This window comes from Meriones unguiculatus, chromosome 4 (assembly GCF_030254825.1).
Source record: "Meriones unguiculatus strain TT.TT164.6M chromosome 4, Bangor_MerUng_6.1, whole genome shotgun sequence".
NCBI lineage: Eukaryota > Metazoa > Chordata > Mammalia > Rodentia > Muridae > Meriones > Meriones unguiculatus.
The window spans coordinates 43,481,700-43,553,788 of NC_083352.1; positions in this window are offsets into that span (position 1 = coordinate 43,481,700).

Sequence of the window (72,089 nt, forward strand, 5' to 3'; positions counted from 1 at the left end):
TTTTTTCCATTGTATGGTTTTGACATCTTTGTCAAAGATCAGGTGTCCATAAGTGTGTGGGTTTATTTCTGGGTCTTCTGTTCGGTTCCATTGATCCACCATTCTGTTTCTATGCCAGTACCATGCAGTTTTTATTACTGTTGCTCTATAGTACAGCTTGAGATCAGGGATGGAGATACCTCCAGAAGATCTTTTATTGTACAGGTTTGTTTTAGCAGTTCTGGGTTTCTTATTATTCCATATAAAGTTTAGAATTTTTCTTTCCAGGTCTGTAAAGAATTGTGTTGGTAATTTGATGGGAATTATATAGAATCTATAGATTGCTTTTGGTAAGATGTCCATTTTTACTATGTTAATCCCGCCAAGCCTTGAGCATGAGAGATCTTTCCATCTTCTGATATCTTCTTCTAATTCTTTCTTCAGAGACTTGAAATTTTTTTCATACAAGTCTTTGACTTGCTTGGTTAGGGCTACTCCAAGGTACCTTATGTCATTTGTGGCTATTGTGAAGGATGTTGTTTTCTCAATTTCTTTCTCAGGCCTTTTGTCTTTTGTATACAGGAGGGATACTGGTTTGGTTTCTTTTGTTGTTTTGTTTTGTTTTTTGGGGTTTTTTTTGAGTTAATTTTGTAACCTGTCACTTTGCTGAAGGTGTTTATCAGCTGTAGGGGTTCTCTGGTAGAATTATTGGGGTCACTCATGTATATGATCATATCATCTGCAAATAGTGATATTTTGACTTCTTCCTTTTCAATTTGTATCCCCTTTATATCCTTCCATTGTCTTATTGCTCTGGCAAAGACTTCCAGAACTATGTTGAAGAGATATGGAGAGAGTGGGCAGCCTTGCCTTGTCCCTGACTTCAGTGGGATTGCTTTTAAGTTTCTCTCCGTTCAGTTTGATGTTGGCTATAGGCTTGCTGTATATCACCTTTACAATGTTTAGATATGTACCTTGTATCCCTGATCTCTCTAAGACTTTAAACATGAATGGGTGTTGGATTTTGTCAAATGCTTTTTCAGCATCTAGGGAGATTATCATGTGGTTTTTTTCTTTCAGTTTGTTAATATGGTGGATCACATTGATGGATTTCCATTTACTGAACCACCCCTGCATACTTTTGATGAAGCCTAGTTGGTCATAATGGATGATATCTTTGATGTGTTCTTGTATTTGGTTTGCAAGTATTTTGTTGAGTATTTTTGCATCACTGTTCATAAGGGCAATTGGCCTGAAATTCTCTATCTTTGTTGGGTCTTTGTGAGGTTTAGGTACTAAGGTGACTGTGGCTTCATAGAATGCATTTGGTAGTATTTCTTCTGTTTCTATTTTGTGGAATAGTTTGAAGAGAAAGCTCTTCTTTGAAGGTCTGGTAGAATGAGGAAGTTCTAATATATTGTTAGTTTTAAAAGTATACTCTAAAAGTATAATCTAAAGAAAATATTAGAACAATGGAATATATAATTCTAGACCCTATTCAAAATGGATGCAAACATTTACAAAGTAAAACAAAAAGTAAAAAATAAAATAAGTGACCAATAAGAATTTTAATCCATTAATACACGTTTGTAATTAAAATATCTGAGTTTTGTTCTAAAAACAAATCCAATTGAGTAAAATATCTCACCTATGTGTCTATTTATTTATCTGCCTAATTACCAAAGATTTAACAAAGACTGAGAATTTATATATCTGTGAAAAGATTTTTGGTAAAAATATTCACCAACATTAAATTTAATATAATTAACATTAGATTATTCTAGTGCCTTCAATTATTCTTTTAGCTGCCATTTCTCTTTTAAGCTTCAGGCTATTTTATATCCAGCAAATCAATGGCCCATTTCATTTCTTAATTTAAAACAATTACAATTTATGTCAATTTACCTTTACCCTCTAACCATAAAATTGCAACTTTTAATAGCCCTTTTGGTTTGTGTTTTTAATATTTTATCTGTATTTGTTTCAGGAAGTATGTTTTATAGTCCTCTCACTAGGTAGTCCTTTTATTAGGCCCCTTTAACCAAGATGAACAACTTTTTCCTTAGGTTTAAAATGTTTATTTTGTTATTTCATTGAAAAATAGAGACTTACCTTACTCTGGTATTCTTTTTTATAATAAAATATAATAAGATAAAATAAAAATTAACAGTTCAGAAAAGGACAAAACATACACACACACAAATTATTAAAGGGAAAGCACAAGAAACAGAGACCCAATTGTTCACATAACCTGGGACTCCCATTAAAACATAAAAGTGGAAGTATAGTGTCTGTTCAATGAACCTATGAGGTAAAAAGTTATATATGTACATATATATGTAAATGTATATATAAGTGTGTGTGTATGTATATAAAATATACATATATGTATATATGACAATAAACATAAAATTATAAAGTAAAAAAATAACAAAAATTAAAAAAAGGAAGTGCTGACATGACAACTGAGACTGTTTTTAGATAGCCATCTATGGCTGGGCATGGAGCCTAACCTTAAGAATAGTTTGTTAACCTGTTGAAACTTCTGAAGGAAACTAATTTTTTAATTGTGAGTGGAGGTAAATTCTTGGTAAGGGATGGGACTATATGTCCACTTTTCCTTTTTCATCAGAACCCCATCCTGTACAGAATCTCCCGGCTTATCCATGCTACCTCAGTGAGTCCATATGTCTGTTGATCATGTTGACTTAGAGGGTCTTGTTTCTTGGTGTCTTGTCCTCCATCCCCTCTGGCTTCCATACTCTTTATGCCTCCTCTTTTTCGAGGTTCCCTGAGAGCTGAGTGGAGGGATTTACATGCTGGAGACAACCCATCTAAGGCTAAGCACTCCAAAGGCTCTAACTTTCTGGGTTTTATCTACCTGTGGGTCTCAGTATTTATTTTCTAAGTAGTATGTGTTCCAAGAGGACTGAATAAACTACTCATTTATGAGTATACCAGAATTTCATTAGGAGTAATCTTCTTGTTTCATTTGTTGACAATTAGTATTTAATTTTACCTTAGGTCCCTGACTATATAGTCTCTAGTTCTTGGTCACACAAATAATGTCAGGCATGGGTCCCTTCTCCTGGAGTGGGCATAAGAGAAATCAGACATTAGTTAATTACTTCCACAAGGTTTGTGCCATATTGGCCTATCATGTTTTTCAGCCATGACAGATTGAAGATCAAAGGGTTTTTGGCTTCATTGGCATTTACATTTCTCTTTTGGTAGCCTACAGACTACCTACTCCTACCAAAGACACCAGAACATAGGGATGAAGGTCCCATGTACACAGCAGCTCACTCGCTCAACATTTAATGAGATGTGTAGGTCTTGTCTCTAGCAATAGGACCGTGCAGTCAGCTTTTGGACAGCAATGTTGTCTTGGCATCAGCTTGAGATCATTGTTTGGAGATTCCCATGGGACCCCTGTTGGCCAAAAACTCAGTTAGATAGAACACACACCTAGAACAAAAAGCTTCATTTGGTGCCAATAGGTGACCAGTTGGGGCTCGATTTCTCCCCATATTTGGTGATTTCTTGTATAACCTTCATAGATATTTATCTTTTAGGATACTTCTATTGCATTAAGTACATAAGGCCTCAAATGGCTATTAATTTTACACAATTCTCTTTCTATTTGATCACTTATCACCCTTGTCCTTCTCTCCACTTGATCATCTCATTCCAATCCTCCACTCTTCATCAGTTCATGACTTTACTACTTCTATTTCTTATGGAGATGTATCTTCCTCCCATTCCCATTGCCTTACTCTATACATCATCTCTATGATTTTAGGGATTATATCTTGGCTATCATTGAGTTAGCAGGTAACATACACATATATGACAATGCATATCTTATTTTTTCTTCTGTCTGGATTGTCTCATTCAGAATTATTTTCTCTACTTTTTTCCATTATCTTCAAATTTCATTTCATTTTTAAATAACTATGTAATACTCCATTGAGTAAGTATACCACATTATATTCATCCATTTGTCTGTTGAGGGATATTTAGGGGCCATTTTTTCAATTTCTGTCTCTCATGAGTAGAACAGCAATGAACATGTTGAGTAAGTGCCTATGAGATATAATGAAGCATACTTTAGGTATACATTCAAGAATGTATATAGAATGAAATAGCTAGCTCTTGTGGTAGGCTGATTTCTGTCTTTGAGACACCGCCACTTTTTCTGAAGAAAGAATATCAAAAATAACAATATTAGATTTGAAAAGGGAATGTAACTGGAGACACAGAGAAAATCAAAAGAATCATAGAACTTATTTTAAAATTTATACTCCACCAAATTAGAAAATCTAAAATAAATGTGTAAGTTCCTTGAAACATAATGCTTACCAAAGTTAAAATAAGATCACACAAAAAATTTAAAGAGACCTGGAAACCTTAGTAAAATAGAAACAGTTATTAAAAGTCTCCCAACTAACAAGAACCCTGAGCTAGATGGTTTCAGTGAAAAATTTTGTCAGACTTTTAAAGAAGAGTTAATGCCTACACTCTTCAACTTATTCCACAAAATAGAAACAGAAGAAAACATTGCCCAATTCATTTTGTGTCCACCATTACCATAATAACCAATAAAGATAGAGAATTATCTGTTAAATTCTCTTATTAACATAAATATAAATGTTCACAAAAAAAAATACCACATTCACACCTACATCTAAAAGACCATACAACCATATCAAGAAGACTTCTGATAAGCTAGAGTCAGATGGAAGGGGAGGTAGGCCTCTCAATCTGTGGCCTTAGAAAGGGGCATGGGAGGAGTTGAGGGAGGGAGGATGGGATTTGGAGGAAATGAGGGAAAGGGCTACAGTGGGGATACAAAGCAAATAAAATGTAATTAATAGAAAAATATAATTTATACAGGAAGAAGACTTCATCCCAGAGGTTCATGGATAGTTCAGCATACATAAATTGAAAATTTTAATGTATTATATAAAGAAAGTGGAGAAAAACACACAATCATATCATTAGATGCAGAAAATCCCTTGAAAATCCAACATCACATTGTGATAAATATCCTGAAGAGATTAAAGATACAGTGGAGAAAACTAAATGTAATAACATCATCAATATGCAGCAAGTCATAACTAACATCAATTTAAAGAAGGAACTCAAAGAAATTCTACTAAATTCAGAAAAAGATAAGGTTGTCCATGCACTTCTTACCGTTTTAGTATAGTTCTTGAAGTCTTAGCTACAACAACAAAACAACTGAAAAAGAATGCAAATGAGAAGGGGAGAAGTTAAAGTTTCTCTATTAGCTGATTATATGAGTGACCCTAAGATTCCATTGGAAAATTTCTACAGCTGATATACATTTTCAGTAAACTAGCTGATACAAGAGTAAATGACGTAAAAATTAAACTTGGTCCCCATAGTGAAATATTTTCTGAATTTTGACCAGTTTCAGTTTTATGCGATGGACTGTATCTGATATGAAATGAATTTTCTTTGACAATGAGTAGGAGCAGCATATATATGGTGGTAGCATATATAAGCATTTAGAAGAGAGTTAGAAATTACATTAATTTAGAAAAATGGTAATAGTAGATATTCCTCTAGTATGTTTGGGCTCTCCATCCTCATGTAGGAAGACAGGTTTAAGCATCAGGAATAAGTTTATTTAAATCCAATTAGACAGCAGTTGGTTAACCTCAATGTACATGTGCCACTTTGTACCATTAGGGTTACATTTCCAGAACATTCATTGATGTGGTTCATAGGCTTTTTAGTTTAGGTGGGTAAGAAAATTGACTGGTTTTCTACCTTGTGAGTTGTGTAGTACCTTCTGATGTTATAATAGCTAGTCCTCAGCAAGACACTTAGAAGTTAGGTCCAACTTGGTTTGTTCAAGTCTAGTGTCTGAAGTGGATGGTTTGTTCATCAATAAAGCCTTACCATCAAGTTCTGGAATGCAACCAAGGACAATAGTTATACCCTATATAGTTTTGAGAGTCTCTCTGAACACCTGATCAAAACCATGAAGGGAGGCCACTCTGCATTTTGTTACACTACGCATCTTAGGAAGTCATATTGCCCTTATGGTCTAACTCCATTCAACATTCTTTTCTTCTACATACACACGCAAATACAGACTATATATTTTAAGTGAGTCTATACAATATTATTTTCTCTTATTATTTTTAAACACTCTAAATGTTATTTATGTCTTACTTTTTTGGTGCATTATGTATTAACCTTCCCTGATTAAAGCTTCCTCCTCATTTATCCACTTTCTCCCTTAATTGCATATGTATGTGGCCTATTTGGGGTGAGTGTGTGTGTTTCTATGCTTGTGTGCATGGGCATTCTATAAAATAAGTTCTTATGTAGTAACTCCGTGTACAGTCTTGTGATATTAAAAGCACATGAATCATACCTGCTTTTTTTCCTTATGTTTGTTGACTATGAAAGAACTACATTCTCAATCACTGAGTGCCTGAATAATGAATTCAGTAACTATTTATAATGGTTTAATTGATAATTTCCATGAATTAAATCAATATATAGGAATCATTGTTTGAACTGTATGATTTAGATCTCAGAATTTAAATGTATACATGTACCAAGAAAAAATGATTCATAATTAAAAAAAAAAAAAAACCTGACATTTTCTGGTTCTAGTACAGTCAAGACAATGACTATGTTTTAGTCATACATGAAACGGCTGAAAATTAATCTTGAAATGATGTTTTAGCATTATTCATCATTTATGCTATTATATCATAAGTAGTTCCCTAATTCTTTCCACATGTAAGACATTCTTTTAGTATTTGGGACATGACAGTTTCTTATTCTCACTTCAAAATTGTTACTTTTTTCAGTCTTTTAAATAAAATTTTTATTTTTTAAGTTAATTGCAGTTTATTTACTTTGTATCCCAGCTGTAGCCCCCTCCCTTACTCCCTCCCAATCCCATACTCCCTCATCTCCTCCCTGCCCCTCTCTAAATCCACTGATGGAGGACCCTAGCTTATCAGGTCTCATCAGGACTGGTTACAATGTCCTCCTCTGTAGCCTGGCAAGCCTGCTACCCCTTCAGGGGAGGAGGGATGGAGGTCAAAGATCTACCACTGAGTTCATGTCAGAGACAGTCCCTGTTCCCCTTATTAGTGAATGCTGAGGTGCCATGGGCTACATCCGAGCAGGGGTTCTAGGTTATATCCATGCATGGTCCTTGGTTGGAGAATCAGTCTCAGAAAAAAAAATCCTGTGCCCAGATAAATTTTGTCCTTGTGGAGCTCCTGTCCTCTCCAGGTCTTACTAACTCCCCCTTCTTTTGTATGATTCCCTGTACTTTCCTCAAGTTTTACTCAATATACTTCAGCTCATAAAGGAATCAATTAGAAGCCAGATGTCTAAAGCCAGCATTGGAGAGGTTGAGACTAAAGGATGTCATGAGTTTGAAACCTGCCTGTGTTACAAAGCACTACCGTTATTTTTAAAAAAATACATTGGAAACACTTATTTTTATCATTTCAAAAATATCTGGTGAGTATTTGGAATTTTAATAATTATGGAATGGAAAGTCATTTGAATAGTAAACTTTGATTAAGGTAATATAAATTTTAAATTATATAATTGCAGATCACAGTATTTTTGAATGTATTTATCTAGAATAAAATGTGTTCCAAATAAAAAACTGGCAATTTGATTTTTTAATGTCTCATTCTCATTTAATGATTAATGATTAATGGTTAATGGAAAAACTAATAACCCTCCTTTTATTGGGCTGTTGAAAATATCTAATGAATTATTCAGTGTAAAGCATTAAGTGTTTTATATTTTGTAAATTCAGAAAATATTGGCTTTCACAAAATATATTTTCATTGACAATAGTAACTATTTTAAAAACATTTTTCCAAACATTAGTTAACACAAGAATTGAGATTAGAATAAAAATGATCAAGACACAGTAGAAGAAAACATTTTTATTGAGTATAAAGCACCATGTTAGTTGGTGCAGGGTATAACAAGAATATTTAAAATACTAAAAATTTACTCAATCTAGAAGGAAAACACATGAATCTTCTATATTCGATACAGAGGAGAAAGGAATATGTGCAACACAGAAGGAAAAAAAAAGAATAAAACAATTTGTGAGGAGCAGAGAAGTAAGGTTTTAATCCTCAGTTTCACTTATTTCAGGTTGTCTCCTGAAAAGTGATTACTTTTTTTTTTTTATTTTTACTCCTTTAAAGTATATGGCTTTATGATAGGTAAGACTTCCCCCATATCTACTGCATTCCTAGAAATGGCCAAGAAACATTACATCAAAGATGTGAACTCCGATTTTTCCCACCATACAGAAAAACATTTACTATCACCACCCTGTATTCCAGTGAACTCTGGTGAGCTCTAATGCTAAGCAGTGTACTTTTCAAACTTAAAAAAAAATCATGTATTTAAAATTTGTATTTGTCCCTTTATCTTTTAGGTAGATTCTCATGCTGTATCTCAGACTGCACTGCAATTCACACTATATCTCTGACTGATTTCAAAACCATAACAATCCTCCTGCCTCAGCTATGCAAGGCATGAACCACCACCATACCAGGCTCAAATGAAATCTCTAAAGTGCATCTCAGAAATCTGGTTTCTTCACTCCATTTTATCAAAGTCTCTCTCCATTGACAGAATTACTTGTTATAGAATCAAAACCCAGAAATTTTGATCGACCATTTTCTCTACTTTCCATTTTCCATGACTATGCATCTGATACTTTTAGTCATTCTGCCAAGGTCCTCAGATAGGATTTGATTCTAAAATGCATGGATGTAACATGTTCTTTCTCTCTCTAATTCTCTCTCTCTCTCTCTCTCTCTCTCTCTCTCTAACTTTTAACTTTACTTTGATTTTTGCTATACAACTCAATTGTAGTCCCCATCCTCCTCTTGACAGTGAGGATTAGGGTCCTACCTAAGCCTCCTCTCACCTTCCCTCCTCACTCCATCTTCCCCCCTTCCTTACTTCTCAGGAGAGAGGGACCCCACTAACCCACCCCAGCACTTCAAGTGGCATCAGGACTAAGCATACACTCTTCCAGGGTGGCCTGGCAAAGCAGCCCCACCAGGGGGGAAGTAATCAAAAAGCACTCAATATAGTCCATATCAGAAACAGCCCCTGTTCCTCTTATTACAGGACCCACAAGAAGAAGGTTTATAGGTGTAGGCTGGCTACATCCACTCCATACATAGTCCCTGGTTGACGCTTCACTCTCTGCAGGCCACTTGGGCTCTGGTTTGTTGGGTCTGTTGATCTTCTTGTGAAGCCTCTGTTCTTCTGGATCCTTCTATCCTTCAATTCTTCTGCAAGGTTCCCTATAGCCCTCTCAGTCATTGACTGTGAGTCTCAGCATCTGTTCAGATCCTTTGTTGGGTGGAACCTCTCAGAAAACAGCTGTGCTCAGCCCCCATCTGGCAACACGCTACTTTCAATTGCAGTGTTTTTATAAGCTAGAATGAGTCAATCTATTCCCCTTAATGTCATGCTTTTCTCTTAGTATTTTATTTAACTTAAAATATTTACCTCTATCCCTTTCCTCCTTATAACCATTACCCTTCCTATGCTCCCCTTCCATTCCCTCTAATGTCTGCTTTCTCAATCTCTTTTAATACTCCCATTACTCACTCTGAAATGGACAGCATCTTTTTTCTTTATTATTTCTATAAATATTTATAAATGTATACATACATTTGGCTCAGAGTAGTGTTGTTTGTACATATATGATTTCAGAGTAAACCATTAGCTGCTATATAATTCACTGGTAGGTTCACCTTTGGGGAAGATTAATCCTCCCATTCTCAGAAGCCTCTATTTCTTCAGTTAGTGTAGGGCCCCTTGTAATTAATATGTGTATTAGTATTATCATTATAGCTTCCCTGTCATTTCTAGTATACATGATCTCACATTAGACTTCCTGGTTATCTGGCTCTGACAATCTTTCCACCCCATCAGAAACCTATGAACCACCATAGTGATTAGAATGTCTAGCGAAATCTAAGGGTAAAATAGTGGCTCTCATATTTTTTTAGATTAATGTACAGCTGTCTGACTGGACATAAATTCATTTAACAGGATGGAAATCATTCCTTTTTTTAGAAACTTGGCAGCTACATGAGTCAAATGAGGTCATGGACTTTGTAAAAGAACCTACTACCTCCTATTTACTAGAACAAGAACTGCACTTTAAATGTTTACATTACAGATAGTGGTCTCAAAGAACATTTTTAATAACAGATGGAGAGAATCAAAGAAAATAACAACTAGTCTAAATACACAGAACAGTTAATCATGGAGTGCCTTGCCCAATGGATACAATGTTACTCTTACTTGAGTGATACATTATATTAATAACTATGACATTATTCTGAGATCTAAAATACTTTGTGAATGAGAAACTATTTTGTAACAAAATGAAATCTTAGCTTCAAAACTCATGACCATATTGTTACTGCATTCTACTTGTGTACATGACACATGGTAACACATAAACTTGCAAAGCTGTTGAAATTAAAAATGATTTATATATAACATAGCCTATGTTTGTAAAACTGGGTCAAGTTAGAAGATGAGACAAGTATATGTTAGTATTATTGTTTTATTTTAGGAAATTATTTGAAATATTTCAAAATTTCTGGTCATAACACTAGCAGACCATTTATTTTTTAACATGACATGAACAGAGTGGATATCTGTTTTGAAATTCACAAATGATACAAACAAAAATATCAAATACATATGCAAATATTATATTGGAACATGATGATTCTTAAAGGTCTTGTAATATTCCACATCCATTTATACACATCATTTACTATATTTTAATAAGAGCATAATTAATTTTTATATCTTGATTGTATTTGTCCCTTATTTTAATCATAAAACAATTAAATGTTTATTTTTAGTTTGTTATTTAATTTGGGTCAATATTTGGTGATCAAGCCAAGGATTTTGTACTTGCTAAGGAAGTGCTCTACAAGAAAATTATATCCCCAGCACAAAATGTTTATTCGTAATTTAGAGTAATATAATATTCATTAAGTTTATAATTTAAAATATAAAACAAGATTGTAAAAGGACAATTATTTATTATAATAAGAAATAAATTTATATCTATTTTAATGCAAGAAAAAAACAAATCATATGTAAGGTCTTTTTATTATACATATATATTCTATTATATTTGTATTATCTGTATTTGAGACTTTTGACATTATAGTAAATACATTTTATACATTTCTCCATAAATAGGTATAATGAAACATGATATATAGAAAAATGACTCTATCTTAAAATATAAAATAAGGTGCAAATGTAAAGAAGGAAAAGTAATATGAAATGCACTTATTTGAGAGGAATTTTTTATTGTTTATTATTATTAGCTACATTTTATTAACTCTGTATTCCAGCTGTATCCTGATCCCTTATTTCCTCCCAATCCCACCCTCAGCTTCTCCCTGCCCCTTTCCAAGTTCACTGATTGGAAAGGACCTCCTCCCCTTTCATCTGGCCCTGTTTTATCAGGTATCTTCAGGACTGGTTGCAAAGTCCTCCTCTGTGGCCTAGCAGGACTGCTCCTCCCTTGGGATGTGGGGAGGTCAAAGAGCCTGCCATTGAGAAGAGGAATATTTTTTAATGGAAACAAAATTTAACCTTTTCTAAAGCAATTTTCCCTTCATCTTTGTATAGAAAGAGAATTTATCTGGCTAACCTTCGCATCTGTGACAGGTTTTCACATTGTCATTTCACTAATCTGTGAATATAAGGATTAATCATTTCTTCCAGAGGCACAGTATGTTTCTGTCAATTGAATTCCCTTTAAAAGAAAATCCACTAGCCTGAACAGTAAAGATAACAAGAAAATCAACATAAATTTGTTAAATTTTCTAATACTGCAGGTAAATATGTCTTATTGATATGTTTTAAATGATATAAACCTGATGTAAAACTAAATCAAATGTGGACCCAGATAATGAATGGTAATAATTAACTTTTGTAACTTTCTAACCTGTTTGAGCGGTTTAATCTAATACTAGACTAAGCAACCACCTATCTGAATTAAGATTTATATTTGTATAACTGACAGAATAATTAAATTACTCTGATTTTTACACCTGAAATAATTAACCATTCAATTATTTGACTGAAAAATATCATCTGGAAAAATCACAATTCACACCAAAATATTTCTAACACTTACAACCTATCTCCCGATTTCACATTTACATCTGGTAACTGAGATTGTGTTTTTTTTTAAATCACATTACAAATATTTGTAGGGCAAATTAATAGTTGCAACTTACTCTATAAAAACACATAAATAAAAAATACCTCTCTATTCATGATGATAGAGACTACATATCAATCGCAAGCATGTTATATTAAAGACTTCATGAACTATGACCTCCTTTATTTATTCTAATCTAAAAACTATATTTAATGTTCTTTATATAGAAAATAAAACTTATGAGCTAGATAAATACAAATGGATCTATACTCAGCCATAACACATAAGGCTTGTTCAATTCGGCAACTGGTTTTTAAACACCTCTTATGTGTCAGAAACACTGTCTTAGTAAAAACAAACACAAAGATAATGTTATAAGTTGAGAATATGACATTTGTCAAGCTTTTAGCCAAATGTGACTGTCCATAAGCAAAATAAGGCATTCATAATTATATAAATTTTGATTGAGGTGAGTGCATATTAACAAGCCCTTGCCATATGCTATGAAGCAAAATATTTAAAAATTGTGAAATAATTTAAAAGTTGCGAAATAATTGTGTCCTGAGTGAGGTAACTCAGAAGCAGAAAGACACACATGGTATATACTCACTTATAAGTGGATATTAGCCATATAATATAGTATAAACGTATTAAAATCTGTACTCCTACAGAAGCCAAACAACAAGGAGAACCCAATAAGAGGCTGAAACCTCACTCAGAAGGGCAAACAAGATAGACATTGGAAGTAGGAGAAGACAGGGAACAGGACAGGAGCCTTCCACAAGCGACCTCTGAAAGATTTTCCCCACCAGCCAAACGTTGGGCAGAGTGCTGGAATCCTTATGGAAGAATAGGGAGATAGAGAGACCTGGAGGAGATAGAAAAATAAGGAAAACAGGAAAGCCAAAAATCCTGGGTCCTGGGGGCCCTGCAGAAACTGATACCCTAACCAAGGACCATGCATGGAGAACCTAAAACCCCCACTCAGATATAGCCCATAGATTCAGACTCCAAGTGGGTTCCCTAGTAAGGGGAGCAGGATCTGTCTCTGACAGGAACTCAGTGGCATACTCTCTGATCAGGGAACCCTGGAGGGGTGCAGCCTTGCAAGGTACCGGAGAAAGATGGTGTAGCCAGCATCACCTTGATGAGACCTAATAGGTTAGGTTCAGGTTGTAGGGGACAGGATCTCTCCTATCAGTGGATTAGGGGAAGGGCATAGGGAGAGAAAAGGGAGACTAGATGAGACTAGGAGGAAATGAGGGAGAGGCTTCAGCGGGAATAGAAAGTGAATAAATTGTAATTAATTAATTAAAAAATAGTTGTGGAGCTAAACTATCATAATCTAGAATGTCAACAGTCAGTTCTTTAGTAATAACGGGAAGTAAGAGTAGTGCATTTGGACCAAAATGTATAATAAAAAAATCTTTACCTTAATTTTTCTTAATAAATGAGACAAATTATTATCTATTACTTAAATAAATATTTGACTCTGTCCTGTAAACTTCCCTATAATTTATTTTAAATATTATCAATAGATTTTCTGTTTCACAAACTCACATGACCCTTTACTAAAAAAAAAAAAAAATCTGTTCTCAAGAAAAAAAAGAGCAAATTTGAAAACAAATTTTCTACAATTTGGCTGAAGGAAAATATTTTATAACACACAGGACTTATATCTTTACTTTGGGCTCCTCAATATGATATTGTTTAAAGAGAACAGAAATATCAAGATGAAAAGAAGGTAGTCCTTTTTACACATTTCATGTTCTCACTGCTTCATAACAATTTTTTTAATATTTTATTAATTACACTTTATTCATTTTGTATCCCCCCATAAGACCCTCCCTCCTCCCTTCCCGATCCCACCCTCCCTCCCCTTTCTGCATGTATGCCACTCCCCAAGTCCACTGATAGGGGAGGCTCTCCTCTCCTTTCTGATCTTAGTCTATTAGTTCACATCAAAAGTGGATGCATTGTCCTCTACTGTGGCCTGGTAAGGCTGCTCCCCCCTCAGGGGGAGGTGATCAAAGAGCAGGCCAATCATATTATGTCAGAGGCAGTCCCTCTTCCCATTACTATGTAACCCACTTGGACACTGAAATGCCATGGGCTACATCTGTGCAGGGGTTCTAGGTTATATCCATGAATAGTCCTTGGTTGGAGTATGAGTCTCTGGCAAGTTCCCTATGTTCAAATTTTCTGGTTCTGTTGCTCTCCTTGTGGAGACCCTGTCCTCTCCAGCTCTTACTATTTCCCACTTCTTACATAAAATTCCATTCGCTCTGCCCAACAGTTGACCATCAGGCTCAGCATCTGCTTTCATAGTCTGCAGGGCAGAGGCTTTCAGAGGCCCTCTGTGGTAGGTTCCTAGTTTGTTTCCTGTTTTCTTCTTCTGGCTTCCAGAAGCCGTCTGTAGCAGGTTCCTAGGTTGTTTCCTGTTTTCTTCTTCTTCTGATGTCCATCCTCTTTGCCTTTCAGGATGAAGATTGACCATTTTATTTAGGGTCCTCTCTCTTGCTTAGTTTCTTTAGGTGCACAGATTTTAGTGGGTTTGTCCTATGTTGTATGTCTATATGAGTGAGTATATACCATGTGTGTCTTTTTGCTTCTGGGACAACTCACTCAGGATGATCCTTTCCAGGTCCCACCATTTACCTGTAAATTTCATGATTTCCTTATTTTTCATTGCTGAGTAATATTCCATTGTGTAGATTACCACAATTTCTGCATCCATTCTTCAGTTGAGGGGAATCTGGGTTGTTTCCAGCTCCTGGCTATTAAAATAAAGCTGCTACAAACATGGTTGAGCAAATGTCCTTTTTGTGTACTTGAGCCTCTTTTGGATATATGTCTAGTAGTAGTATGGCTGGATCTTGAGGAAGCGCTATTCCTAATTGTCTGACAAAGTGCCAGATTTATTTCCAGAGTGGTTGTACAAGCTTACATTCCCAACAGCGGTGGAGGAGGGTTCCCCTTTCTGCACAATCTATCCAGCATGTGTTGTCACTTGAGTTAACAAAATGTAACTAAAAAGAAAAATAATTAAAAAAAAAAGAAGCTGAAAAGCAGCAAACCAAGTAATCCACTTAAAAAATGGGAAACAGAGCTAAACAGAGAATTCTCTGTAAAGGAATATGGAATGGCAGAGAAGCACTTAAAGAAATGCTCAACCTCATTAGCCATTAGGGAAATGCAAATCAAAACAACCCTGAGATTTCACCTTACACCCATGAGAATGGCCAAGATCAAAAACTCAAGTGACAACACATGCTGGAGAGGTTGTGGAGAAAGGGGAACCCTTCTCCACTGCTGGTGGGAATGTAAACTTGTACAACCACTGAGGAAATCAATCTGGCGCTTTCTCAGACAACTAGGAATACCCCTTCCCCAAGATCCAGCCATACCACTCCTAGGCATACATCCAAAAGAGGCTTCATAACAATTTAAGGCACATATGAAAAACTGGCATAATTTGTTCTATTTTCCCATTTGTAAATATTTCAATAACACCTTTAAACATAAAACATATTTCTGCATTTGAACTTGAGTTTGGCTCTTTCCATGTAATACATTAAAGGACTATACATGCTATTTATTATTTATGTTATTTATTTTTGCTGTTGCAAAGAATCTTACCTGTTTTTATATATCTATAGATATCATTCATAATTTGAAGAATTAAGTACCCAAAATTTCTTTTATAATGTTTTTTATGGTTTATTATTTTTAGTTACATTTTTTAACTCTGTATCCCAGCTGTATTCTGCTCCCTTTTTCCCTCCCAATCCCACCCTTCCTCCCTCAGCTTCTCCCTGCCCCTTTTCAAGTCCATGGATTGGGGAGGACCTCCTCCCCTTTCGTCTGGCCCTGTTTTATCAGGTATCTTCAGGGCTGGCTGCACAGTCCTCTTCTGTGGCCTAGCAGGACTGCTCCTCCCTTGGGGTGTGGGGAGGTCAAAGAGCCTGCCATTGAGTTCCTGTCAGAGATAGTCCCTGTTCCCCTTACTATGAAGTACCCAAAATTTTAATTCACAGCAATGCTACTCATCAGCTTTATATTTGTTTGTAAGGTGTCATAAATTCCCCTTTTTTCATTGTAAAGTTCAGAGCACAAGAATAGTGATTGTAGAGAATTCATAATTAGGCACAATTGTAATATTTGAAAGTAGTCTAACATAAATGAAAACAGTTTAAAATGAGTGATTTTCGTGGTTTGAAAGTGTGTGTGTACTTGCTCCAACATAAGCCTATAATCGTCAGCATATGGCAGTGCTATCTGAACCATATGCTTCCTTTTTCAGCAAAGCATATGGAATAATTTTACAGTAAGTACATCATAAAAACATGACAGGCTTGATAAAAGATTTTTTTTTCAGTAGATAAGCAATTCTCCCATAGGAGAACATGTATAACAGATTATAATGTAATCTAGGTAGAAATCCTTAGAGGCTAAAATTAATTAAATGTTTAGGAAGGATTGAAGGTGTCATTGTTTATATGTCAAAACAACATTTGAGATTGTGTGTGTATATGTGTGATCAGGTGTTCAAATGTGTGTAATGTGAAAACCTAGTTGTGGGGTTCATAAAGACTCTAATCATTCAGCATTCAGAAACAAGAAAGCTCTCTTATAATAGTAATTCACTCCTTCTTCAGACTTCTCCAAAGCAGAAAGTAAAAGACACAAACATTATCAACATAGTTTCCAAATAAAAACAAATTTAAATTTGAACATTTCAAAGAAAGTACTCAATAGTGTTGAAATATAAATGTCTTCTCATGTTAATTACTTGAAATAGCAAACAGGTTTCATGTGTCTGGTTTTATGTTTAGGTCTTTGATCCACTTGGATTTTAATTTTGTGTAGGGTGACATATATGGGTCTGTTGTCATTTTTCTACAAGTGCACATGAAGTCCCATTTATTGATTGTTGATCTTAGAGCCAGTGATGTTGGCTTTCTGTTTAGGAAGTTGCCTCCTGTGACCGTGAAGTTTCACCATCAGAATGGCTAGGATCGAAATCTCAAGTGACAACACATGTTGGAGAGGATGTGGAGAAAGGGGAACCTTCCTCCATTGCTGGTGGGAATATAAATTTGTACAACCACTTTGGAAATCAATCTGGTGCCTTCTCAGAAAATTTGGAATAGTGCTACCTCAAGATCCAGCTATACCACTCCTAAGCAAGTACACAACAAAGACATTTGCTCAACCATGTTCTTAGCAGCTTTAGGTATGAAGGTGAATGTGGTCTCATAAAATGGATTTGTTAAGTTCTTTCATTTCTACTTTGCTGAAGAGAAATAGTAAACCGGAAATTATGGCCATTTTCTTGAAATGCCACAGTGGAGTGTATTAAACTGGTAAGGAGGATTCTGTATTACTAAACACACTGATTCTTTCAGATCCCTTCTGTCTGTATAATGAAGCAATTACTTTGTGAACTCGTATGGTCTAGTGTGTTTGCACTTGTGGTTAGATGAATGTGTGCACTTGTGTATGCAAATATAAGAACAACAGAATTCAAACTCATGTATTCTTCCACAGGCACCTCCCACCTTGCCTTTGAGACAATTTCTTCCACTGGAACCTGAGGCTTGCCAATTACAACAGACTCTGGCAGAAAAGTCCTCAAATATGACTTTGCTTGCCTACCTGGCACTGGAATTACAAGTAGATACTGATATAACTGCTTCTTAAACACTCACATTTTATATAATTTTGTGACATTGTCACTAGCCCAATATTTTTCTCTGATTCTAAATTATTTGTTTTATGTCTCACTTTACTTTCTAACTACATGTTGGTTGCACATTCATTGTCTTTATTTTGAGGATATACCTAATGGGATGGTTTAAATGGGGGCAACATTTATTTTGTGTCATTATTTCAGAGACGTTACAGCCTGGTAGGCTGAGCTCATCACTTTGGCCAGTGAGAATTCTTACCATCATGGAAGTAAATATAAACAGTCTTACTGAAACTCGATATGCTATGACTGGTTGATATATTTGAGAGTCCTGTCCCTTTTTGAAGAGAAAGAGAAGAGGACTAGATTGGGAAAGGGAGGTAAGGGGGAGGGACCCAGAGGCAAGGAGGGAGGAGGAACTGTCTTTGATATGTAAAACAAACAAACAAATAAGAAAAAAAGGAAAATGCATTCTTTTATCATACAATATACCCTGATTAGAATTTTCCTCTTTCTACTTCTCCCGGTTCCATTCTACCTACCCTCCACTCCAGATTCACTTGTTCCTGTGGTTTTTCCTCCTGGCCCCCAGCTCCAGAAATAATGACTAATGACACTCAAAATATATTTACAAATATCAGGGACCTATATCTAGGCTCTTCTGGGAAAGGCTAACAACATTAAATAACTCATTTATACTAATCTTTTTTATAGAGGTCATAGTTTTAATATTTTCTTTTTCATCATCATCATCATCATCATTTATTGCATTTTATTCACTTTGTATTTCTGCTGTAGCTTCCTCCCTCATCTCCTCCAGTTCCCACGCTTGCTCCCTCTTTCCCTGGTGTCCCTCCCCTAGTCCACTGATGGGGAGGTCTTCCTCTCCTCCGATCTGACCTCAGTCTATCAGGTCTCATCAGGACTGGATACATTTTCTTCCTCTGTGGCTTGGTAAGGCTGCACCTCCCAGGGGGAGGTGATCAAAGAGAAAGCAACCAAGTTCATGCCAGTGACTGCCCCTATTCTTCTTATTAGGGAACCCTCATTTAGACTGAGTTTTCCATGATCTACATGTGATCAGGGGATTAGGTCCTCTTCATGCATGATCCTTGGTTGATTCATCAGTCTCTGCAGGACCTCATGAGCCCAGATTTTTTTTATTTTTTTTTTATTTTTGGTGTTCTTTTTTTTCAATGCAGTTTATTCAGGAACATTGAACAATCCTCTGACCCTGGGGAAAGCCAGCCCACAGCTTAAATAGCCTCTGGGTAGCCAACCCAGGCTAATGACATTGAGCATTTCTTTTTTTTTTTTTCAATGCAGTTTATTCAGGAACCTTGAACAATCCTCGGACCCTGGGGAAAGCCAGCCCACAGCTTAAATAGCCTCTGGGTAGCCAACCCAGGTGTGCCACGTGGGCAATGCAGATAGGTCCACATACATGGAAGCAAGCCAGATCCTCAGCCTTAGCCAAATGTGGAATTGTTCGTGACAGAGAGCACTCACCATCGGGAAGGTGGAAGGCGGGAACCAGCTCCATCTTTAAGGCATAGCATTCTGCAGCTCTCTACAGTTCCCCCTTTTTGTTTTAGACGCATCAGGCAAGAGTAGAGGTCTGATCTCTGATATTAGAAATAATTTGGGACTTTGTACCGATGTTCATTTAGGTGTCATCCACCCAAAGAGCATCAGACCCGTCTGATACCTTTTTCTCAGAGGCGGGACCTGGGGCATCAACTCGCATGCAATCAGACATGCTCTTCTCTGGGTCCAAAGCGGCTGACCCTGAGTGCAGTGCTTAGCCTCGCATCCTGAGCATATCATTTTAGCTTTTTATGGTATCCAACCATGCTTGGGGAGAATGTCCTGCTTCAATGGCTGCATCACACTGTTGTGAGACTCTAATCTTGCATATATACCACAGGCAAACCAAGGAGACCAACACCAGAAGGCCTGCTAACACTCCCATGCCCGCCCATTCCTTCAGATGATTCATGGCTGCAGCAATCCATGTTGATAATCCTGTGGCTAGTCCTGCGTCCACTCCGGTAGAATTTACTGTGACAATGGCCACTCTCAGCTGCTCCATCGTATTATCGAATTCTCCAGTCCAATTACCTAAAATATAGCTCGACAATTGTTTAGACAGATTTGCAGCACAGGAAAAATTCTCATGTTGTATGCTAGTGACACAAAGTCCAGCATACTTTCATTGACAGCCAGGTTGAGCGATTTGCCATAGGGTATCAATTTGCTCCTGCAAGAGGTCAATCCTCTGATTGAACACCATCAAGCTTCTTTTTAGTTGAGCATTAATTCCTTTATGTACAACTAAGGCATGAGCTACATTGGCTAAATGATTATTCAGGGTCTGAGCAGTCTGCCCAGTGTGACTCATGGCTAATGCCCTGGTGGTAGCTCCAACAGCCGTCAATGAGATGGTAGTAACAATGGTGGCTGTAGTTCCAAGATCCCTTTTCTGTCTGAAGAGAGTCATAGTGTGAGGGGCATCAATGGGCACAGGCACCCAGTGAGGCATGCGAGTAACGAGGGCATACCTAAATTTACTAGCATTCCAGCATTGGAGCCCAGATTTTTGACTCTGTTGGTTTCCTTGTGGAGCTCCTGTACTTTCCAGGTCTTTCTATCTCCCCCTTCTCCCATAAGATTTCCTGTATGCTGCCCAAAGATTGGCTATGAGTCTCAGCATCTGTTTTGATACCATGTTGGGTTGAGTCTTTCAGAGGTCCTCTGTGCTAGTCTTTGCTCTGTTGCCTGTCTTCTTCTGCTTACAATATGTATACTGTTTGCACTTCTGAATGAGTATAAAGCCTCTTCCCTAGAGTCCTCCTTGTTTAGCTTCTTTAGGACTATAGATATTACTATGTTTACCCTATATTATATATCTAATATCCATTTATAAGTGAGTATATACCATGTGTGTCTTTCCATTTCTGGGCTACCTCACTCAGGATGATTTTTTTCTCGTTCCATCCATTGGCCTGATAATTCCGTGATTTCCTTGTTTATAATTGCTGAGTAGTATTCCATCGTGTAAATATACTGCAATTTCTGTATCCATTCCTCAGCTGAAGGACATCTAGGCACAGGGGAGCCTGCAGAGACTGATGCTCCAACCTTGGACCAGGCATAAAGAAGACCTAGACCTCCTGCTCAGATAGTGTCCATAGGCATTTCAGTCTCTATGTGGTTTCCCTAGTAACAGGAGCAGGGGCTGTCTTTAACATCAACTCAGTGGCAGGGTCTTTGATCACCTCTCCTTGGGAGGGCAGCTTTGCAAGGCCACAAAGAAAGAGGATCTAAGCAGTCCTGAAGAGACCTGATGGACTAGGGATAGATAGTAGAGGAGGAGTACCTCCAGTTTCAGTGGACTGGGGGGGGGCACAGGGGGAGAAGAAGGAGGAAGGGTGGTACTGGAAGGAGATAAGGGAGGAGTCTTCAACAGTGATATAAAGTGAAGAGATTGTAATTATAATAAAAAAAAATCAGAGTCCAAATCATCCCATACAAGTTCTAAGCTAAAAACGATAATATGTACTGAGAGGACCTAGTATAGACCTGTGTAGGCCCTGTGCTTACTGCTTATGTCACTGTGAGTTCATATGCACCTTTCTTAGTTAATGGTGGTCTTGTTCTAATGTTCTCCATCCCCCAGCTCTTACATCCTTTCCACCTCCTCTTCCATTGGATTCCTTGAGCTCTAATGAGGGTCAGGAAGAAATTTGATGAGGATACCACATTCAGAGTAATGTGTTCCAAGGACTCTCTTAATAGTATCTGGCCTCTACATCTGTCCTTATATGCTTCAGGAGGGAGGGTCATTAATGATGAATGAACTATGAGTAAAGCAGAATATCACTAGCAGCCATTTCACTGATATTTTATTTTTCTATTTCTTCTACTTTTTCTTTTCTGTTTTTCTTCTTTTTTTAGACCAGCAGTTTTGGTTTGACTCTAAGTCTCTAGACTATCTATTCTCTAGTTCTTGGTTATGCTAGCAGTGTCAGGTATAAGCTCTGTCTTGCTGAGCAGGCTATATGTCAAATAAGACATTTGTTGGCTACACCCACATGTTCTTGAATGAAGAACCTGATGGATTAGTAGCCACCTTGCTCTGGCTGCTAAAGAGATGAGGCTGTGGTTAGTCCAAACACAAGCCTCCATTGCTAGGACTGTTGCTAAAGATACATGTATTTAAAATACATGTCCCAATGCCTGGGGTTAGTCAAAAAGGAAGGGCCATGATTGGTCCAAGCATTCCTTCTTAGGTTAATCAGTCTGAGTTTCAGTGCTTCTTGCTCAGATGGACCAGAAGTAGGCCCAACTAAAAGCTTATCTCTAGGTTTTCTCCATGAATAGTCCTTGGTTGGAATATGAGTCTCTGGGAAGTTCCCTGTGTTCAAATTTTCTTGTTCTGTTGCTCTCCTTGTGGCGACCCTGTCCTCTCCAGCTCTTACTATTTCCCACTTCTTACATAAAATTCCATTCACTCTGCCCAAGAGTTGGCCATCAGGCTCAGCATCTGCTTTGATAGTCTGCAGGGCAGAGGCTTTCAGAGGCCCTCTGTACAGATGTAGCCCATGGCAGGTCAGTGTTCAAGTGGATTACCTAGTAATGGGAAGAGGGACTGCCTCTGACATAATCTGATTGGCCTGCTCTTTGATCACCTCCCCCTGAGGGGGGAGAAGCCCCACCAGGCCACAGAAGAGGACAATGCAGCCACTTTTGACAAGAACTGATTGACTAAGATCAGAAAGGAGAGGAGAACCTCCCCTATCAGTGGACTTGGGGAGGGGCATGCATGCAGAAACAGGAAGGAGGGTGGGATCGAAGGGGAGGAGGGAGAGGCTTATGGGGGGATACAAAATTAATAAAATGTAATTAATAAAAAAAAGCTTATCTCTGCTGGTGGTCTTTTCTTGTCTACCTGTAGTAGTACAGGCTGTCCTGGTATTAGAGTAAAAGGACAGAAACAGAGTAAGTACAGTTAAGCAGGTCAAGCTGTCAGTCAGTTGCTCGGCAGCTGAAGAAGCAGCATCTGGAGGGTGTGAGTGCAGCACAGACAAAAAGGGCACTGGACCAAAGTAAAGGAAGACAGGGATGAATTGCTGAGACTGCAGGAAGACAATGGGCGCTGAGCATACAGAGAAGAAAAGCTCAAAGTCTTCATTAAGGATCTTTGTTGTTGTTGTTGCTAAGGGTTTTTTATCTTTTATTTTTTTACTTATTACAATATAGTCACTTTGTCTTCTAGCTGTAGCCTCCTCCCCATCCCATTCCCATCCTCCCTCCTTCTTCTCCCATACACATTCCCCCATCCACTGATAGGGGAGGTCCTCCTCCCTTTCCATCTGACCTTAGCCTGTCTGGACTCCAAACAAGCTCAAGGTCCATTAAAGGTTTTATTAAAAACACAGGGAAGTCTTTCATGAAAGACCTCAAGACCTCAACAAGAGATGTAATGCTGATATCTGTCTAAATGTAAAACATAAATAAGTAAATAAATCTGGGACTAAATGGATAACTCAACATATAAAAACACTTGCTGCTCTGGCAGATAATGGAGGTTAGGTACCCATATGACATCTCACAATTGCCTGTGACTGCAGTTCAGATTCTCTGATAAGCTCTGCGAGCACAGGGCATACATATGGTACGCATATATCCATAGAGGCAAAATGCTTCTACTCAAAAAAAGAAAATCAAACAAATAAATAAATTTAATGAAATAAGAAATCCCAGCTTCTTTGGCTTAGACTAGAGCTGTGTAATCCTGATACCCAGTCTTGCCTGGAAGGTATAGGCAGTGTCTGAGTGTTGCAGCTTCATAGGTCTACACACACACACACACACACACACACACACACACACACACACTTTCAAGTGCAATGTTTCCATTTCAAAGGCCTGTAAGAGACGTGTAACCCTATGGGAAACCACCTGAGGATGCTCCTCCCTTGAACACTCATCCTGCCTACTGCCTGGTTCACAGCTGCCAAGCTCCGAGGCAGATGAAAGCTGTCTGAGCATGGCACTCAAGAACTTACACTTTACTATTGAGTGCTTGCTTTGCGGTAGTGAAAAAGAACTCTCCCTTCAAGCCAACTTTTAGAAATTAGGAAACAATGATAAGAGCACATTCATAAAATTACTGTAATAAATATAATATAATTATATGCAAAGAAGTTAGAATAATGTCCAACTCTTGGCAAGGGTTTAAAATGTTTGTGTGGATTTGTCTTATTCACACATTGATATATGCTTACATAAGCATATTCATATTTTATGTGCATAAGATTAGTGTATTTATTTTCTTATATCAATGCTATTTATTAAACAGAGTAGAATATCAAATTAAGTAAATTTTTTTCTGTTATATTTGGATATGTTTGTGCTTATCTGTTTTATCCATAAAATGAATTTTGTTGTCATTTGAATTGTATAGAAGTATTGCTCCAGTGTAAATCTTTGATAGCTCATTAGAATTTATGTTTTTTTATTAATTACACTTTATTCATTTTGTATTCCCCAATAAGTCCCTCCCTCCTCCCCTCCCAATCCCACCCTCCCTCCCCTTTCTGCATGCATGCCACTCCCCAAGTCCACTGATAGGGGAGGTTCTCCTCTCCTTTCTGATCTTAGTCTATCAGTTCACATCAAAAGTGGATGCATTGTCCTCTGCTGTGGCCTGGTAAGGCTGCTCCCCCCTCAGGGGGAGGTGATCAAAGAGCAGGCCAATCAGATTATGTCAGAGGCAGTCCCTCTTCAAATTACTATGTAACCCAATTGGACTCTGAACTGCCCTGGGCTACATCTGCGCAGGGGTTCTAGGTTATCTCCATGACTAGTCCTTGGTTGGAGTATGAGTCTCTGGCAAGTTCCCTGTGTTCAAATTTTCTTATTCTGTTGCTCTCTTTGTGGAGACCCTGTCCTCTCCAGCTCTTACTATTTCCCACTTCTTACATAAAATTCCATTCACTCTGCCTGACAGTTGGCCATCAGGCTCAGCATCTGCTTTGATAGTCTGCAGGGCAGAGGCTTTCAGAGGCCCTCTGTGGTAGGTTCCTAGTTTGTTTCCTGTTTTCTTCTTCTGGCTTTCAGAAGCACTCTGTAGAAGGTTCCTAGGTTGTTTCCTGTTTTCTTCTTCTTCTGATGTCCATCCTTTTTGCCTTTCAGGATGGTGATTGACCACTTTATTTAGGGTCCTCTCTCTTGCTTAGTTTCTTTAGATGCATAGATTTTAATGGGTTTGTCCTATGTTGTATATCTATATGAATGAGTTATATATGTCTTTTTGCTTCTGGGACAACTCACTCAGGATGATCCTTTCCAGGTCCCACCATTTACCTGTATATTTTATGATTTCCTTATTTTTCATTGCTGAGTAATACTCCATTGTATAGATGTACCACAGTTTCTGCATCCATTCTTCAGTTGAGGGGCATCTGGGCTGTTTACAGCTTCTGGCTATTACAAAAAAAGCTGCTACAAACATGGTTGAGCAAATGTCCTTTTTGTGTACTTGAGCCTCTTTTGGATATATGCCTAGGAGTGGTATGGCTGGATCTTGAGGAAGAGCTATTCCTAGTTGTCTGAGAAAGGGCCAGATTGAATTTATTAATTGTGTTTCAATTTTAAATTTTCATTTGTGTTTATCCTTTTGATTGGTCATTTTTCCTCAGAACCTTTTACGAAGTGTCAAGAATCCCAGTTATATTCACAGTCAGAGCAAACTCTGAAGCAACATGCATAGAGTAATCCTCAAGTAAAATCATACATTTTCCCAAATTCATAAAGGACCTCACATATATTTTCTCTGTCAGTGTCCTGCCCCAAAAATGAAAACATTTTCTCCTGAAATATATATATTACTTTGGCCTATGACTGTTTTATGTAATCCTAAAATGTAATCCTAAAAATGTGAAAATTTACACTATTTTAATACTATTTTGTCATTAGTACCAGTGAAATAATTTGAGGATGCACTAATAGTCTTAAATACAATCTGGTTTTTGATGTGTGAATAAGAAAAAAATCTTAAAACAGGCTGGGTATGTAGAGACTAACTTGCCAACTAGAGTTTCTATGCTTTGGAAAGATTCAAATGTTCCAGTTCCAAAATTCTAGTTTACCTTATTTGGGGATACTTCTTATCCTCCATAAAAGCCATTACTTGACCCTTTTGTCAGAACTAAAACCTTTTAGAATCTATTAACTTACCAGATTACTAGCATTTACCCATCCAAAAGATGACAGTGTCATCAGAAAGCATCGTCGCTACAAATTTCCCCATCTCACAATACCTCTTCCTGTGATGTACCCAAAAATGTCTTTTGAACTTAAAGCCAAGGGGTTCCAATATGGCGATGATGTGTGTGCACCATATCAGAGAGGCAGAGGATCCCCTTGGAAACCAGTGAGTGGACTGATGGCTGGATCCAGAACTATCATTGACCTTGGGGCTTCCCAGGACTAAAAGGGACATCCCATTAGTTGGGGGCCAATAGGTTACAGACCCCCATGGTTATTTCCAGGTCTAGAAATGGCAAATTTTGAACCCCCCCAGGATTTTCTGTAAAACCCAATAAGTTTGGAATACCAAGGGTAGTGATTCTCTGTTCCAGAAAACAGACATTGGATCCCTCCTTCTCCCCTGAGGGCAGCTTCAGGTTTTCTAGATCATTTGGGACCAACAGAACCAGGCACCTGTGGTGTTTCACTGCACTGAGAGTCATGGAATGTAGGCCCCCAGCAATCTCCACATGTGTCACCAAGTGGTGAGGACCAGGTCCAGAGTCCCTTCAAGCTGGCAGCCCAACGTTGGATCCTTTCTGGCCCCCTGAGGGCAACCTTAGGATTTCTGGAGCAGCATTCCCTGCATTTAAGCCACGGTTCTGCTGGAGACTAGAAAAAAAAGTGGAAGCTCACAGATCTTGGATCCAGAATAGCACAGCCCAGAGGAGTCTGAATCGCAGAGTCAGGGAGTCTGGTGAAGTAATGGGCTGGGATCCAGCTCCCTTCTGAGATACCCCAAGTTTGCCAACCACTCTGAAAATTAAGGCACAACTTACACAAACTTATGGGAAACAATGAAAGCTGTGCTAAGAAGAAAGTTCATAGCACTAAGTGCCTAAATAGAGACATTCCAGATATCTCATACAAGGAGCTTAACCACACACCTGAAAGTCTTAGAGAACAACAACAAAAACAAAAAGAAGCAGAAACACCCAAGAGGAGTAGATGGCAGGAAATAATTAAACTCAGAACTGTAATCAATAAATCAGAAACAAAGAAAACAATTCAAAGAATCAATGAAAGCAAGAGTTGGTTCTTTGAGAAAATCAACAGGATAGACAAACCCTTAGCAAAACTAACTAAAAGACAGAGAGACACTATCCAAATCAACAAAATCAGATTTGAAAAGCTGTACATAAAGACAGGCACTGGGGAAATCCAAAGAATCATTACGTTATACTTCAAAAGCCTATATGCCACAAAATTTGAAAATCTAAATGAAATGGCCAATTTTCTTGATAGATTCCACTTACCAATGTTGAATCAAAATCAGACAAATATTCCAAGGGTCTTTTCTGAGACTCATGCTCCAACCATGAATCATTCATGGATATAAACAAGAACCCCTGCACAGATGTAGTCCATGGCAGTTCAGTGTCCAAGTGGGTTCCTTAGTAATGGGAACAGGGACTGTCTCTGACATGAACTGATTGGCCTGCTCTTTGATCACCTCCCCCTGAGGGGGGAGCAGCCTTACCAGGCCACAGAGGAAGACAATACATCCACTCCTGATGAGACCTGATAGACTAGGATCAGAAAGAAGGAGAGGAGGACCTCCCTTATCAGTGGACTTGGGACAAGACATGGGTGGAGAAGGGGGAGGAAGGATGAAATTAGGAGGGGAGGAGAGAGGGAGCTACAGAGGGGATACAAAGCGAATAAAGTGTAAATAATAAAAATAAAATAAAAAATAACAAAAATATCAGGTAAATAAATTAAATGGTCCCATATGCACCAAGGAAATAGAAGCTGTCATTAAAATTCTCCCATTCAAAAAGGCCCAGGGCCACATGCTATCAGCCCAGAATTCTACCAGAACTTTGAAGAGCTAATTCCAGTACTCTTCAAACTATTTCACAAAATAGAAACAGAAGAAACATTACCAAACTCATTCTATGAGGTCACAGTCACTTTGATATCTACATTTCACAAAGACCCAACAAAAAAATAGAATATCAGACCAAACTCTATGACCATTGACACCAAAATGCCCAATAAAATATCACAAAGTGAATCTAAGAACACATCAAAATACCATCTATGATAACCAATTATATGTCATCCTACATATGCAGGGCTGTTACAATTATGGAAGCCCATCACTATAATCCACCTTATTAACAAAATAAAAGGGAAAATCATATGATCATATCGTTAGATACTGAAAAAGCATTTGACAAAATCCAATATCCCTTCATGTTTAAAGTCTTAGAGAGATCAGAGATTCAAGGCACATACATAAACAGATTAAAGGCAATATACAACAAGCATATAGCCAACATCAAAATAAAAGGAGAGAAACTTAAGTCAATCCCTATGAAATCATGGACAAGGCAATGCTGCCACTCTCTCTCTATCTCTTAAAGATAGTACTGGTTATCCGACAACTAAAGTACATGAAGGTGATTCAAATCAGAAAGGAAGAAGTCAAAGTATCATGTTTTGCAAATGATATGATAGTATACATGAGTATACAATCATTTTACCAGGGAACTCCTACAACTGATAAAATACCTACAGCAAAGTGGCTGGATAAAAATTTAACACAAAAAAAGTAAAATCAGTTGTCCACCTGTATACAAAAGACAAAGTGGCTGAGAAACAAATCAGGGAAACAATACAACACAAAATATCCAGATATAATATAAAGTACTTTGGTGTAACTCTAACCAAACAAATGAAAGACTTGTATGAAAAAAAAAAGAACTTCAAGTTTCTGAAGAAAGAAATTGAAGAAGACATAAGAAGATGGAAAGAACTATCATGCTCATGGCTCCATAGGATTCACAGTGAAAATGGCCATCCTAGGAACACAATTATTTACAGACCTTGAAAGAACAATTATCAACTACCTATGGAAAAATGAAAAACCTAGAATAACTGAAACCATCTTATACAATAAAAGATCTTCCACATGTATCTCCATCCCTGATCTCAAGCTATACTATAAAGCAACAGTAATAAAAACAGCCTGGTGCTTGCATGGAATTAAATTGAAAACATAGAAATGAACCAATACACCTATGGATACATGAGTTTTGACAAAAATAGCTAAAACCATACAATGTTAAAAAGAAAGCATCTTCAACAAATGTTGCTGTCCTAACTGGATGTCTACATATAGAAAAATGCAAATAGATCCATACTTATCACCCTGCACAAAACTAAAGTCCAAGTGGATTAAAGATTTCAAAATAAAACCAGACATGCTTAATCTGTTAGAAGAAAAAGTGGGGAAGAGCCTTGAACTCATTGGCACAGGAGACAACTTCCTGACTGGAACACCAAAGCATAGGTTCTAAGATCAACAATCAATAAATGGGATCTCATGAAGCTGAAAAGCTTCTGTAAAGCAAAGGACTAGGTCAACCAAACAAGATGACGGCTTACAGAATATGAAAAGATTCTTAACAACCCTACACCTGACTGAGGGCAAATTTTCAGAAAATATAAAGAATTCAAGTAATTAAACATCAACAAACCAAATAATCCAATTAAAAACAAGGTATAGGACTAAACAAATAATTGACAAAAGAGGAATTTGAATGGGAGAGAAACACGTATAGAAATGCTCAGCTCTCCTTTGTCATTAGGGAAATGCAAACCTAAATGACTCTGAGAGTCCATATCACACCCATGGCTTAGGATCAAAAACTAAAGTGACAACACATGCTAGAGAAGATGTGGAGAAAGAGGAACCCTTCTTCCATTGCTGGTAGGAATGTAAACTTGTACAACCACTTTGGAAAATAATCTGGAGTGTTCTCAGAAAATCGGATATACTGCTACCTCAAGATAAACAAGAAAGAAGACCTGGGATAAAATGATCAATCCTCACTTAAAAAGACAAATGGGATGGGCATTGGACATAGAAGAAAACAAGTAACAGGACAGGAGCCTAACACATTCAGCATAGGGGCTGGATACAAAATTAACGCAAAAAACCAAATTCACCATGGAATAAAGCTGGACCTTAACAACAACAGAAATAGCAAAAAGCCTATACACACATGGAAACTGAACAAATTCCTACTAAATGACAGCTGGGTCAGGGAGGAAATAAAGAAAGAAATTAAAGTCTTCTAGAACTCAATGAAAATAAAGACACAACATACCCCAACTTGTGGGACACAATGAAAACAGTGCTAAGAGGAAAGTTCATAGTACTAAGTGCCTTCAAGAAGAAATTCGAGAAAGCTCATTCAAGCAACTTAATGGCTCACTTAAAAACCCTAGAAAAAGAAGCAGACACTAAAAAGGAGTAGACGGCTGAAAATAATCAAACACAAGCCTGAAATCAATCAATTAGAAACAAATAAAACAATTCAAAGAATCAGTGAAACCAAGAGCTGGTTCTTTGAGAAAATCAACAAAATAGACAAACCCTTAGCCAAGCTAACTAAAAAGCAGAAAGACACCACCCAAATCAACAAAATCAGAAATGAAAAGGGGGATATAACTACAGACACTGAGGAAATCCAAACAATCATTAGGACTTACTTCAAAAGTCTACATGCCACAAAAATTTGAAAATCTAAATGAAATGGAAAATTTTCTTGATCAATTCGACTTACCAAAGCTGAATCAAGACCAGGTAAATCAATTCCATAGTCCTATATCCCCCAAGAAAATAGAAGCAGTCATTAAACTCAAGCGACAACACATGCTAGAGAGGTTGTGGAGAAAGGGGAACCCTCCTCCACTGCTGCTGGGAATGTAAACTTGTAAAACCACTCTGGAAACCAATCTGGTGCTTTCTCAGACAACTAGGAATAGTGCTTCCTCAAGATCCAGCCATACCACTACTAGGCATATATCCAAAACAGGCTCAAGTACACAAAAAGGACATTTGCTCAACCGTGTTTGTAGCAGCTTCATGTGCAATAGCCAGAAACTGGAAACAGCCCAGATACACCTCAACTGAAGAATGGATGCAGAGATTGTGGTACATCTACACAATGAAAAAAATAAGGAAATCATGAAATTTGCAGGTAAACTGTGGGACCTGGAAAGGATCATCCTGAGTGAGCTGTCCCAGAAGCAGAAAGACACACACCACACGGTATGTACTCACTCATAAAGACATACAAGGTAAGATAAACCTACTAAAATCTGTATAACTAAAGAAACTAATCAAGATAGAGGACCCTGACTAAAATGCTCAATCCCCATCCCGAAAGGCAAAGAGGATGGACATCAGAAGAAGAAGAAAACAGGTAACAACCTAGAAACCTGCCACAGAGGGCAGGTATGAAAGGCTCTGCCCTCCAGACTATCAAAGCAGATGCTGAGCCTGATGGCCAACTCTTGGGCAGAGTGCATGGAATCTTATGGAAGAAGTGGGAAATAGTAAGATCTGGAGAAGCCAGGAGCCCCACAAGGAGAGCAACAGAACCAGAAAATTTGAACACAGGGTCTTCCCAGAGACTCATACTCTAACTATGTACCAGGCATGGAGATAACCTAGAACCCCTTCTCAAATGTAGCCCATGGCAGTTTAGTGTCCAAGTGAGTTACACAGTAATGGGAAGAGGGACTGCCTCTGACATAATCTGATTGGCCTGCTCTTTGTTCACCTCCTCCTGAAGGGGGAGCAGCCTTACCAGGCCACAGAAGATGACAATGCAACCACTCCTGATGTGATCTGATAGACTAAGATGAGAAGGAAGGAGAGGAGGACCTCCCCTATCAGTGGACATGAGGAGGGGCATGTGTGAAGAAGGGGGAGGGAAGGTGGAACCAGAAGGGGAGGAGGGAGAGGATTATGGTGAGATTAAAATTGAATAAAGTGTAATTAATAAAATAAAATAAAATTTAACTAACAATAAAAATTAAAATTAAAAAAAAAGATTCAACTTTACCACTTCTGGGCATATATTTGAAAAATGCTCAACCATACAACAAGGGCATTTGCTCACTTAAATTCATAGCAGTGTGAGTGCCTGCTCCTTGATCACTTTTCCCTGGTAGGGTGACTTAGCCAGCCCACAGAGAAAGAGGATAAAGGCAGTCCTGATTGGGTAGGGTCAGACAGTAGGGGAAAGAGGACTTCTGCTATCTGTCGACTAGGGGGGAGAGATAGAAGTGGAAGTGTGTCGGAAGGTGGGACCTGGTAGAGATGATGGAGGGGGTTATAGCTAGGGCACAAAGTGAATAAATTGCAAAAAAATAATATTAATAATAATAAGCTCAAAGGCAGAAATATGAGGGTGCAAAAATAGAGCATTACTGCTCTGTCTGTTTCCATTTTTATTGTGTTGCATCAATTCCCCTTGCACACATTGCCAGTGCAATATGAGAAAAAAAGGCTCTGGTATTTAGTCCCTAAGTATTTGCATTCTCTCCTTATTTTAGATTGCAAATATCATCTCATTTTTTTTTTGGGGTTAACTCATTTTATACCATTTATCTAATCCTAGAGACAATAATGATGGTATTTTAATTTTATTTGTGAATTATCTCATTTTTTTATTCTATTGCTATCATATGTTACGTTTAAATAAAGGACAGTATAAAAACGAACAATGAAAATCCACTGTGTTAACAATTAAGAAGTTAGGCCACTACTTTTTGTTTTTGCTGTCTTTCTCCGGGACCTGGAGATGACCTCACCATAATATTTACATTATGAAATAGACCAAGTGACTAGACAAAGTGGGGAGTCTAATAAATATCTCCCTGCTATATAATTATCTGTAATTATAGAATTTTCACATTTGGAATCTCCGATTTCTTAATGCTGCCTTAAATAAACATGTTCTTGGGAATCTGAAATTGTTGCTGTAGGTTTCTTTCAAAAGGTAAATATTAAATGGAGTTATAGAAATGACTAATAGATACTATGAATTCGTTCACCAAATTGTCTGAGATATGGTACAAAACGATGAAATTTAAACAGAGAACAGTTCCTTTGTTCTTCATGGTTTTGCTTTTTCTTGTCAGATTCTAAAATGTTTCTTAATTCTGTAAAATGAGAATAAAAAATGACTGGTCTATAGTCCTATGTATTTAACTGAAAAATAAGTAAAGATTTAGAAATAAACAAGTTTTAAAAATAGTAGTGGAGTATAGAATGATATTGGATGGACTTAATGGATTGAACTCCTGTTAATTCACTTAATCAGTATAGTCTATGTTTTTAATTATTATCAAATTAGGGGTGGTTTTAAAATTCACAATGTCATGTTATAATAAAATTTTATTAATCATATTTTCAGAAAATATGATTACAAATGAATTAGAGAGAAATCAAATTTCAGGACTTTTCATCATAGATTCTTCTTATAATCTCAATTCCTATATTAAATTGAATGAAAATATTATTATTACAAACATTCATTGCTTAAGGAAACTTACTGTTGACAACCAAATTTTGATTTTATTTTTACCTATTCTTTAATGAGAAATATGAATTAATTTCTAAGCAATATATTTTATTTAAATATAAGTATATATAAAAGAGTGTTTTTAAATGATTTAAAAATTAAAGGATAGAATAGCAATTAAATAAATAGTGAATGTAATCCCAATTCCAAAAGCCCTTGTTTAGTACATTCCGATAGAAATTGACTGTCATTTACACATTTCTCATTAGCTTTCACGGCACCCGATCAAACTGTTCTGTGTGTGCACTGTTGTGAGGAAGGTGGGAATGAACCTTTACACATTCTCCATGTGTATGCTCAATGGTAAAATCTATTTGCATTGAAGTCTAGTGACAATTACTAGCTTACAATTCTACTTCCTTTAAGAAACCTGGGAGAATTTTAATAGTATTAAAACAAAAGTAGAATGAGAAAACATCAGTATTAACTTTATTCTGTGATATTTACATGCAAACGTGTGGCTATTTAATGCCATACAAATAGGGCAACCATTTTACAAATATCAGTCAACTATTATTTTGTATTTTGAGATACCAATGGGGCGAGTTTCTGTCTCAGTTGATCATTCCTTATAAAAATGAAAACCCTTAATATAAGCAGAAAGATGGGAAGCTGCAGCTAATATTCCTCTATTTAAATATGCTTTTTAATGTATAATCACAAATTATGCCCCTTTTATTTTAGTAAAAATCTACCCTTAATTCTTTTGAAATTATATTGTTTATAAGTACATATTTTTATTTTTGTAATTTTTAGTATTGTGTACATACAAATTTTGCCTGAATGCATATCAGCATACTTTATGAATGTCTGGTACCTGCTGAGAACAGAAGGTATTTTTTAATTCCTTGGAACTGATGCTACAGATGATTGGTATCCATCATTTGGATGCTTGGAATTGAGCTGGGTCCTTTGGAAGAACAGTGAGTGTTTTTAAAATTGAGTCATTTTGATCCCTATATATCTATATTTACATGAATTTTTTTAATATTAGTTACAGTTTATTAACTTTGTATCCCAGCCTTATCCCGCTCCCTCATTCCCTCCCAATCCCAACCTTCCTCCTTCATCTTCTCCCTACCCATTTCCAAGTCCACTGATAGGGAAAGACCTCCTCCCTTTTTATCTGACCTTAGCTTATAGGGTATCTTCAGTCCTGGCTGCAAAGTCCTCCTCTGTGGCCTAGCAGGGCTGCTTTTCTCTTGTGGAGAGGAGGGAGGTCAAAGAGCCAGCCATTGAGCTCAGGTCAGAAATAGTCCCTGTTCCCCTGATAAAGGTAATCACCTGGGTTACTGAGCTACCACAAGTTACATTCAAGCAGAGGTTCTAGGTTATAGCTATACATGGTCCTTGGTTGGAGATTCAGTCTTACAAAAGACCTCTGTGCCCAGATATATTAGGTCCTCGGGTAGCTCCTGTCCTCTCCAGGTCTTACTAACTCCCCCTTCTTTCAGATGGTTCCCTGCACTCTGCAGAAGGTTTGGTTATGAGTCTCAGTATCTGATTTGATACACTGCTAGGTAGAGAATTTTAGAGGCCTTCAGTGGTAGGTTCCTGTCCTGTTACTTGTTTTCTCCAACATCCAATGTCCATCCTATTTGTCTTTCTAAGTGAAGGTTGATCATCTTACCCAGGGTCCTCCTTCTTTATATTCTTCAGGTGTACAGATTTCAGTATGATTATTCTATCTTACAGGTCTAGTACCCACTTATAAGTGAGTGTATAGCATGTATGTCTTTCTCATTCTGGAATACCTCACTCAGAATGATCTTTTCTAGATCCCACCATTTGCCTACAAATTTCATGATTTCCTTGTTTTTAATTGCTGAGTAGTATTCCAGTGTGTTAAAGTACCACAATTTTTCTCTCCATTCCTCTGTTGATGGACATCTGGGTTGTTTTCAGGTTCTGGGTTATTACAAATAGAGCTGCTACAAACATGGTTGAACAAAGGTCCTTGTTGTGTACTTGAGCCTCTTTTGGATATATGCCTAGGAGTGATATGGCTGGGTCTTGATGAAGCATTGTTTCTAATTGTCTTAGAAAGCACAGTCCATGGCAGTTCAGTGTCCAAGTTGGTTACATAATAATGGGAAGAGGGACTGCCTCTGACATAATCTGATTGGCCTGCTCTTTGATCAATTCTCCCTGAGGGGGGAGCAGCCTTACCAGGCCACAGTAGAGGACAATGCAGACACTTTTGATGAGAACTGATAGACTAAGATCAGAAAGGAGAGGAGAATCTCCCCTATCAGTGGACTTGGGGAGTGGCATGCATGCAGAAAGGGAAGGGAGGGTGGGATTGGGAGGGGAGGAGGGAGGGGCTTATGGGGGATACAAAATGAATAAAGTGTAATTAATAAAAAATTAAAAAAAATTAAAAACAAAAAAAAGAAAAAACAAACAAACAAACACAAAAAGAAAGTGCCAGATTGATTTCCAAAGTGGTTGTACAAGTTCGAATTCCCACCAACAATGGAGGAGGGTTCCTCTTTCTCCACAACCTCTCCAACATGTGTTGTCACTTGAGATTTTGATCTTAGCCATTCTGATGGGTATATGGTGAAATCTCAGGGTCCTTTTGATTCCTCATCTCTCTGATGGCTAAGGATGTTGACCATTTCTTTAAGTGTTTTTCTGCCATTCTATATTCCTCTACAGAGAATTCTGTTTAGCTCCGTATCCCATTTTTTAATTGGATTGCTTAAATTTTTTTCTTTGTCTTTTTCTTTTTTTTTTGTTTTTTTTTTTTTTTTGTTTTTGTTTTTACTTTTTAACTTTCTTAGTTTTTTATATATTCTGGATATCAGCCCTCTGTCAGATATAGGATTGGTGAGGATCTTTTCCCAGTCTGTAGGCTGTCCTTTTTTTTTTTTTCTGATGACAGTCTTTTCCTTTATGGGAGCTTTTCAGTTTCATGAGGTCCCATTTACTGATTGTTGCTCTTAGAGCCTTTGCTGTCGATGTTCTGTTCAGAAAGTTGTCTCCTGTGCAAATGAGTACTAGGATGTTCCCCACTTTTCCTTCTAAACAATTTAGAGTGTCTGGTTTTATGTTGAGGTCTTTGAACTTCTTAGACTTTAGTTTGGTAGATGAATTATAATACACTGAATTTCATTGCTTTATGCATAAGTTTTTAATATATTTTATTGGAGAAATTGAAGAAAATCTTGCATATCTTTAACTGAATTCAAAAAATGATATTTCAGTTCATTGTTCTGTTTTGTATATACAGCAATATTTTATTTCTCCTTTTCATCCTGGTAAAACCGTTACTATATACCATTACCATATACCATATCATATCTTGTAGGTCTATATCAGTGAGTATATACCATGTTTGTCTTTCTCCTTCTGGGATACTTCACTCAGAATGATCTTTTCTAGAACCCACCATTTGCCTGCAAATTTCGTGATTTCCTCTTTTTTGATTGCTGAGTAGTATTCAATTGTGTAAACATACCATCAGTTTCTCCGTTGATGGACATCTGGGTTGTTTCCAGGTTCTGGCTGTTACAAATAAAGCTGCTACAAACATGGTTGAGCAAATGTCCTTGTTATGTACTTGAGCAAATTTTGAGTATATACCTAGGAGTGGTATAGCTGGGTCTTCAGGATGCACTATTCCTAAATGTCTGGGAAAGCGCCAGATTGACTTCCAAAGTGGTTGTACCAGTTTACATTCCCACCAGCAATGGAGGAGGGTTCCCCTTTCTCCACAACCTCTCCAGCATGTGTTGTCACTTGAGTTTTTCATCTTGGCCATTCTGATGGCTGTAAAGTGAAATCTCAGGATCCTTTTGATTTGCTTTTCCCTAATGGCTAATGAGGTTGATCATTTCTTTAAGTGTTTCTCTGCCATTCGATATTCCTCTATCGAGAATTCTGATTAGCTCTGTTCCCCATTTTTTAATTGGATTACTTGGTTTGCTGCTTTTCAGCTTCTTTAGTTCTTTATATATACTGGATATTAAGCCCTCTGTCACATAAAGGGTTGGTGAAGATTCTTTCCCAATCTGTAGGCAGTCCTTTTGTTTTGAAGATGGTGTCTTTTGCTTTACAGAAGCTTTTCAGTTTCATGAGTTCCCATTTATTGATTTTTGCTCTTAGAGCCTGTGCTGTTGGTGTTCTGTTCAGGAAGTTGTCTCCTGTGCCAATGAATTCTAGGCTGTTCCCCACTTTTTTTTCCATCTGATTTAGAGTATCTGGTTTTATGTTGAGGTCTTTGATCTACTTGGACTTTAGTTTTGTACAGGGTGATAAATATGGATCTGTTTTCATTTTTCTGCATGTAGACATCCAGTTGGTCCAGCACCATTTGTTGAAGATGCTGTCTTTTTTTCCATTGAATGGTTTTGGCTTCTTTGTAAAAATTGAGTATTCATAGGTGTGTGGATTTATTTCTGTGTCTTCTATTCAGTTCCATTGATTCTCCTTTCTGTTTCTATGCCAACACCATGCAGTTTTTATTATTATTGTTCTGTAGTCCAGCTTGAGATCAGGAATGGAGATACCTCCAGATGATCTGTTGTTGTACAGGATTGTTTTGGATATTCTGGGTTTTTTTTTTTTTTTTGTGTGTGTGTGTGTGTGTGTTTGTGTCTCCATATGAAGCTGAGAATCTTTTTTCAAGGTCTGTAAGAATTGATTTGCTATTTGGATGGGAATTGCTTTGAATCTGTAGATTGCTTTTGGCAGGATGGCTATTTTCATAATGTTAATCCTACCAACCCATGAGCACAGGAGAACTTCCCATCTTCTGATATCTTCTTCAATTTCTTTCTTCAGAGACTTGAAGTTTTTCTCAAACAGGTCTTTCACTTGCTTGCCTAGTGTAACCCCAAGGTACTTTATGTTATTAATGGCTATTGTGAAGGGTGTTGTTTCCCTAATTTCTTTCTTGGCCCTTTTGTCTTTGGTATACAGGTGGGCTTCTGATTTTTTTTTTTTTTAGTGGATTTTGTATCCTGCCACTTTGATGAAGGTGTTTATCAGCTGAAGGAGTTCTCTGGTTGAATTTTTGGGGTCGCTCATGTATACTATCATATTATCTGTGAATAGTGACACTTTTACCTCTTCCTTTCCGATTTGTATCCACTTGATCTCTTTTAGTTGTCTTATTGCTCTGGCTAGGACTTCAAGTACTACGTTGAAGAGATACGGAGAGAGTGGGCAGCCTTGTCCTGTCCCGGATTTCAGTGGGATTGATTTAAGTTTCTCTCCATTGAGTTTGATGTTGCCTATAGGCTTGCTGTATATTGCCTTTACTATGTTTAAGTATGTATCTTTTATCCCTGATCTCTCTAAGACTTTAAACATGAATGGGTGTTGGACTTTGTCAAATGCTATTTCGGCATCTAAGGAGATGATCATGTGGTTTTTCTCCTTCAGTTTGTTTATGTGGTAGATTACATTGATGGATTTCCATATGTTGAACCACCCTTGCATGCCTGGGATGAAGTGTACTTTGTCATGGTGGATGATATCTTTGATGTGTTCTTGGATTCGGTTTGCAAGTATTTTATTGAGTATTTTTGCGTCAATGTTCATAAGAGAGATAGGTCTGAAGTTCACTTTTTTTGTTGGGTCCATGTGTGGTTTAGGTATCAAGGCGACTGTGGCTTCATAGAATGAGTTTGGTGATGTTCCTTCTGTTTCTATTTTGTGGAATAGTTTGAGGAAAATTGGTGTTAGCACCTTGACACTTTTGCCTGTGAAGTTACATTGTGGATACCTCTCAGCTCCAGTTAATATTATGCAATTAGACATGAAAATGACAGACCTACTAAAAATGTGCTGGAAATATGAATTTCATATATATATATATATGTATATATAACATGGAAGCAGAAGAGGGGTCACTGGGAAGAAAATGGGTTAAAGGGATCAGTATCAGGAGGGGGAAGCAGTACACAAAAGAATGAGGAATAAGTAAAAATAGCATAATGAAATCCACTGGTTTTCTTGCTAGGTTTTAAAATTAGTATGAAAATAAATGACATTTTAAAGAGAGACTGTGTAAGTACAAAATAACATACATGACGATATAAATCTTTCTCTTCATCTATTTGCTCCCAGCTCTATAGAAAATGTAATTATAGATGAAAAAATATTAGCTAAATATTACTATTATCCAGCTATATAAATATATATGATACATTACAATATGTCCATCCACTATTGTGTGTTACATATTAGCCTGAAATTTGTTTTTGATAAGCTAAAATATAAAAATTTAAAATTAATAAATAAATCTATTTGTAGTTGAGCTTTGTCCTTTAAACAATAGCTGCTACTTTATGTAAAAGCTTCTGAAAATATTACTGTGAAATACAATTCATTAGGCTTTATTTACTTGGCTTCAAAGAGGTAAGTCAGAATGTATTGTTTGAAAGAAAAAAAAAAAAGCAAAACAGTCACCCAAACAAAAAACAAGCAAAACTACAATATCATATCACCTTTGAACAGATGATAATTTGGAAAAAAAAATCCCTGGTAAAAGAATTGGTATCATACCTCTTTATTTTGGAAATGACATGGCAATTTTGGAAATGCATGATATTAAAGATAATGAATTAATAGGAGAAACAAATTGCTCAAAAATATTAGGATAACAGGAAAGACATAAATTAAAAAAAAAATCAGAAAAGTGAAATTTCCAGGGTATTTTCATTTTATAAGTGGTAAGTGAGTGCAATTCTGAAACAGGAGTTTCAGGAATGTTAGGATTTTGATAAAGAAAGCCTTTAGATGGAGGGAAGAGCTAACAGCTTCAGTTTGGTTTTGTTAGTGGAATTTATTTTAAATCCTCAATTAAACTGTCTCTGTACAATGAAAAAACGTAGTTTTTCCTTGTTCTGTATTTTTAATTAAAACATTTTGGTTGACAAGTCTATTGTCAGAAGACTTGTTTGGTTGACAAGACCATTGAGTTTTACTTTGGTCTCTAAATATTTATTGGTATATTATCTAGTCATAGAAAAGAGAGTTTCATTTTTATGAAAGGATTTTATGTAAGACAAATTATGAAATTGCAATTTTTATATCACATTAATTAAGGCTGAGTTAAGGTAAAGGGTGTGAAGGAAAAAAATGTGCTTATTCCGGAAAATTTTAGGAGAATAATGAACAACACTTATCAACATATATATTTGAATAATTAGGATTTTTTGATAACAGGTACTAAATTCATTTTTCTTCTATTTCATTTTTAATTAAGGTTATAAAAATTCAGCACAATGTACAGTCCTTGATTTAATCACAATTTCTCCATTTTAGCTCATCACTCTATATATCTTTTCTCCCCTCCCCAACAAATTCTTTATTTGATTGTATTAAATTTTCTTTATACTTTGATATTGTAATTTCAGAGAAAACATTTGCCACCAATCTAAACTAGCCCCAACTTGTTGCAACTGAAACCCAGTTTTAATTTTTATTCATAAAATGCTATGTTAAATGTTTATCTTTTGGGATGACTGTGGTAGCACATGACTTTAATCACAGCACTCAAGGGGAAGACGTGAGAGTATCTTTAGGAATACATAGTATGAAAGAGCCTGTATAAAAAAAATGTTTTTTATTAATTTCACATATTCCTCCTGGGCTTAGAGCCCAGCTTGCTAAACTGTAGATCACAAACCCATATGTCATATTGTACATAAAATGTGGGGGTTGTGAGAATTTGACAATAATTAGATTTCTGATTACACAGTGACTAAAAAGTAATGCAAAGTCAAATTATGAATCCAAGATATGCTAAGCACCAGTCACCTGTAATATTGGGTGTTCTGTCTGAGCATTCATCGTCAACAAAGGCTGCAGGGAACATGCCAGCTCAGATTATGGAACACTGAATGATATGGACTGCAGTGTTTTACTTTATTTTTATGTACAGTGAAATGAACATCCCTGCTTATTGGCTAGTCTGATGGTTAGCTAATACCCAGACGCTTTCTGTCTCTTCTCCCACCCACTTCAGGTATACTTATCTTTTTGTATGTGGTAACTAAGGATAACCCATGTTTTTATTGGGCTTTTTCCACCAATGCCATACTCATCAAGCTCTCCCCATCTCCAGATTTAATTCTATGGAAAAATAAAGCATATTTGGCTCAATATATGAAAATCTTTAGTAAATGGTATAACAATGTATATGCCAAGAAATATTTAAAAATAAATTCCTCTATGATTTCAAATTCATGTATGATTTACTTTATATATACTTTATGTGCCTATATACCCAGGGTCTTATTATTATTATTATTATTATTAAATTTCACTTTCATTCTTTTTTAATTCTTTATTAATTACATTTTATTCACTTTGTATCCCCCCTGTGGTTCCCTCCCTCCTTCCTTCCTAATCCTTCCATTCCTCCCTCCTCTGCATGCATGCCCCTTCCCAAGTCCACTGATAGGGGAGGTCTTTTTTTCCTTCCTTCTGATCCTAGTCAATTAGATCTCATCAGGAGTAGCTGCATTGTTTTCTTCTGTGGCTTGGTAAGGCTGATCCCCCCTCAGGGGGAGGTGATCAAAGAGCAGACTAATCAGTTCATGTCAGAGACAGACCCTGTTCCTATTACTGTGAAACCCACTTGGACACTGAACTGCTATGAGCTATATCAGTTCAGGTGTTATAGGTTATCTCCATGCATGGTCCTTGATTGGAGAATCAGTCTTAGGAAAGACCCCTGTGCTCAGATTTTTTGGTTCTGTTGCTCTCCTTGTGGAGTTCCTGTCCTCTCCAGTTCTTACTGTTTCACACTTCTTTCATAAGATTCCCCACACTCTGCCCAACAGTTGGCCATAAGTCTCAGCATCTGCTTTGATATCTGCATGGCAGAGCCTTTCAGAGGTCCTCTGTGTCAGGCTCCTGACTTGTTCCCTCTTTTCCCCTTCTTATTAGTTTTTTTAGATAAAAGTACAGCTATAGGTTAGAATTTTTTGAGAAATGTTGCATTGGTTGAGAAGCTCAGTGAGTCAGCAGTCCTGTTCCTTTTTACACTCTTCTGCCTCTCAGCTCCTAACAGTTAGAAAGATTCAACAAAATCAGAAAAAGAATGAATCATTATATACATACTAGGAAAATGTGTACCCCCCATTTTGATTTTAACTAATAGGTAAAAATAAAATTATTTTTTACAACCTTAACACTTAATAGAAAGCATATAATGTCACAAAAATGTTGCATTTACAGATAAGTTCATTCACTTGGTTTATATTGAGTATTCACTGTTTATTATCATTGGACTGTGTGTCTATTATCCTTAATTCAGAGTTCAGTTGAACCAATCACAGGTTTGACTTCAAATTTGCCTTCATTTTAATTGTGCTTTTGCTTTCTTGTTCTAAAATAATCATGCCAGTTACCATCTCTAAATTTCAGTTTCTTCCTGTATAGAATTATTCATATGAACTTTCTGTATTAGCTGGAATTAAGTTTATCATTATACAGTACAAGTCATGTGATTATAGAGACTTGGAAAGCCCAAATTCTATCACCCACTAAAATATCAAAACTTAAAACTGATATTAAACACAGTTAACGAATAGAATACTGTGAATATTTTCTTAGCACTTTTAAAAAATTTAAAATTTTATTTCAGTTTGTTTACTTTATATGCCAAGGATGCTCCCTCTATCATCTCCTCCCAGCCACCCCTCTCCTCCATACCCCTTCCTTTCACCCCAGAAAAAAATGAGCCTCCCTTTCCTTGTATCAACCCTCCCCAGCAAAGCAAATCACATCAGGACTGAGCATATCCTCATCTTCTAAAGCCAAGCAAGGCAGCCTTGCCAGGAGGTAGTGATCTAAAAGAAGGCAATAGAGTCCATCTTAGAAAGAGCCCTCACCCCCATTCGCGAGGCAACATACATGAAGACCAAACTCCCCACCTGACACAAATGTTCAGTCAGGGTCCCTAGGTGCAGACCATGCTTGCTCCTTAGTTGATGTCTCGGTCTCTGTAAGCGTCAATTCTCTGTTGGTCTTGTGAGGTTCCTGTCTACTCCAGATGCTTCCATCTTTCTCCCAACCCTTCCACAGGATCCCTGGAGCTCTGCTGCATGATGGGCTGCAAGTCTCAGCATCTGTTTCAATATGCTCTTGACTGGAGCCTCCCACTGAATAGTCATGTTAGGCTCCTGTCTTGAGAGCATCAGTAATAATGTCAGGCACTGTCCCTCTACTGTGGGGTGGGTCTCAGGTTGGGCCAGTCATTGGTTGGACGTTCCTTTAATCCCTGTTTACTCTTCATCGCTGCACTTCTTGTAGGCAGGGTGATTTTTGGATAAAGGTTTTGTGGGTTAGTTGTTCCACTAGTTCCACTAGTCTTGCCTGGTTAGGAGGTAGTCACGTCAGTCTCCATGTGCATCTCTCCCCAAACCCTCAATAAGAGTCTCAGCTAGAGACACCCCCATTTCCTCCCAGGACCCTGTCTTGTTGCAGGCCTCCAGCTTGACACAGAGATGTTTCCCCCACCATACTCCCTTCAGTTTCCCTTCTTTTTTTTTTATTAATTACACTTTATTGATTTTGTATTCCCCCATAAGCCCCTCCCTCGTCGCCTCCCGATCCCACCCTCCCTCCCCTTTATGCATGCATGTCACTCCCCAAGTCCACTGATAGGGGAGGTTCTCCTCTCCTCTCTGATCTTAGTCTATCAGTTCTCATCAGAAGTGGATGCATTGTCCTCTTCTGTGGCCTGGTAAGGCTGCTCCCCCCTCAGGGGGAGGTGATCAAAGAGCAAGCCAATCAGATTATGTCAGAGGCAGTCCCTCTTCCCATTACTAGGTAACCCACTTGGACACTGAACTGCCATGGGTTACATCTGTGCAGGGGTTCTAGGTTATCTCCATGAATAGTCCTTGGTTGGAGTATGAGTCTCTGGGAAGTTACCTGTGTTCAAATTTTATTGTTCTGTTGCTCTCCTTGTGGAGTTCCTGTCCTCTCCAGCTCTTACTATTTCCCACTTCTTACATAAAATTCCATTCACTCTGCCCGAAAGTTGGCCAGCAGGCTCAGCATCTGCAGACTATCAAAGCAGTTTCCCTTCTTGTTCCCAGCCCTCTCACCTCTCACCGTTGTTCTACCCGCATCTGAAACCCACCCTTATTTCCCTCCTGATTCCATCTCCTGCTTAGTTCCCTCTCTTCATCCACTTATGCTGACTATTCTATTTTCCTTTTTAGTGATGTTTCCACACCCTCCCGTGGTCCCTTCTTGTTACTTAGCTTCTTTGGGTCTGTGGATTGTATGGTTATCCTATACTGTAGGTCTAATTTTTGCTTATAAGTACATACATGTGCATCTTTTTTTTTTGGTCTGGGTTGCCTTACTCAGGATGATCTTTTCTAGTTCCATCCATTTGCCTGAAAATTTCATGATTTCCTTATTTTTAGTATTTAGTATTTAGTATTTTAGTAGTATTCCATTGTGTAAATGTATCACAATTTCTTTATCCATTTTTTTGGTTGAGGGGCACCTATATTGTTTCTAGTTTTTGGATATTTCCAATAGAGCATCTATGGACATGGTTGAGCAAATGTCTTTGCTGTATAGTTCAGCATATTTTGGATATATGTCTAGGAGTGCTATAGCTTGGTCTTGAGGTAGAAGTATTCTTAATTTTCTGAGAAAGTGATAGATTGATTTCCAGAGAGGAACTATAGAAAGAACTTAAGAAATTAAACATCAATAAATCAAATAATCCAATTTTAAAAAATGAGTTACAGAGCTAAATGGAGAACTCAAAACAGAAGAATCCCAAATGGCTGAGAAGCACTTAAAGAAATGCTTAGTGTTCTTAGTCATCAAAATGTTCTTTGACTCCATCTTACACCAGTCAAAATGGCCAAGATCAAAAGTTCAAATGACACATGCTGGCAAGCATGTAGAGAAAGAAGAACAGCCATCCATTGCTGATGAGAGTGCAAACTTATATAGCCTCTTAGGAAATCTAAGCTCTTTTTTTTTTAGCAGATCTAGATGAATGAAAAAGTTTTGAGTTATGAAAATACAATTTAACAGGACTACATAAAGCATATGCTTTATATTGGTCAAAACTGACCAGGTACATCTTATTATGTTTTTATGAAATTTAAAGTTAGCATTCAAGTCATAGTTTATTAAATGTCTTACATTGGTCTGACAATTTGGACTCAAGGTTTTTGACAGGAAGATTTTAAATTATGTTAACGATAAAAAAAGAGAATTGAATCCTTCTAGGAATTCAGCTGGAAGATAGGAGACACAGCGAGAACAGCTATGAGCATGAAACACAGTATTCTTTGGCCTGTGGCATTACAGGGACCTTGTTTGTACATAGTAAACAATTTGAAGGGCCTATTTCAAAATCATTGTGAATCTTCCACATGCAATTCTGGTAAATATTCTTACTTCAATACCACAACTTGAGTGGCAGTTAGACACTCAAAGAATAGCTTCAGGGATACTGAACTAAAAGTTGAGGCAATAATTTTAGAATTATAGATGTTTAGAGATGGACAAATCCCATTTTAACAAATCAAAAATAACTTGTAAGGAAAGGGAAAAATCAATATTCCCACATTCTAGGATATTTCTCAATTCCCCTGATGTTAAAAAATGAAAAATAAATAAAATAAATCCTTTAAACACAAAATAGCTATAACAACAGACACACTGACTCTGGTGAGTGCTATATTGAAACATTCTGGATACTGAGACAGATGCAGAAGCAGCTTAGGTGTGACACTGCATTTAAAAAATAAAAAGCAAAACTCTGTTACTCTTCTTTCTTTCTCCTCTTCTGCTGTCCCCTCTTTCTCTCTGCCCCTCCTCCTGTCTCCCCACTCTTTTCCTTCCTCTGTCCTCTCTCTGTGTTTCATTGCTGTGCCCTTTAACTTCTACCATTACTGTGGTCTCTTCCTCTTCCTCCTGCTCCTTTTCTTGCTCTGCCTGCTTCTTCTGCTTCTCCCAGCTTTGCACCTCCCACTCTTTTTTTTTTAAGTTGAGGCTTCCATCTTTTTTCATTATTATTATTATTATTATTATTAATTACACTTTATTCATTTTGTATCCCCCCATAAGCCCCTACCTCCTCCCCTCCCGATCCTACCCTTCCACCCTTTCTGCATCCATGCCCCTCCCCAAGCCCACTGATAGGGGAGGTCCTCCTCTTTTTCCTTCTCATCTTAGTCTATCAGATCACATCAGGAATGACTGCATTGTCTTCTTCTGTGGCCTGGCAAGGAGGACAGGAACTCCACAAGGAGAGCAACAGAACAAGAAAATTTGAACACAGGGAACTTCCCAGAGACTCATACTCCAACCAAGGACTATTCATGGAGATAACCTAGAATCCCTGCACAGAAGTAGCCCATGGCAGTTCAGTGTCCAAGTGTGTTACATAGTAATGGGAAGAGGGACTGCCTCTGTGCACCTCCCACTCTTTTTCTCTGGGGATGTTAGAATCTACAAAGCAACATCCCAGACATCTCTTTTCCATGACTAAGTCTTGCTTTAGGATCAGGTGGAAATAACAAAAGGCAAGGGGTTGAAGCAAACATCCATTCATTATCCAACACCAGAATAAATACAAAAAGTAAATTCATTACTTGTTAGTGCTGACCTGCATCCCAAGTATACTTCTGTTCATTTTTTTTAATTCTTGTCATGAGAAAAATAAAATACTAAATAAGTTTTTTATCTGTCTTGACTAATAGACCCTTAAAATACCAATGTTCAGTTTTGGAGTAAGTGCTTAAAAAGTAGAAAATTATCTAAAGACAAACAAACAAGAAAACAAAATCTAATGACATGTATATGAATACAAAATATCTAACTAAAAATATTTAATATGCAGGTAATGGTTGACATATTGACTGTTTGTAGGAGGCCTGGTTAGACAATAAAATGAGAATGAAGCAAAGGTACCACCTTAAAATTAATTTATTAAAATTATTCATTTTTCTTAGGAACTTATTCAATCTGGTCGTAACAATAGTAATATTTTAAGCTCTAGATACATATACAGTTTTACGAGCAGCTTAATACTAAATACCTTAAAGGCATAATTAACATGACTTCTGGATAGTTGCTGGCAGCCAACATTTATGGGTAAAGTTTATTCAATGAATAAGATTTTGAAATAATAAACCTGATCTCTATTTTAAAATAATCATAGTAGTTCCTGAAACATTAATTTCAGTACATAACATAATTTTTTCAACATACTCTAATTCATATACAACCAATATCACAAGCAAGGAAGGAAAAAACAATTTTAAATACATAAACAAAACAAGATTAAGTCAAAATGTGATGTGGAATAAATCTCTAAATGTTATACTTTGTCTAGCAAGGTTGACAGAGAAAAATACTAAATTTTTTTGCTGTGTTGCTCTCCTTGTGAAGCCTCTATCCCCCTTCAGGTCCTTCTATCCCTGCTTCTTTATAGATAAGACTCCATGCACTCTGCCAAAGTTTGGTTGTGAGTTTCTTCATCTGCTTTGATCCCCTACTGGATGGAGTCTTCTGCAGGACATCTATGGTAGGTTTCCTTCCTGGTCCCTTTCTTCCTCTGCTTCCTGTGTCTACATGGTTTGCCTTTCTGAATGAGATTTAAGCATCTTCCCGAAAGTCGTCCTTGTTGGTGAGCTTCTTTAGGTCTGTAGATTTTAGTATGTTTATCTTATATTATAGGGATAATATTCACTTATAAATACATATATCCCATGCATGTCTTTCTTCTTCTGGGTTACCTCAATCAGGATGTTTTTTTCTCGTTCCATACATTTGTCAGCAAATTTCATCATTACGTTGTTTGTAATAGCGGTGTAGTTTTCCACTGGGTAAATGTTTCATAATTTCTGTTTCCATTTTTAGTTGAGGGACATCTAGGTTTTTTCCAGATTCTGGTTAGTACGAATAAAGCTGCTATGAACATAGCTGAGGAAATGTCCTTGCTGTATGGTTGAGCACCTTTTGGATGTATGCCTAGAAATAAATAGTATAGCTGGGTCTTGGGGTTGTGCTGTTCTGGACACAGAGGATCCTGCAGAGACTGATGGGAGGACCATGTATGGAGAAGACCTAGAACCACTGTACAGATGTAGCCCAGATGCAGCTCAGTCGCCAAGTAAAACACTTAATAAGGAAAACAGGGCCATTCTCTGACATGGACTTCATTGACTGCTCTTTAATCATCTTCCCATGATGGGTAGGCCTTACCCATGCCATAGAGGAAGACGATCCAGGCAGTCCTGATGAGACCTGCTAGGCTAGGGTGAGAAAGCAGAGAAAGAGGACACCTCTTTTCGGTGGACTAGAGGAGAGGGATAGGGAGTGAAGAGGGAGAGAGGATGTGATCAGGAGGAGATGAGGGAGGGGGCTACAACTGGAAAACAAAGTGAATAAATTGTAAAACAATTAATAAAAGTTCAAAAAGAAAAATACTAAGATTTTAAAGACGTATCTATATGCCCTGTAAAAAAATAATTACAAACGAATGAATTGCCAGAAGTCATATTTTATATTGCCCAGAAGTAAACAGTTAAAGTGTTAAAAAATAAGTTGAGATGCCATTTATAATTATGTTAAACTGATATGTAGAAACCATTTTGCACGGTGTTACATTTTATCTGGACATACCGCAGGGATAACTATGAATATATATAAAGAACTGACTGATGAAATATGAACAAAAGTAAAGGATTGGCTCAGATTTCATATTCTTTCTTCATGTTTTACAAATATCAATTATTTTTGTATATTAAAATTTAGACAGTATAGTTTTAGTCAATTTACATCATCATCCAAAACTGAAAAACCAATATGTTATGGCCATGAAATTTTATATTGTTAGTAACTGAGGTGTCCTTTTACTTGTTACTGACAAACCATAAACATATGTATTGATGTAAAAAATCTAAATCTTACGAATATGAATTCTTAACATTTCATTATAATTTTACTTACCTAATGCTTAGCAAGACTTAGTAAATAATGTGGGTTTTAAATTCACAAGTTTCAAACCAACAGCCCAAATTAAAATAGGTTTCGGAGATGTAAATTCTTAAATTTAAGAGTGTAGAGAATTGACGTATCTTATTTTTAGCTTATATTTTCTCTTACTAGAATGTTGACAATTCCATCAAAGTAGTCTTGAAAGTACATAGTCCTTATCATGAATTATCAATGAAACTTCTAAACATGTTAGCATTGTCCCTATGATTAGACAAAGATTTTATTAAAGGAACCCAAATTGGTCAAGGAATCTGCTGAGGATATCCATTCATTGAAATTCAAGGTAGAATATTCTCGGGCCTTAGACATACCTTCCTGCTATTTAGAAACATAAAACACACACACATATTTGCTTACAGCTAAGAAGATTTTCCTAAACAGTCAGACCTCTGGAAGTGTCTATAGCCCTTCATATTCCTACACATTTCTAAATTTCCTTTATTTTTTTGTCCAATTTCATTGAAGACTTACTTCAATGGCTATTTAATTCTCAAGTGTTTTGCTTCCACTGTATTGTTATCTCTGGCAGATGAAACAACGTTATATAAATTCCTTTGGCAATATTTGATAATAATGTTCTTGGAATGGGCTCTTTGTAGAACTCCAAGCAGTCACCCTTTATAGCCTGGAGCATCTTGCTTTTCAAAGCCATATAATATGTGAAATTGTAATAAAAAGACTGAAAGCTAAAGCTCCACAAAACTCTTTGCTCTTTCTGAGACTCATCTATTTTTGAGAATATTCATTCTTCAGATAATTGTAATTTTTCAGAGTTTTTAAACTCTTGTGTTTGACCTTTCTTTGAAATTTGGACACTCATAGTTATATATTTGCTTTGTTACACATTATTCACAGGGTTCTTTCTAAGAGTTTTGCTCTTTAGAAATATCTTTTAGTATTTGGGAATTTTATACTTGCATGTAATCCATTTAATCAAGGCTACAGCCAGGCTTTTCTCTCCATGCTCTACTTCTTCTTACCACTTCAATTCCCTACCAATATCATTTATTGTTGTTGTTTTTAAACCCAATGACTCTAGTGTGTGCTGTCAGTGTGTACACCTGTGTCGGTGCATCTAATGGATCATGTGTAGCCTCTCAGGGGCCACATCACTGAAGCACACTGGCTTCCACCCTCCCAGCCACCAGAAAACCCCAATCACTTCTCTATTTCCTTCCCCCTTACTTGGATCCTGTCTGATTTGTATTTGTTTGAGACAGAGCATCTCTTCTTTTATTGACCGCAGCACTTTCCAGAATATGAGCACTGAAATTCTCCGTCTCTTCCTCCCATATGGTTGTAGGAAGAGTACTGAGTTCCTATTTGTTCACTGGCTTTACATGGGCTTTGAGGATACGAATTCGTGCTTTCATGTTTGTGGAGCTATGCTTGAACATACCAAGCCATCTTCTAACACAAGCTTTGTAATTTTAAGGAATTGATTGAATAGAAATGCACTTGTACATCAGGCCAAATTTAAAGCTGTATTTTCAATTATCTTGGTCACTCAGTTAAAATTAGTAAATAGTTGTACTGCTTATTGGTTGTTTCATAATTTAGGGGCTAATCTTTGAATATTTGTAGGGATTCCATTCTTACTCTTCATTAAAAAGCTAATTATTTTGTGAAATAAAAGCTGACAGCAAGCTATTGAGAGGAAAAAAGTGAATTATGAGGAGAGTAATACATAGATACAGAAATATAGTGGGAGACAAGTAAAAATGATATACAATTATTATCACAAATGTTATATGGCAGTATAAAAAAACCAAATCCACAAAATATATCAGTGTGAACAATTACCAAGTAGAGAGCTTTACACTTGTTTGTGCACACAATCACAAGGAAATTGACAACAAGCTATGTCATTTTCATTCTGTGGATTTTTGTGGCTCCAAAATAGCAAGTTGTCCTGTAAATTCTGAAATCACAGATATTGTTCCCGCATTTTTCTTATCTATCTCCCAACACTTACTGCTAGACTAGAAAATGTATACTTTACATGATCAGTTGCATCCCAGAATAAACTTTTTTCAGAATATTTTTTTTAGTCAAGCTAAGTTTGCACGCTTTAGCAAGAATTATATTTCTTATGACAGACCAAAACTTAACATTGACTGTATAATGCGGTATTTAGGTCACCTTGCTATTGATTTTATTACCACATTGATTTTAATCAAACTTACTTGTAGGAATTTGTCACTTTATTTCTGGTCGAGACAAACATTCATATTTTCAGTCAGATTGTCCTCGATGCCGAGTTATATGTGTAGATCCTGGCACAGTGTAATTCTTAATAACATAAAGCACTACTCTATCTGGGAATTGCACATGTAATTTCCTGGATTTCTAGGTGAAATTTTTCAATGTAGCAAATATACCAGGTTACTGAAAACTAAAGCATTAGGTTCTTTGGCATAAATAATTATTTTATTGCATGTGGAAGAATATTCCTCTCATCCCGTTTGTTCATAATAGAACATGACTTGTAGAACTAAAATGAATCACTAAAAATACAATGACACTAGTATGCCCCCAAATAGCAAAGGACCTGTCTTTTTGTCTTTGTTCCACCTTCTGGTTACTATGAGTTTTCATCAGAAGTGACTTTTCAGGTTCTTTTCAAAGAATGATTCAGAAAGTTTGATGCACACTAAAAATTTTGAAACACATAGATTCAGGTTGGAAAAAAAAAAAGTTGACCAGAAAGTATTTGAATCAAAAAATAATTTTAAAAATCAAATCAAATTAAAATAGCTGCTATGAGCATGGTGAAGTTAAACAGCAACAAATCAAATAATCCAATTAAAAAATGGTTTCCAGGTCTAAATAGAGAATTCTTAATAGAGGAATATTGAAAGGCAGAGAAACACTTAAAGAAATGTTCAACATCCATAGTGATCAAGAAGATGCAAATCAAAGGTAACCTAGAAACCCTGCATAGATGGAGCCCATGGCAGCTCAGTATCCAAGTGGGTTCCCTAGTAATGGGAATAGGGACTGTCTCTGACATGAATTCAGTGGCCTATTCTTTGATCACCTCCCCCTGAGGTGAGGGGGAGGTGCAGCCTTACCAGGCCACAGAGAAAGACAATGCAGCCAGTACTGATGAGACCTGATAGGCTAGGGTAAGATGGAAGGGGAGGAAGACCTCCCCTATCAGTGTACTGAGAGAGGGGTATGGGTGTAAAAGAGGAAGAAAGGGTGGGCTTGGGAAGGGAAAAGGGAGAATGCTACAGTTGGAATACAAATTGAATAAACTGTAATAACTAACTAACTAACTAAATAAATAAATAAATAAATAAATGATAAGACAAACAAAAGTCCCTGAGATTTCACCCTACACCTATCAGAATGGCTAAGATCAAAAACTCAAGTGACAATACATGCTGGAGAGGTTTTGGAGAAAGAGGAACCCTCCTCTATTGCTGGTGTGAATGTAAACTTGTACAACCACTTTGGAAATCAATCTGGCCTTTTCTCAGATAATTAGGAATAGTGCTACCTCAAGATCCAGCTATACCACTTCTAGGCATATATCCAAAATATGCTCAAATATACATCAAGGACAGTTGTTCATCTTTGTTCTTAACTAGGACATTCATCCTCTCTCTTTCCCTATTCTCTCCCTCCGCCTCCTTAGATAATTTATAAAAGCAGATTCTTGGAACTTTCTGCCTTGAATGGAAAATCATGTCAATGGCTCAACTGAGCCTTTCATACTCTGTATAAACTAGGATACTAGTTCTTTTGGTGTTTTAAGTTCCAAAGTGGATTTAAATACTATAAAGTGGATTATTAAATACTATAGTGGTTATTAGAATAAGAATATTCCCCACAGGCTGTCTTTGTTTGGTCTCCTGCTAGTGGATTGGTCAGTGGGGATTAGGCTGCATATCCTAGTTGGAAGGCAGAGTTTCACTAAGTCTGTGCCATGAGGCTTCAAGCCTAGTTTGGAGTTACTTGTCTATTTAAAACTTGTGCATAAATTCCAAATCTCAGCTGGGTGTGATGGCAGACATCTAGGAGGCAGAGGCAGGCAGATCTCTGAAGTTGACACCAGCCTTGTCTACAAAGCGATTTCAGGACAAAGGCTACATATATAACCCTGTATCAAATAAACAAACAAATTGCCTCATCACATGCTGCCAGCTTGCTACAACATTTGTGGCAAGGATGATCATGAACTAACAATCTGAAATTGTAAACCAGCACCAATTAAACACTTTTCTTTTTATTAGTTGCCTTTTTGTGTTTTTCACAATAATAGAAGAACAACTAAGATAAACAGAATAAATTTCATTATTGTCATACATTACATATGAATGAACTGTACAGATATTTCTGATTATGTGCTTAAGGAGAACATTTATTCTTAAAATATCTTTTCTTTGTCCTCTTTTCTCCACATGAAGGCAGGATATAAAAATTTAATTATATTATACACCTTAACCACATTGCCTAAAGATATTTTATACAACATTTTTAACAATTGTATTCATCAAACTCTCTGCTTGCCCAGGATAGTGTATCATGTAGGCTGTACCTACAAAGACCTGAAAAAGTAGCTGAGGATGAAGTTGAATGTCTCTTTCTTTCTCTGCCACCAGTCTAGGATATTGTGGACTGATCAACAAGGGTATTGATCAAGCTAGAAAAGCCTATTCCCCATAGAGCCACAATCCCAGCCCTCAAACTATTAGAAGAAGCATTTGATTATAATAACAAAGTTTATTTCTGAGTAATACATTTATATTTTTAAGTATTTGGATACATATGAATAAATACTGAGCCTGTTATTATAATAACTTTCTTACTGAAATTTCATATATACTGTAAAGGTTTAGGAGTATATTTTTGTCAGGAGTGTCAGGAGTATATTTGTGAAGTATTTGATAACAAATTGGGGATTATTGCTTTTTTCTGTAATGTTGTAATTTAATTGCAACATTTATTCTTCCTATTTTCTTCCTCCTAATATTTGCATATATTCTTTCCTACTTTCCTTCCAATCAATTGACATATTTTACACTGTTACTAACAACAGTTATTGTATTCATATATGTATTTGTGTGTATGTGTGTGTGTATATATGTATACACACGTTTATTCCTAAATATAACCTGTTTAGCCATATATTTCTACCTGTATGTATATTTTTCAAGTCTTACCATGTGGAAATGGAAGAAAAATTGGTGTGTTCTTCTCTGAGAGGACCACCTCTCTTTCTCTGAGCTATACTGAGTTGCTTGAAGTTGTTGTGCAGGACTGAGGGCTCATGGGAATTTTTTTCTGTCCAGTTTATCACATACATTGGTGTTATCCTTGTTCAGTTTATGTTTGTGCAGTTATAAGAACTTTACAAGTATAGCTTCTGATGTTGTTAGGGGACATAACCTCACAGCTAACTCCCTGATGTTCCGGCTTTTATGTTCCTCTTTCTGTCTTCCACAATGTTGCCAGAGCCTTAAATGTGAGTGTGTTTTGTACATGTATCCACTGGGATTGGGCATTTGTGTTGGTTCTTGTTTTGTGTCATGGTCTCTGTCTACTAAAAAGGAAAGCTTCCTTGATGGGGGATGAAGTCTGCACTTATCTGTGGATATAATGACAAAGCTAGGAGAATGACAATTCCAGATCTTAAGAAATGTTACAGATCCATAGTGATTCTCTAAAATATATAGCTCTGGTACAAAAGAATTATAAAAGTAGTACACATGCAGTTCTGAATAAATAATCCATACATGTATGCTTTCACATAAACACATTCCAGGCTTTTTGCACATCCCAGTGAGAATAATCACTTAGTCCCCCATCATTATGGATTATTGTTAAGTCTAGCTTTAAGCATTGCAAAATAAATGGAATATTATAGTATTTACTGTACTAGAGATGCATTTACATTATAGAATAAATTATATATATTTGCTATCATCTTGACACATAGAACTGTCTTTCTCAGTATAGAGACACCATGATCACAGCAATTCTCATAATGGAAAGCATTTCAATGGAGCATACTTACAGCTTTAGAGGAATAGTCCTGTTTCACAATGGCAGGAAGCATAGCAGCATGAAGGAAGACATTTTTCTAGAGAAGTAGATGAAAGTTATACATACAGATCTTCACGCAGCAGGAAGAGAGAAACTGTGGGATTTGCTTGGACTTCTGAAACTCTGATGTTTACCCTACTTCCAACAAGAAGGCAGCATCTGTTATTCTCTCTCAAGTAGTGGTACTCCCTGATAACCAAACATCCAGACACATGAGCCTATGGGGGGGGGGTCTTCTTAATCAAAACACCTCTATTGTGAGGAAAGCCCATTTTGTCCGTTCAACTGGGGGGCTTTGAGTAATTATCTCAGTTGGGAAGATATTTTTTAACAATTCTGTTACTGATATACAAAATTCTATTTTGAATGAGAACCTGGAGGAAGCATTTTTTAAAATTTGTGATAAATTCTAAATATTAGAAGTGACTAAATGCTTTATGAATTGTTTTCCAAACGAACATGTGACTCCATGAAGTGCACAAAAGACATTTGCAACTCTATAGCTATAGAATCCGCCAGACTACATAACATACTGCATCACCTGTTCTTCTCATTTGCTTTATTCCTTACTTATCTAGTGTCTATTGTGATACAGAAATGTTTCTTTTAGTATTTTTCCCTTTATTTATTTATCTTTTGATTATTACAATTTCTTCACTTTGTGTGCAACTGTAGCCCCCTCCCTAGTCCCCTCCCAATCCCACCCTCCTTCACTCTTCTCCTTCCTCAGTCCACTGATAGGAGATGTCCTCCTCCCCTTCCATCTGACTCTAGCCTATCATTTCTCCAATTATTACCTACATATTTTATTCAGATGCATAGTTTTCTGTTATTATAATTATATCTAACAACAAAGTGCCTATTCTTCTGTCTCTAGTTCTTTTAAAAAAATATTATTATTTATTAGAATTTATTTGCTTTGTATCCCAGCTATAGCCCGTCCCTCATCTCCTTCCTCTCCCACCCTCCCTCCCACTTCTTCCCTTACTCCCCTCCCCTAGTTCACTGATACAAGAGGTCTTCCTCCCCTCCTATCTGACCTAGCTTATCAGGTCTCATCAGGACCGTCTGGATCCTCATTCCCTGGAGCCCAGTTAGGCCACCTTGCAAGGGAGAGATGATCAAAGAGCCAGCAACAGAGTTCATGCCAGAGACAGTCCATGCTCCATTCACTAGGAAACACACAGGAAAAGTGCACTGCCCATGGCTACATTTGAGCAGGCATCTAAGTTCTCTCCATGCATGTTCCTTCATTGATTCATCATTCCTTACAGGATCCACTGAGCCCAGATTATTTTCACTCTGTTGGCCTCTTTGTGAAGTTCCTGTCCTCTCCAGGTCTTTGAATCTCCCCTTTCTTCCATGGCAGTCCCTGCACCCTGGCCTAAGTTTGCTATGAGTCTCAGTAAATCTTTCTATATCCTGATGGGTAGAGTCTTCTAGAGGACCCCTGTGGAAGGCTCTTGTCCTGTTCCCTGTCCTCTCCTACTTGGAATGTCTATCTTATTTGACCTTCTGAATGAGAATTGTTTCCAGATTCCAGGTATTATGAATAAAGCTGCTATGAACATAGTTGAGCAAATGTCCTGCTTGTACTGTTAAGCATTTTTCTGATATATGCCCAGTATTGGTATAGCTGGATCTTGAGATGACACTATTCCTAATTTTCTGAGAAAGTGCCAAACTGATTTCCAACATGGTTGTACAAGTTTACATTCCCACCAGAAAAGGAAGAGGGTTCTTCTTTCTCCACATCCTAGCATGTGTCATTTCTTGAGCTTTTAATCTAGCACAATTCTGATGGGCATAAGGTAGAGTTTTGGGGTTGTTTTGATTTGTATTTCCCACATGACTAAGGTTGTTCAGCATTTCTTTAAGAGGAATCTGCCATTTGATATTCCTCAGTTGAGAATTCTCTTTTTAGGTCTGTATCCCATTTTATCATTTGATTCCTTCATTTGTTGGTGTTTAACAACTTGAGTTCTTTATATACTCTGAATATTAGCCTCCTGTCGGATGTAGCATTGTTGAAAAATTCTTCCCAGTCTGCAGGTTGTCATATCTGTGTTCTTGACAGTGTCTTTTGTTTTACAGAAGCTTTTCAGTTTCATGAAGTCCCATTTATTGGTTGTTGATCTTAGAGCCTGTGCTTTTGGTATTCTGTTCAGGAAGGGGAGATGGCATGTAGGTAGCATGAAAAAGTAATGAGAAACAATGGAGCAGGAATGATGAGATAAAGTAGGGTATGTGTAGGCAGGGTAGAGGAAAGATTGTGGTGAGGGATAACTAACACTAAAGACCTTTCTAAAGTCATGTAAAAACACTGAACTCTAGACCTTCCTAAAATACAGATAAAAGGATTTCAGTTTGGCTACACATAACAGGACACTTACAGATTATCAAATAAAAATTTCAGTTCCCCAGTTCTAGAAATTAGTCCCCATTCTAATGGGCCCTGTATACCAACAATCAATACAAGCTACTGCCGTTTTCTTGGTTGCTCTCCTTAACTGAATGGTAATTATTTAATTTAAAACAATACACAATAGTTAAAGCTTGTAGAGATTTTGCTTATATTTAAAAATATCATATAGACCTATAAGATATGATAAACATAATGAAATCTATACACCTAAAAAAGATAATCAATTGAGCGGACATGGGGTAAGATGATCAATCCTCGTTTAGAAAGACAGATGGGATGTGCATTGAACATATGACAGGAGTCTACTGAGCGCATCTGAAAGACTCTAACTAGCAGTGTTCTCAAAGCAAAGACTCATGACCAAACCTTTGGCAGAGTACAGGGAATCATAAGAAAGAAGGGGAGTTAGTCTGATGGGGAAAGGATAGGAGCTCCACAAGGACCAAATATATCTGGGCACAGGGTCTTTTCTGAGACTGACATTCAACCAAGGACCATGTATGGATATAACCTAGAACCTCCACTCAGATGTAGCCTGTGGTAGCTCAGTAACCAATTGGTTTCCCAAAGTGAGGGGAACAAGGACTATTTCTAACAGGAACTCAATGACTGGCTCTTTGGTCTCCCCACCCCCGAAGGGAGGAGCAGTCCTGTTAGGCCACAGAGGAGGGCTTTGCAGCCAGTCCTGAAAATACCTGATAGAACAGGATCAGATGAATGGGGAGGAGGTCCCCCCTATCAGTGGACTTGGAAAGGGGCACGGTGGAGATGAGGGAGGGAGGGAGGGACTGGGAGGGAATGAGGGATCGGGACACGGCTGGGATACAGAGTTAATAAAATGTAACTGATAAAAAAATAAAAAAATAATAAATTAAAAAAAAATAAAAATAAAAATATCATAAGAATGATAGTATTAGCACTTACATTTCTTTTTATCATAAACTCTTAAGAAAACATGGCTTCTAAGAAAAAAAATTGAACTAGATGTTTAACTACAGACTACAAAAGACAAGTATATATTGAACCTCCAGAGCTACTAGCTGTGTTCAATACAGTATTAACAATTCAGGCCCGGTAACATGATAAAGGACAGTGATATTCTGTAATCGATTCAACCAACACTTTCTTCTTAATTTTTGTCTTGCAGGAAAATCAAAGGCAGTTAGATATTATGTATGGCAGACTAGTACTTCTTTTCTTTGTCTTTTTCAGAGATATTTCAGTTTTCTTGCTTATCTTTACAGATTTCCAAAGACACTTGGATTTAATTCAATGAAAACATATCATTTATTTCAATAATATAAAGTGATACCATTATCTGCCTATTAAGACAAATATAAACTTCTAAGCATATTTTGTAACACTGGAGAGTAGTTATTTTTAGTTAGATAGAATCTCAGATACAATGGAATATCTATCACAAGGAATAGTTGACTAGAGCTACAGTTTATCAAATATAAATTTCTTTCTAAAATCGAATAAAATTTGAATAGTTTGATTGATCTGTGAGAGTACCACACATCTTACCTGAAATATCAATAAGCAATATTCAAAAACTTTGATGAAAAAAAAACAGTAAATATTCCATGGTGTTTTAATATTTATAGGCCACCTTGGAGCTTGAAAAACTAACACACAGTTGCTTCCCCATGAAACCGTTCATTATTCCAATGATCAAATTATACTGATGTTGTCAACAATTGATCTTCAAATTGGGTCTGCTGAAAACCAACCAGCCAACAACACTGAGAGGAATTTGGTATTAAAAACTTACCTGTGGGGGGGATCCAAGATGGTGGAAACCAGCATCCACCTGAAACACCAAAACTGGTGAGTGAATGGGCTGCTGAACCCAGAACAGAGTTATATAGGCTTCCAGGGAGAAAGATACTAACCATGATCTGAGTCCATCCAGAAACAGGTCACCTGCAGACTCCTTGGGGGAATTGATCCCTAGGCACTTTCCTGAATCCAAATCCCTATTTCCTCTTTGGAGCAGGCAGAGGAGGTTGGCCAGCAGAATCCAAAACAGACCACACCGCCTGTACCCCAGAGACAGCGGCGGCTCATACTAAAGAAACGCTGGCTCGGGATCAGGGACTGAGAATACCCAACCCTATTGGGCAGTCCCCCAAGACTGCAGCCATAAGCCTGCCCTGGCAGAGTAGAAGGATAGAGAGGCACTGTTCTAACACAGATCACAGTGCTCGGGCTCCAGTGCAGCTTGCTGCTCCTAGAAAAGAAACCCCAAAAAGAAGACCTCCCTATCAGTGGACTTGGGGAGGGGCATGCATGCAGAGGGTGGAGGAATGGAAAGATTGGGATGGGAGGAGGGAGGGAACCACAGGGGGGATATAAAGGGAATAAAGTGTAATTAATAAAGAAAAAATGTAAAAATAAATAGAAAGAAAGAAAGAAAGGAAGGAAGGAAGGAAGGAAGGAAGGAAGGAAGGAAGGAAGGAAGGAAGGAAGGAAGGAAGGAAGAAAGAAAGAAAGAAACCCAGCTTGGGATCTGGGATTGAGGAGACTCAACCTTTCGTGACACTCTCCTGGGACCATCCGCCATGAACTCCAGGGCTGGTGGATTCTGGCAGAGAAACCTGGCTCAGGATCTGGAACTGAGAACACCCAACCCTTCCTGGCACTCCCCTAACACCACTGCCATAAGCTTGCCCTGTCGGACAGGAAGGATAAAGTGGCCAGTGGATTCTGCCACAAGCCACAGTGCCTGGGCTGCAGTGCAGCCAGCTGCCCCTGGCAAAGAAACCCAGACTCTGGACCTGGGACTGAGGACACTCAACACTTCTTTGCACTCCCCCTGGACCAGCCGCCATAAGCCTTTCCTGGTGGAGGGGAAGGACAGAGAAGCAGCCTGCTGATTCAACCACAGGCCGCAGCACCTGGATCACTGCCTCGGGTTCTGGGACTGAGGAGATTCAGTCCCCGTTCCCTTTACCCACCCCCACCTCAGCACTTCCCTGGGACCAACCACCAAAATCATTCCCTGGTGGAGGTGAAGGACACAGAAGGAGCCTGCAGAGTCTGCCACAGACAACACTGCCCGAGCTCCAGCACAGGCTGCGCCCAGCACAGCACACAGTGCAGGTGGAGCCAAGACCGGCTGTTACAGCATCACTGAACTGACTGTTAGCCTACACCTACACCTGCACTTGCCTCAGCAGGATAAAATCGGAGAGTAGAGAACAAGGGGATCCCCTGTGCTTTCCAACTGGTCCTGCAAGGGAGTGAGTGTGCCTTCAAGTGAGTGTTTGCAGAGCCCCAGATCCAGGGCCCCTCTACGCAAGCCACCAGACAACAGATTCCTACCACCCACACCCCTAGTGTAGGCATCATGGGGATTCTTGGGACAGTGATCCCAACACTGAAGCCTCTGCTCTGTGGGTCTACCAGTGAATTCCGGGCAAACAATTCCTGGATCCCAGACAAAGCTGCATACCAGTGGCCTGCAGACCACTGCAATAGTCAGGGAATCCGCGCATGTACACTGTGCCCACTAAAAGTACCTGCAAATAGTACCAACGTCACATTCCTCACTTAGGTAAAGCTGAAACCACAACACACACTCCCAAACCAGTGAACCTCTCTCATCTTCCTGAAAAACACTCCAGAAACCAGAAAAAGACAGTCCTAGTCTGAAGTACAGACTCCAGCAACAAAGAGTGAGGGTTATAGATAAGCAGATGGCCAGAGTCCGACGTAAGAACACACCCAACAAAAATCAGGACATCATGGCTTCACCAGCAATGCCCCCAAATCAATGGACACTTCAATTCACTAGATACACAAGAAAATGACTTTAAAACTATGTTTTTTCCAGCTATTAGATGCTCATAAAGAGGAAATAAACAAATCTCTAAGAGAAATGGCTACACAAATGGAGGCAAACAAACAGGAAATGAAGAAAGCCTCAAAGAAATACAGGCAAATACAGCCAAACAAGTAGAGGCACAATTAGTGGCATATAGAGAGGAAACGAACAAAAAATTAGAAACCATCATTGAAAAGCAGGACTCCACATTGAAACTGGTGAAAGAAATGGTGCAAGACATGAAAACAGAATTAAAATCAATAAAGAATACACAAACAGAGAAAAACCTGGAGCTAGAGAACACAGAGAAAAGATCAGGAACTACAAAGGTAAGCATTACCAACAGAATATAAGAGATGGAAGAGAGAATCTCAAGTGCTGAAGATACACTTGCAGAAACTGATACATCTCTCAAAGAAAAAATAAAATCAGAAAAGTTCCAAACACAAAACATCTAAGAAATCAAGGACACCATGAAAAGACAAAATCTAAGAATAATAGGAGTAGATGAAAAAGGAGACAACAGCCTCCAAGGTCCGGAAAACATTTCCAAGAAAATCATAGAAGAAAATTTTCCCAACTTAAAGAAAGAGATGTCCATAAACATACAAGAGGCCTACAGACTAGACCAGAAAACAAATTCTTAATGTCACATCATAGTCAAAACACTGACCCTAAAGAACAACAACAACAAAAATATTAAAAGCAGCAAGGGAAAAAGGCCAAGTAACATATGAAGGTAGTCCTATCAGAATTACACCAGATTTCTCAACAGAAACTATAAAATCCAGAAGGGCCTGGGCAAAAGTCATGCAGACCTTAAGGGGCCACAGATACCAACCCAGACTACTATACCCAGCAAAACTTTCAATCAATATAGACGAAGAGTTCAAAATATTCCATGACAAAACCAAATTTTAACAATATATACACAGTAACCCAGCCCTACAGAAGTTACTGGAAGGAAAATTCCAACCCAACGAAAACAACTGTATCCAAGGAAACATAGGATATAGATAACTACACAAGAAAAAAAATAAAAGAATACAAGCAATGAAACACAGCCACACCACCAACCCCACATCAAAAGAAAGTAACATTCATTGTCACTAGTATCTATCAACATCAATGAACTCAACTCTCCAGTAAAAAGGCACAGACTTACAGAACGGTTGCAGAAACAAGATCCAGCATTCTGTAGCATCCAAGAAACACACCTATGCAACAAAGATAAAAAAAATACATCAAAATAAAGGGCTGGAAAAATGTTTTTCAAGCAAATGGATCCAGAAAAAAGGTGGGTCAGCTATCCTAATATCTAATAAAAAGAGCTTTCAACCAAAATTAATCAAAAAAAGATGTGGAGGGGCACTACATTCTCATCAATGGAAAAATCCACCAAGAGGACATCACAATTCTGAACATATTTGCCCCAAATACAAGAATGCCTACATTTGAAAATGAAACATTATTAAACATAAATCACACATTGAACCCAATACCTTAATATTGGGAGACTTCAACACCCAACTCTCACAAGAGACAGATTAACTAGACATACACCAAATAGGGAAATAAAGGCACTTGCAGAGGCCTAAATCAAATGGTGCTAAGAGATGTCTACAGATCTTTTCACCCAAACTCAAAAGACTATACCTTCTTTTCAGCACCTCATGGAACTTTCTCCAAAATAGACCATATACTTGGTCACAAACCAAGCCTCAACAGATACAAGAAGATTGAAATAATCCCCTATATTCTATATGACCACCACGGACTAAAGCTGGACCTCAACAACAATGGAAATAAAAAAAAAAAACGCCTACACGCACATTAAAACGGAACACCTTGCTGCTCAAAGAAAGCTGGGTTGAGAAAGAAATTAAAGACTTCCTAGAATTCAATGAAAATAAAGGTACAAATATGCCCAAATTTATGGGACACATTGAAAGCAGTGCTCAGAGGAAAATTCATAGCAATAAGTGCCTTCAAGCAGAAATTACATCACATACAAGCAACTTAATGGCCCAACTGAAAATCCTAGGGAAAAAAAAAAAGCAAAGACAAACAAGAAGAGGAGCAGACAGCTGGTAATAATCAAACTCAGGGCTGAAATCAATCAATTAGAAGCAAATAAAACTATTCAAAGAATCAATGACACCAAGAGCTGGTTCATTCTTTGAGAAAATCAACAAGATAGACAAACCCTTAGCCAAACTAACTAAAAGGCAGAGAGAATCTATCCAAATCAGCAAAATCAGAAACGAAAAGGGAGACATAAATACAGATACTGAGGAAATCCAAACAATCATTTGATAATACTACAAAAGCCTATATGACAAAAAATTTGAAAATCTAAATGAAATGGACAATTTTCTTGATAGATTCAATCTACAAAAATGAAGTCAAGATCAGGTAGAAAGACTGAATAACCCTATATCCCCCAAGGAAATTGAAGCAGTCATCAACAGTCTCCCATCCAAAAAAAAAAAAAAAAAAAAAAAAATCCCTGGACCAGATGGTTTCAGTGCAGAATTATACCAGACCTTCCAACTCTAATACTCCTCAAATTATTCCATAATATAGAAACAGAAGGAACATTACCAAACTCATTCTATGAAGCCACAGTCACTTTGATACCTAAACCACACACAGACCCTCCAAAAAAGAGAACTTCAGACCTATCTCTCATGAACATTGATGCAAAAATACTCAACAAAATACTTACAAACCAAATCCAAGAACACATAAAAGCTATGATTCACCATGACCAAGTAAGCTTCATTCCAGGCATGCAAGGCTGGTTCAATATAGGGAAATCCATCAATGTAATCCACCATATATAAACAAACTGAAGGGGAAAAACCACATGATCATCTCCTTAGATACAAATAAAGCATTTGACAAAGTCCAACACCCATTCATGTTTAAAGTCTTGGAGAGATCACGGTTACAAGGCACATACCTAAACATAGTAGAGGCAATACACAGGAAACCTATAGCCAACATCAAACTCAATGGAGAGAAACTTAAATCAATGCCACTGAAATTAGGGACAAGGCAAGGGTGCCCACTCTACCCATTTCTCTTCAATATAGTACTTGAAGTCCTAGCTAGAGGAATAAGAGAACTAAAGGACATCAAGGGAATACAAATAGGAACAGAAGAGGTCGAAGTTTCACTATTCACATATGATATGACAGTATACATGAGCAACCTCAAAAATTCAACCAGAAAACTCCTTCAGCTGAAAAACAACTTCAACAAAGTGGCTGGATACAAAATTAACTAAAAAAAAATCATAAGCCCTCCTGTATACCAAAGACAAAAGGGCCGAGAGAAATATTAGGGAAACAACAACATTCACAATAGCTACTAATAACACAAAGTACCTTGGTGTGTCTCAAACCAAGCAAGTGAAAGACCTGTTTGAAAAAAAACTTCAATTCTCTGAAGAAAGAAACTGAAGAAGATATCAGAAGATGGAAAGATATCCTAAGCTCATGGATTGGTAGGGGTAATATACTGCAAATGGCTATCCTGCCAAAAGCAATCTACAGATTCAATGCAATTACCATCAAAATACCAACACAATTCTTTATACACCTTGAGAGAAAAATTTTCAACCTTACATGGAGAAACAAAAACCCCAGAATTTCCAAAACGATCCTGTACAACAACAGATCGGCTGGAGACATCTCCATCCCTGATCTCAAGCTGTAATACAGAGCAATAGTAATAACAACTGCATGGTACTGGCAAAGAAACAGAATGGTGGATCAATGGAAAAGAATAGAAGACACAGAAATAAACCCACACACCTATGAATACTTGATATTTTACAAAGAAGCCAAAACTATTCAACGAAAAAGAGAGCATCTTTAACAAATGGTGCTGGTCCAACTGGATGTCTACATGCAGAAAAATGAAAATAGATCCATATTTATCACCCTGCACAAAACTAAAGTCCAAGTGGATCAAAGACCTCAAAATAAAGCCAGAAAACCTAAACTTGTTAGAAGAAAAAGTGGGGAAGAGCCTAGAACTCATTCGTACAGGAAAAAACTTCCTGAACAGAACACCAACAGCACAGGCTCTAAGATCAACAATGAATAAATGGGACCTTATGAAACTGAAAAGCTTCTGTAAAGCAAAACATACTCTTTTCAAAACAAAACGACAGCCTACAGACTGGGAAAGGATCTTCACCAACCCTATATCTGACAGAGGGCTGATATACAGAATATATAAAGAACTAAAGAAGTTAAAAAGCAACAAATTAAACAATCTGATAAAAAAAATGGGATACAGAGCTAAAAAGAATTCTCAAGAGAGGAATATCGAATGGCAGAGAAACACTTAAAGAAATGCTCAAAGTCCTTAGCTATCAGAGAGATGCAAATTAAAACAGCACTGAGATTTTACCTGACACATATCAGAATGGCTAAGATAAAAACTTCAAGTGACAACACATGCTGGAGAGGTTTTGGAGAAAGGGGAACCCTTCTCCATTGCTGGTGGGAATGTGAAATTGTACAACTACTTTGGAAATCAATCTGGCACTTTCTTAGATAATTAGGAATAGTGCTTCCTTATGATCCAGCTATACCACTCCTAGGCATATATCCAAAAGATGCTCGAGTACACAACAATGACATTTGTTCAACCATGTTTGTATCACCTTTATTTGTAACAGCCAGAATCTGGAAACAACCCAGATGTCCCTCAGTTGAGTAATGGATACAGAAATTGTGGTATATGTACACAATGGAATACTACTCAGCAATTAAAAACAAGGAAATTATAAACTTTGCAGGCACATGGTAGGACCTAGAAAATATCATCCTGAGTGAGGTATCCCAGAAGCAGAAAGAACTAATGGTATATACTAACATATAAATGGGTACTAGACCTATAAGATAGGATAAATGTACTAAAATCTGTACACCTAAAGAAGATAAACAAGAAGGAGGACCCTGGGTAAGATGATCAATCCTCACTTAGAGAGACAAATGGAATGGACATTAGAAATAGGAGAAAACAAGTAACAGGACAGGAGCCTACTACAGAGGGCCCCTGAAAGACTTTTCCTAGCAGTGTATCAAAATGGATGTTGCAACTCATAACCAAAACTTGGGCAGAGTGAAGGGAACTATATGAAAATAGAGGGAGGTAATAAGACCTGGAGAGGACAGGAGCTCCACAAGGACCAAGTATATCAGGGCATAGGGGTCTTTTCTGAGACTGTTTCTCCAACCAAGGACCATGAATGGATATAACCTAGAACTCCCTCCCAGATGTAGCCCATCGCAGATCCAAGTGGGTACCCTAGTAAGGGGAACAGGGACTGTCTCAGACATGACTCAGTGGCTGGCTCTTTGACCTTTCCCACTCCCAGGAGTGAGGAGCAGTCTTGCTAGGCCACAGAAGAGGACATTGTATCCAGCCCTGAAGAGATCTTATAAGCTAGGATCAGATGGAAGGGGAAGAGGACCTCCACCATCAGTGGACTTGGATAGAGGCAGGGAGGATATGAGGGAGGGAGTGTGGGATTGGGAGGGAATGAAGGAGGGGGCTACAGCTGGGATGCAAAGTAAATAAACTGTAATTAATATAAAAATAATAAAGATTTCAATCTCTACAGTTAATCTAATTATTATCTTTCCCATGTTTCTGATATCTAATTTTATAATTCCTTGAATTTATAGTTGGATAATTTTTCAAAATTTTTTTCTTTACCTTTATTATTTATTACAATTTATTCACTTTATATCCTGGCTGTAGCTCTCTCATCTCCTCCTCTTCCCACCCTTTCTCCCTCTCATTATCCATCCAGAAAATTGATTCTACCCATTCATTGTGCCTTGCCAATATAGCTTTTGTTCATTTTGAAGTAAAACATATTTCTAGAAGTTAAAATAAAAGAAACTTTCCTGTGTTTGCTACAGATATTGTACTTTGAAAGATAATTGTTAACATGTTACTGTTACTTTGATTATTTTACTTTTTTGTAGTGATTTCCTTTCATATTGAAACGTCCTACCTGAATGGGGAAAAAGGAGCATATAAAGCTTAGAGATTTTACAAAAAGGCATGTAAGAATCAAGAAGCCTCTCTCAGAGATATGAAGTGAACAATTGTTATTGGAGAAGGATATACTTCAGTGTCTAAAAGTTTGACAGGCAGGGTTCATCAGCTGTGGTACTTTGATGAGCTGGGGTTATTTGTATCAGTGATTCATCCATTCTTTTTATTTAATATTTCACCTATATTTCTGTAATCAACTTTAATACATTCGTGTGTTCATCTAGCTAGTTTTAGTCAGAACATTGTCTTTTCTTTCTCATCAGTGCTCTCTATATAAAAAATAGATATTTATTCATGTTTCTCAGAAAACTTCACACAATAGCTACAAAATGATATAAAATTTTTTATGATCGTTAATATAATCATCTTAGTGTTTTTTTTTTTCTGGAAGAATATCACAATGAAATACTACTAAGCTATTAAAAATAAGGAAATCATGAAATTGGCAGGCAAATGGATGAAACTAGAAAAGATCTTCCTGAGTGAGGTAACCCAGAACTAGAAAGACATTCATGGTGTACACTCACAAGTAGATATCAGCTATATAATACAGGATAACTATACTTAAATCTACAGACCTAAAAAACAAGGAAGACCCTAGGGAGGATGCTTAAATTTCATTCAGAATGGCAAACAGGATAGACACTGGAAGCAGTGGAAGAGAGAGAACAAGATGGAAGCCTACCTACCATAGAGCTCCTCTGTATGGCTTCACCCAACAGGGGATTGAAGCAGATGCTGAGAATCACAGCCAAATTTCTGCAGAGCACAGGGAGTCTTATGAAAGAAAGGAGGATAGAAGGACACAGGTATGTGAGTTTGAGGGGGATGGAACAGGAGTTCCAAAGGAGATCAACTAAGCTAAAAAATCTGAGCCACAGGGGTCCTACAGAGACTGATGCATGAACCAAGGTCCATGAATTGAGAGGTACTAGATCTCCTGCTCAGATGTAGCCCACAGGAAGCTCAGTCTCCCTGTGTGAGAGCAGCAGTTCTGCCTCTGTTATGAAGTCAGTTTCTTGCTCTTTCATCACTTCCCCCTGGCGATATGGTTTCCCAGGCCACAGAGGAAGAAGATCCAGGTTGTCCTGATAAGACTTGATAAGCTAGGGTCAGGGGAATAGACCCTTTCTATTCTACAGGGGAATAGAATTTCCCCTTTCATTGGACTAGGAAAATCAATTGGGGGAAGAAGGAGGGAGGGTAGGACCAGAAGGAGATGAGGCAGGAGACTATAATAGGGATATAAAATGATAAATTGTAAAAAAAATAAAAATAAAAATAAAAAAGAATATCACATAATGAGAGGAAATTCCCTTTTTTATTTTAAGCTTTATTTTTGTTATTACATCCAGACCAATGTTAACCTCAGTTTTTAACCTCTGTTTTTTTCTCCCTCAATTTTTCCCAGGCCTCCCCCAACTTCCTTTGTTCCTCTAATCAATTCCTCTCATTAAAAAAAAAAAAAAAAATGCAAGTCTCCCAGTGATATCCACCAAACATGGCCTAACAAGATTAAAAAGATAAAAAAAAGACTGGGTGCACATATCTTCATGTCACAGCTGTATGTGGCAACCAAATAAGAAGAAAAGGGTTCCAAATACAGACAAAAGTGTCATAGACACCCAGACTCCCATTGTTGGAAGTCCCTAAGAACACCAAACTGCACAACCATAAGGTGTGTGTAGAAGACCCAGCTGAGTATCAAAAAGTGTCAGTCTCTATGAGCCCCTATGATTCCTACTGAGTTGATTCTGTTTCCCTTGTTCTAGTAGTGTTCCTGACCCTTTGAACCCTACAATCCTCCCCTCCCATTAGTTGCTGGATGATGCCCCTCTGGTGACAATTGGACTAGGCACATACCTGTGAGTATAGCAGAATAGGTATCAATTCATTGACTTTTAATTCATTTTATTTTGCAATTCATGTTGGTTCTATCTTGGGTCTCTGGGCTGTTCTGCCACTGGTTCTGGCTCTCAAGGCATTGTCACACATGGGGTCCCTCTTGAGGGTGGGCCATAAGTTGGACCAACAGTCACAGGTTGTCCATTCCCACAAGTTCTGCCCCACCATTGCCTTAGGTCACTTTGCAGGCAAGACAGATTGTAGGCTGAAGCTTTTGTGGTTGTGTTGATGTTCCAGTCCCACTGCTAAGAGCCTTCCCTGGTTATAGAAGACAGCCAGTTCAACCTTCATATCCCACATTACTAGGAAACTTCACTATGGTTGCTCTTGTGGACTCCATGGGGAGAATAAGAACATATACTTAATATATATCTATATAACGAACACTGAGGGTAGCTACAATAAGAAGACTCATAACTTTGGGTTGTCTGTTGGAATCACTGGGTACTTATCAAATTTACAATTATGTTGGCTGATTTTAATTTTATTAGAATAAGATGAAAATGTGAGAAGGACCTGCATAGATGTCTCAGAGGGTAAAATGATGGTCACCAAACCATTAGTACGTGTGTATAAATTCAATAGCCCATGAGAAATCATGAACAGTCACTTGTACTTATAATCAAGGTGTTTGTACAGGAAGGTGGGAAGTGGGAATAGGGCAACCTCAAGCAATTGACAGGCCTGCTATCTCTTCATACACAGGAAGAGATAAAAAGCCTGTCTTAAACCAGGTGAAGGATGCTGGAGAGGTTGTGGAGAAAGAGGAACCCTCCTCCCCTATTGGTGGGAAAGTAAAGTGGTACAACCACTTTGGAAGTCTATCTGGCACTTTCTCAGACAATTAGAAATAGTGCTTCCTCAAGGCCCAGCTATACCACTGCTAGGTATATACCCAAATTTTGCTCAAGTACACAACAATGACATTTGCTCAACCATGTTTATAGCAGCTTTATTTGTAATAGCCAGAACCTGGAAACAACACAGATGTCCATCAACGGAGGAACGGATACAGAAATTGTAGTGTTTTCACACAATGGAATACTATTCAGCAATCAAAAAGGAGGAAATCATGAAATTTGCAGGCAAATGGTGTGATCTAGAAAATATCATTCTGAGTGAAGTATCCCAGAAGGAGAAAGACAAACATGGTATATACTCACTTATATAGACCTATAAGATATGATAAACATAATGAAATCTATACACCTAAAAAACATAATCAAGAAAGCAGACAGGGGCTAGGATAATCATTCCTCATTTAGAAAGTCAAATAGGATGTGCATTGAACGTATGACAGGAGTCTACTGCAGAAGGCATCTGAAAGACTCTACTTAGCAATGTTTCAAAGCAGATACTAAGACTCATAATCAAACCTTCAGCAGAGTACAGAGAATCATATGAAAGAAAGGGAGTTAGTATGACATGGAAAGGACAGGAGCTCCACAAGGACCAAATATATCTGGCCACAGGGTCTTTTGTAAGACTGACATTCAACCAAGGACCATGTATGGATATAACCTAGAACCTCTGCTCAGATGTAGCCCGTGGTAGCTCAGTAACCAATTGGTTTCCCATAGTAAGGCGAACAAGGACTATTTCTAACAGGAACTCAGTAGCTGGCTCTTTAACCTCCCCACCCCCAAGGGAGGAGCAGTCCTGTTAGGCCACAGAGGAGGACTTTGCAGCCAGTCCCAAAGATATCTGATAAAAAAGGGTCAGATGAAAGGGGAGGAGGTCCTCCCCTATCAGTGGACTTGAAAAGGGGCAGGGAGGAGATGAGGGAGGGAGGGTGGGATTGGGAGGGAATGAGGGAGTAGGATACAGCTGGGATACAGAGTTAACAAAATGTAACTAATAAGAAAAATTTAAAAAAATAATAAAAAAAGAATTGTCGAACAAAACAAAACAAAAAACAGGTGAAGGTAGAAATTGTCTCTGACTTTCATATGTACATACATGAGAACTCATAGACACACACAGATAAACACATACAGACACTCAAATCGAAAGAGGGGTGACCAAGTTTAAAGATGATTAACTGCCCTAGTTAGTTTTTTTGTTTCAGTTTTTTAATATGAAATTAAAATATAGTTATATATTTTTCCCCTTTAATTTTCTTCCTCAAACATCACCCATGTATC